The sequence below is a fragment of the Corylus avellana genome, chromosome ca7 (assembly GCF_901000735.1).
Source record: "Corylus avellana chromosome ca7, CavTom2PMs-1.0".
In the NCBI taxonomy this organism is placed as follows: Eukaryota; Viridiplantae; Streptophyta; class Magnoliopsida; order Fagales; family Betulaceae; genus Corylus; species Corylus avellana.
Window position 1 is genome coordinate 7,845,753 of NC_081547.1, and position 69,479 is coordinate 7,915,231.

At 35.3% G+C, this 69,479-nt stretch overlaps 5 protein-coding genes and 1 non-coding gene across 6 annotated transcripts in view; 2 read left to right on the forward strand and 4 right to left on the reverse strand.

Annotated features, from left to right (window-relative positions):
- The window catches only part of LOC132187527 (casein kinase 1-like protein HD16), an 8,560-nt gene extending 2,005 nt beyond the window's left edge, over positions 1-6,555 (reverse strand). The window contains exons 1-11 of the mRNA XM_059601867.1: positions 5,787-6,555; positions 2,260-2,394; positions 2,056-2,129; positions 1,898-1,967; positions 1,720-1,775; positions 1,533-1,604; positions 1,218-1,312; positions 1,059-1,125; positions 787-916; positions 491-709; positions 238-374 (exon numbers count right to left, since the gene is read on the reverse strand). Of these exons, the coding sequence (XP_059457850.1) occupies positions 238-374; positions 491-709; positions 787-916; positions 1,059-1,125; positions 1,218-1,312; positions 1,533-1,604; positions 1,720-1,775; positions 1,898-1,967; positions 2,056-2,129; positions 2,260-2,394; positions 5,787-6,158 (1,427 nt within the window). The 5' untranslated portion in view covers positions 6,159-6,555. The remainder of the gene's footprint in view (positions 1-237; positions 375-490; positions 710-786; positions 917-1,058; positions 1,126-1,217; positions 1,313-1,532; positions 1,605-1,719; positions 1,776-1,897; positions 1,968-2,055; positions 2,130-2,259; positions 2,395-5,786) is intronic.
- A 1,796-nt stretch (positions 6,556-8,351) lies between these two features.
- TRNAK-CUU (transfer RNA lysine (anticodon CUU)) lies at positions 8,352-8,424 on the forward strand. The gene has a single exon. It is a non-coding gene; the product is annotated as a tRNA-Lys (tRNA).
- A 7,204-nt stretch (positions 8,425-15,628) lies between these two features.
- LOC132188476 (uncharacterized) lies at positions 15,629-16,547 on the reverse strand. Its single transcript, XM_059602935.1, has one exon. The coding sequence runs from the start codon at positions 16,453-16,455 to the stop codon at positions 15,889-15,891; it is 567 nt and encodes a 188-aa protein (XP_059458918.1). The 5' UTR covers positions 16,456-16,547; the 3' UTR covers positions 15,629-15,888.
- A 1,890-nt stretch (positions 16,548-18,437) lies between these two features.
- LOC132187135 (protein SAWADEE HOMEODOMAIN HOMOLOG 1) lies at positions 18,438-25,125 on the reverse strand. The gene is made up of 9 exons (XM_059601332.1): positions 24,950-25,125; positions 23,462-23,547; positions 23,266-23,311; positions 23,019-23,178; positions 21,820-21,883; positions 20,646-20,697; positions 19,556-19,699; positions 19,138-19,257; positions 18,438-19,010 (listed from the first exon to the last, which is right to left on the reverse strand). The coding sequence occupies exons 1-9, from the start codon at positions 25,007-25,009 to the stop codon at positions 18,873-18,875; spliced, it is 870 nt and encodes a 289-aa protein (XP_059457315.1). The 5' UTR covers positions 25,010-25,125; the 3' UTR covers positions 18,438-18,872.
- A 1,473-nt stretch (positions 25,126-26,598) lies between these two features.
- On the reverse strand, positions 26,599-28,819 carry LOC132188477 (jasmonate-induced oxygenase 1). Its single transcript, XM_059602936.1, has 3 exons — positions 28,252-28,819; positions 27,345-27,687; positions 26,599-26,927 (listed from the first exon to the last, which is right to left on the reverse strand). Exons 1-3 carry the CDS (start codon positions 28,788-28,790, stop codon positions 26,697-26,699), a joined length of 1,113 nt encoding a protein of 370 aa, XP_059458919.1. The 5' UTR covers positions 28,791-28,819; the 3' UTR covers positions 26,599-26,696.
- A 16,882-nt stretch (positions 28,820-45,701) lies between these two features.
- Positions 45,702-54,371, forward strand: LOC132188168 (ABC transporter G family member 35-like). Its single transcript, XM_059602573.1, has 20 exons — positions 45,702-45,936; positions 46,244-46,665; positions 47,063-47,272; positions 47,400-47,484; positions 47,577-47,736; positions 47,829-47,905; positions 47,999-48,052; positions 48,313-48,403; positions 49,342-49,643; positions 50,118-50,984; positions 51,089-51,239; positions 51,352-51,507; positions 51,599-51,774; positions 51,864-52,196; positions 52,296-52,670; positions 52,788-52,921; positions 53,022-53,249; positions 53,343-53,514; positions 53,606-53,860; positions 53,962-54,371. The coding sequence occupies exons 2-20, from the start codon at positions 46,277-46,279 to the stop codon at positions 54,235-54,237; spliced, it is 4,491 nt and encodes a 1,496-aa protein (XP_059458556.1). The 5' UTR covers positions 45,702-45,936; positions 46,244-46,276; the 3' UTR covers positions 54,238-54,371.
- The last annotated feature ends 15,108 nt before the right edge of the window (positions 54,372-69,479 follow it).

Below are 69,479 nucleotides of genomic sequence, written 5' to 3' on the forward strand. Positions count from 1 at the left end.
CTTCATCCCTTCTTTCTTATGAAATTTAAAGCAAATCACACACGAACGAAATAAAGACAAAAAAAATTGAAATATCAAGATAATAATGTGTGACGCATTATGCATGACCCCATAGATTTATACTGTTGCTTCATAGGTTGACAACCATCGTAAATGCTAATCACTAAAAACAAATAAATACAATGACAACAGGTTAACGCATAATGCATTATGCGAGAGCAAGGCATAGGTGTATACCTTTGCTTCATAGGTCGACGAGCATTGTAAATACTAATCCACTGTGTAGCTGGCATGCCCAAACGAACCTTCTTCTTCGGCTGTCCATCATCTTCTTCCTCCTCCATTGCCAACCGGGCTCTCTTATGACCAATAAGCTTCACAAGATGTAAAGTACAACTTACAAACAATCATTATCATCTTCAAACATTGTATTAATAAACACCGGCTCAAGCGTAAACCACTAACAAACACAAAGGGAGACCATCATTACCTTCTGTGCGCCCTCTGTGTTGATTGGCCTGATATCTAGATTTGGACAGATAATTCCATCAAACAGAGAAATATATCTTGCATAATTGGGTTCTTCATCAAACCTCAAGTTCACCACATATTCAACAAAGTGTCTGAAAGGTGGTGGACAGAAGCAACACAAGGTCTCTGGAGATGTTGCCATCTTCTTCTTGCAAACAAGGAACCCTTTATTCTCTCCCTGCAAACACCATCATGTTAAAAAAATTATATGCTAATCAAAACAAAAACTTTTATCACAGGTCGAAAAGGACAAACCTGGTACCCTTGCCAAGGCAGACGACCTCGAAGAAGGAAAACAAGTGTATATGCAAGAGACTCTAGATCATCTCTCCTACTACCAGTTCTCCCTAAATGAGCATGCACACTAGCATAACGCACTGTTCCCCTGTCAACCCAGAAGATAATGAGTCACGGAGCAACAAATTATATATGGGAAAAAAAAACTAAACTTCCAAGGGAAAGCAAGATACATAAAGATTTTGCCTATGGCTATGCTATGCAGATACAATCACTGTAGTCTGTTGTACCTGAAAACATCAGGTCTCTGGTCATAGTCAACATGCAGGCCAGTTGTATTATCTCTCCATCTAGTAGCTGTCAGCCAAAGCAGGAAATTAAATAATGAGTATCTGTAGACTACTGTACAATGAGTACTCAACCTCATAATAGCATCGTTGAGAAATTACCTAATCCAAGATCAACTAGGAACAGTTTTTTCTCGTCAGTGGTCCCTGGAGTACCAAGCAGAAAATTTTCTGGCTTTACATCGCCATGCACATATCTGTTAAAATAAAAAAGCATGGATCATCCCTCCACAACAGATGAAACACCATAAAGGACTACAGACCAAACTGTTTCAGGATCAATAACATCCCACTTAGAACATACATAACAAAATGACAGAAAAGGACCCACATGTGCAGAGTTGGGTTGGGTTTGACAGTGAATAAAAATTTCAACAAAAACATAAGCCTGGTCGTTGCAGCAAAACAAAATCTTACCCTTGAGAGTGGATCTTCTCCAAAATGGATATTGCTTCAATGGCAATACATGCAACCATTTCAATGGACATTCTGAAATGAAGGAATTGCTTTAATAACACAATTGAAAGATGAAATGGTAATGTGTTTTGCAAAAAAAAAAGAGAAAGGAATGTATGAACTTTGGAGTCAATTTCATTAAACTCACGTCTGAGAGTTATTATTCCAAACATCCCACAAGCTTGGACCCAGCATATCCATGACCTGCACACAGTACAGTTTTCTGTCAAAAAGCATTCTAAGACCAGGCAACAGCAGACGGAAGAAGTGTCACACTAAAGCTTTCAAAAGTCAGAATCAGCAAGATAAAGCAAACGATAGCATACCATGACATAATAGTCACCCTGACGGCCCTTATAATGTACACGTGGTACTCCATGACTACCACCAAGAGTGCTATACAAGTACAAAGAGTAATTAATAAATTCACAAAAATTGTGAAAATAAAAAATCATAAGAAATTGAGAGACATAACCACACTCACTTGTAAACTTGCCACTCACATGGTGGTCCATAGTTACATCCTTTGCTACTTCTATGTTCAAATTTTAGCGCCACCTATTTTGCAAATTCAACATAATTTATGCCAAAAAACACAAATACAAAATAACAAAAGATGGAATGAATTCAAAAAAAAAAAAAAAAAAAAAAAAAATCCAACAGTGGCAACAAAGATCAAATGCCATACCTCCACAGCTCCAGTGCCAGTAGTTCTCTCATTTGTATTTAATGAAGAAACACGCCGACCAACATACACTTGTCCAAAGCCACCCTTACCCAACTTTCTTTCTATTCTGTACAACGGGGAACCACCAACCTGAACCTGCAGCAATAAAGCCAAGGAATGAAGTCATCACAATGAACAAAATACACACACACACATATTTTACAGGACAGCTACTGCAATTCCTGTGGCCACAAATCAGATACAAAACCCAAATCTGGTACACAAGTTTATCAATTTTAGGGAACTATCCAGTATCTACATTGTTCTTCAAAATGGAACCACACTGCCCCCTCACACAATGGGAACAGACAATAGTAGAACACTTTGATAAATAGTAGAATATTGATGTTACATCGCTTTAAGGCTGTTATATTTAATCTGCAACTCATAAAATCATAGTCCTCACTCCTAGAAGTCACATCTTCATCCAAATTGCATTAAAGAATCATTTATAGCTAATTCTGATCAATAACAACACGATACTTCATAGCATCCATGTTAAGTAAAACCCAAAAAAGTGATCCTCCTAAAATACTTAATAACTCTATTTGGGCAGTGATTAAGCAGAAAATTTTAAAATACCCAAATCCAACATTCAATTGATGAGCTGTGTCATATGCCAGGTTGTCAACACTAAGCAGTTTCTTTCTAACTCCATATGGTGAGAAGTCATCTATATTAAGTGCTAAGCCTTTCTCCCTGAGATATTTGAATTTATTGAATACATGATTCTATTGAATTATGTATACCTTTCCCAATCGCTAATTTTTTTTTTTTGTAAGTAATCGAGATATCATTAAAAGCGTAAAGCGCCCTAGGTAGATAGAAAGTATACAAAAGAAACACCTACCTATAATAAGCAAAAAGAACAAGGAATTAATGATAACTAATCATCAAATGAGAATCGAAAGTAGTTATCCAAAGATACAAAGTTGTAAAGAATAAGGACTTAATCTCCTCCAATATCCTTTGACGGGCCTCAAAACTTCTATTATCCATTCACTCCATAGACATCATAAAAGGCACAATGGCACCATCTTCCACATAGAAGCACTCCAGTGCTATCGGCAATCCACCAACAAGTATACAAGTTGACTACTTGTTTAGGCATAACCAAAGACGGTCCAAATCAACTGAAGAAAGCATTCCATATAGTATAAGCAACCTCACAATGGAGAATAATATGGTCTATGGACTCCCCATTTCTCTTACACATGCAGCACCTCTCAATCACAATGACGTCTGCATTTGGAGATTGTCCATGGTAAGTTTCATTACCTCTATCATCTCCCCTTCCTCAAAATCTCTCTCCATAAAACTAGCCTCAACCTCACCAATAGAATCAAAAGAAACATCGTCCAACAAAGGCCTCCAACTAAACCGTTTGATGTACAACTTTCATAAAGCTAGATAATGTGCTCGCTGATCTCCGACCGGATGGTAGAAATTGTACGATCAAATCCTTAAGGAATCAATGGAGTTCTTCTATCTACTGGAACTAGCCATTATGGGGTGGTGGGTGGGGTTTGAAGTGCACTTGTCACCCTTCCTTAACCACAAAACCCTAGATTTCTGCCTCCAACTCACCTCCTCCATGACAGTGAATCTCTCGCTAAAAATTTCTGCCTAACTCATTCTCTCCTCAACACCTAAGACCCCCACTTTTTCAATGAAATCAAAAACATGCAACTCTTCCAAAAGGATTTTCTTCTTCCTTTCTACATTGCCAAACGCCTCCTCATTCCATCTCTAGAAATCAGCGTTCAAAACCTTAAGCTTGCTAGCTAAAATGAAGCTTGGGGAGCTTTGGAAATGATAAGAGTCCCACCACTGTTTCACCATGTCTACAAAATCCTCAGACTTTAGCCATGTGCTTTCAAATTTAAATGACCTACTATTCCTTTGAAAGTGACCACAATCAAGGAGGATTGGGAAATGATCCTAACAAAGTCTAGGAAACCTCCTTGGGGACACACCAAGAAATTGGGCTTCCCACGCTAGAGAAACAGGGAATCTATCAATTCTGGTTTCTGGACCAAGTAGGTAATTCTCAATTATTCGACCAAGTAAAAGTTCCGCCAACAAGTGGGACGTCCATCAGACCTTAATCAGAAATGAAGTCAGGGAGCTCCACAATAGTTGGGCATAAATGAGCTTCTCCCGACCTCTCACTAGGGAATCAACTAAACATTAAAATCACCCCCAATGCACCAAGGCAAGTTCCACCAGCTGAGCGTACCAGCCAACTCATCCTAAAGAAACTTCTATCCCTATCTGAATTAGGGCCATAGACACCCACAAAAGCTCAGGTGAAATGATCTTTAATGTTTTTAAAGGTGACAACCAAAGTGAGTTCCCCCAATCGCTAATATGCACTTACTAAGAGCAAATTATTTGCTCTGGCACTTTTTGGATGACACCAATAACAATATGGATCTAACTAAGTAAAACAGATACTAGTTCCCGTTACGCATATATCTTAACTAAGAGTTTCTAGAAAAATATCCTCAAAATGCTTTAAATACTATTAGTAATTCATTGTCATTATTTGTAGCACTTCTCTCGGATTCAGTAAAATGAATCCCATCTAGGGGCAACAATCCAAAGAGATACAACCAAACATGATTAACATATGGGGATATTATCACACAATATGCTTATCATACTAACAAGCGTCAAGATAGAAAAACAAAACAAACCAAAACAAATAACATGTATCTATTGCTACCTAAACACTCCATATTCTTAAATAGTAAAAAATGCACTTCAAACATGTATATATGTTGTTAGTTAATCCTCACAATTTTCAGCAGATATGCTGCCCCTGTGAAGCAAGCAAGTGAAAAAAGACAAATACACCTAAGTTTAAGGGTATTTAGACATGATAGTCATAATAACAAGTATCGAGATGCAAAAGTTGATGCCATATAACAGATTTAAAAAAATACTCTTTCTTCAAATGAAATAGTTCAAAAAACATACTTTTGACAAGCAAAGGCAACTACAATGATATTCTCAATTAAGTAGTCTTGTATGAAAATAAACTATTGGATAACGTGATATTATATCAAAAATTTCCTCTTGAATCAAACCACGGTAAAAAAAAACCATTCACATGAAAGCATTCTTCATTTGAAATCCTACGTTTTAGAAATCCAAAGGAAACAGCCACATGAAAACCATTCCCAGTCCAAGGCTACCATCCAAAACCCAAAATTTATATTACCACTACATATCCCTTTGGAATGAGGTAACTCCCTGCTCACTCTTACCGCTCAGAACAACAAAACCATCAAAGTCCTGAAACAGCTTAAAAAAATTCCCAGTTGCAGTTATTCACATAAGATCAAGAAAATCCAATCCAAGAAGCACACAATCGAAACCTAGCGAACAATCAAATTTACCATGGCACTCAACAAAAGCCAAAACAGTCAATAATGTAAAAATTATAAAAAATAATAATAATAATAATAATAAAAAGTCCAAACCATCTCAGGGAGCGGAGCGGTGCTTCCTTCGTCTTCACCGACGGGAGCCTTGTCATTGCTCTTCCCCCCACTCTCGAAATCATCCATTTGCTTCTCCCCCACCCCCTCCTTCTCCGCCCCACCACCTCCCTCCAATCCCCGAACCTCTTCCTCCTCCTCCTTCGCCGCCGCCGCAACAACTACGTTCTCATTGACCCCTCTCTGCCCTTTATTGTTAATGTTATCGTTGTTGTTATTGTTGTTTGCTGCTGCTGCGGCCGCACGCCTTCGCCGCGTCCTCGTCGCAATCCCCTCACCCACTCCGATCGGATTCGGCTGCTGCTGCTTCGCTGCTGCCCGGCCCCTGCGCGCTCCACTACGCAGTACTGGCATCGTTCATCCTTCGTAGCTCATCCTCTGCTTGAAAACGAGAAAAAGCTCAAAACTCTCTCTCTCTCTCTCTCTCTCTCTCACACACACACACACAGTCTCGCTCTAATGCTCTATTCCTCTTGAAAATTAAAGCCACAGCACGAATCCCGATACAACCACGCCAAAAGCCCCGCAAGAACAATCGGAGTGACGCCGCGGAATCGAACAAAGAACGTGCGGAAGTCCGCACCTTTTCGCCACGAACTCGAGCAGTCGGAGATTCGGAGAGCCGGAGATCGTTGTTCGCAGCAGATAAATTACAGTTATGGACAGATCGGAAGGGTGGAGACAGGGAAACGGGACTTAGATGGAGAACTTGGTGACTTGGTGTACTTTGAGAGAGACAGAGAGAGAAAGGGGTATTGTATTTGTTTATATAAGTTTATTTGGGAAAGGGTTAGAGTTTGAGGTTTATTGCGTGGGTGAGTGTGGACCGTTGACCGGGTAGGAGTGGACGGTGAGATTGGCGTTTCGGGAGATTTTGATTTTCTCCAGAAATTAGATTAGAACGAAAGACTGGTGAAATTGCGGGAAAGTGTTTGGGTTGGTATATTCTATGCGGTGCTGCGACGTACAGGTGGTAATGCTAATGTGGGTTTGAGGTTATTGGAAGGGATATGGACACAAGAATCTGGACCACGGGATTAGTGGAATCGGATCCCCAGATAAATTGTGTTCTACCGTTTGATCAAAGTGATGCTTTGATGATGGGTTGATGTAAGATACTTTGTCACAATTTTTTTGGGTTCTTACAACACTGCCTCTAATAAGTAATTACCTCTAATAAGGAACATGTGTCATTTAACACGTGCAATTTAAGCATGTGAGACGCATGTATTATTAAAAAACACACGTGTTTCTTAAATATTAGAAAAAAATCTTTAAATTTTTATATATTAAATTGTAGGAATGCATTCAGCTTGATCTTTAAAAGTGTTATGAATTCTTTAAGTACGTAAGATATATATATTAATCATACTAAAAAAAGCATTGAGAAGCACATGTTAATAAAAAAATGAGTAACTTTACTTTAGATCATTGAATTACCACGTGATTTGATAAGCTCTCAAATTTTAAAATCTCTCAATTTGAACTTATAAACTTTAAATTGCAGTCAATTCCAATCCTTCCATCATATTTAGTTGTTAACTTCTAACAACAATACCTAAAAAGACTAAAATATCATTGATTTTCGTTTTTTTTTTTAATTAAGGGTAAATTTAAAATTTTATAAAACAATTAAGGGGTACAAACATCATTGTGTCACTTTTAACGTTTAAAACCTGACGGAGGGGTTCAAATTGACTGCAATTGAAAATTTAAGGGTTCAAATTGAGAGGTTAGAAGTTTGAGAGGCTTGTCAAATCATGTAGTAATTCAGGGGTGTAAAATGAAATTACCCCTTAAAAAAGTATGCAATTGTGAATTGTGATTGCAAATGAAAAACATTATTCCAAGATAAATGGGAGAGAGAGGTAAATACAAAATTATAGTATGGGCATATAATCAATCAATTGACTAATGGCTAGTATTAATGGTTGACTTAATGTTGGACTTTGATTTCATTGAACAATTCCAAAGGACTTGTCATGCTTGTGCCAATTGGAATAAGTTTGGTTTTATGTATATGAGTCAATTGCCAATCATTATAAGAAACAACCTTCTACTACCTATTCTTTAGATCTTCATAGTCATAGGTTTTATACAAAACATCTTCAAAGAATACTTTGTCTTACGAACATGTCATTGTCCACCTAGGCTGGTAGGCCTTGACCCGGTGTTTCAGGCTTTCATGCATTACCTTTGGGCTTGGGATTGAGGTCCACATACATGTGCAAAACATCATTCGTACTTGGAATTAATTTTGTGAAGATTAAGGAGATGTTGTGGAAAAAAGTAATAGAGCATATGTTCCTATGTCTCTAACTCCTAAGTTGAGTTGTAGTAGGATTTTTATCCTTTAAGTTAGAGGAGCAAGTCTCGTAGTAGGAAGGTCATAGGGAGTTTAGCTCCAAATCTACGTCTTGTTATTTTCTTAATTAAGGTCGAGTGAATAAAACGCATGCAAAATTTAATCCATAGATGTAGTAACTGATTTTTTTTTTTTTTAATAAACCAATATTATAAATGATTTCTTTGCTACATCAAGCATAAGCCCGTCTAGCTCAGTTGGTAGAGCGCAAGGCTCTTAACCTTGTGGTCGTGGGTTCGAGCCCCACGGTGGGCGAAATTCTTGTTTTCTTAGCCCTACTTTTAGGGCCCAGCCATTTTGGGCTTTTTTTCTAGCCCAAATTTTTCTTCCCAATTCTTTTCTCCAGTCTCCTCCTGTCCTGCCAACGTAGCTACATCATTGGCCCAGCCATTTTGGTTTCTTCTTCATGAAATTATCCAACATGGCAAACCTTCATCTATTTAGGGTAGGGGTACATACTACATGCCTTGATTGGTATATGATTTTCTAACCGCAGATGAGCAATAATTCAACAAATATTTAGTTGAAATTTATGTAGAACACTTTAAATTCAACAAATATTTTTAATCCTTTTTTTATTTTATTTTTATTTTTATTATTTTTAAGTACCCACCTTTTCAAGTGAATGCTACATGTACCAAAAGATGGGTACCAAACGTGAGGATGATCAATTGGAGACGGGTACCAATTAATCAACTCTACGTTAGTTTGGTACTCGTGTTTTGGTAAAAGATTTGATACTCGTAGAATTTTTCATTTTCCAAAATATCTATATCCAGCCCAACATTTTAGTTATCAACTTTTACCATTCTATTTAAAATGTTAATATAACCTAATTTTAACCTGATATGTAAATAACATAATTATTGATAAGTGTTATTCTCATTATCTTGTTTGGGAACATGGGACCATATTAACCTTGAAGTGGGTCTAGCAGAAGGTTGTCCACTTGCTAAGTTTCCTTAATCAAGGGAAGATCTTGTTAATGGTAGGAAGGAATTGAAGCATTAATTGCTCCAAAGACTAAACCGGACAAGACAGCTGCTTTATTCCACAAACATTTGTCCGTTGTTGAAGGATGTTCCATTAGCCCAGAGAAAAAAGCAAATTAATTTATACAATTGGGGTCTAATATTATTAATTAATTAAAGCACTCCACTTCCACCAACGTATTGGTTGGGGCAAACTTACATTCTAGAAGCAACTCATTATTGTGACCCAATAGAAAGTCCCTATTGGGCATTTGGGCCAGGCGGCCCAGGCCCCATCAATTTAGCTTTTAGACGACTTAAAAATCATTCTAATTTATCTTTTCTACTGCCTTTTTTTTTTTTTTTTTTTTTTTTAAGGGAAATTATCTTAAAAGTTTCTAATTTTTGTTTTTCTTTTGATAAATAAGAATTAGAGTTTAATGTTTTGACAATTAAAGTTTCGAATTTTGTTCAAGTGTCAAATATGTTATTTTGTCAATTTTTTGTATAGTTTTTAACAGAAAACTTGTCATCTGTCGTATTAAACACCCAATAACCTATAACGTAGGAAATTAGGCAATATATATATATATATTTTTTAAAAAAGAAGGATGGAGATCCACTCAATTGCCACCGTCCACCTCATAGAGGGAGGCGATGGAGGGGGTGTACAAGAGGAACAGTGGGGGCTGGTGCATCTCCACCATTTATTCGAACAAAACTTAATATTTTAATTATCAAATCAAAAAAAAAAAAAAATTTACATTAATTTTTTAAAGTACTGTAGAATATTGATAGAGGGAACTCCGGGACGGTTTTGATAAATGTGAAAAGCAAGTGGATCAACTCTGTGGATTCAAAAGTTTTAAGAAGTTGTTTTTGATAAAGTGATCATAAGCCACGAGGATCTAATTAGTATATATATTCAATCCTTAATTATATAAGGAGGCAAATTAATGAAGTTTCTTTGGGTAATAACAAAAGTACGTGTCGCATGGGCAATTATTGATCGATGGTACTTTGCTTTTTTGATTAATAAATTAAATACGTGCATGGAATGCCAAAATGTCACAACAGAACAGCTTAACCTATATGCTCATGTGCGACATGTGGTCAACAATTAATCCTATAATATTCAAATATCTCATTATCTCATACAGAGAGAGAGAGACACAGAGAGAGAGAGAGAGAGAGAGAGAGAGAGAGACTTAGTGAAGGAGTAAAGGGTTAATATATCAATTATTGAGCACTACCTTTTCCTGCCTTCCACCAACTCTTTTCTTTTGAAAGAGATCGATGGGTAGCTTTTTGTAAGATGGACAAAAATCCAACAAACTCGTCTTCTTTTCCTGCAAGCCCTGATTTGAGACATAAAAAGGTTGTAACTCATTTCACTTGTGCATACCGACAACATAGTTTGTTTTATTTTTTATTTTTCCAAATAATTGAATGCTTCTTAGTTGAACAAAATTGCAATCATGATTCATGATGAGAGGCCTGCAGCCTAAATTTCCACACTACACATAAAGTAACATGAAACATTTCATATTAGAAAATGTCCGGCTTACAATAACAGCATGTATGTTATAGTTTAAATAACGGTCATGATTGAAACTCTAAAAAATTTTCTTTATTTTCTCTCTCTTATTAAAAGCTTCTCAAAGTAAATCAACTTTGAGATTCAATCTTAACTGTTGCTTACATTACAACATACATGCTGTTATGTCAGATCTATTTTAAAATATTGATTATAAATGATTAAATTTACCTCTTTTATTAGTTTAAGTTTTTGCGATAAATGATTATTTAACATGATATTATATTAGAGATCAATTTCAATAAAATATTTTACGTGGTGAGCCTCACCTATTAAAATGAAGTTTAAACTCATACGTGAATATATAGGGGTTTATATTTTTCTTTTGATTTAACATTATAATAGGGAATAAGAAACCCTAGAGTAATAAGAGATAGAATAAACTCTCGTAATATAAAATATTCTAAAAGTTGTGAGCAACAAATCTAACATTATTACCCATTTGCCCTCCTAGTACAAAAATCATTGCCAGAAGTCTTAATTTGGACAATTATTGTCTACTGTACGTTCATCTATGCAATCAAAGCATATGTATATATATATATTAACCTCTGTTTGGCACGTGGAATATTGTATGGTCACGCATGCTCAAATGTGCATGTATATATGCAGGCATGCATTAGTGTTTGGAAGTGAAAGCAATTGAATTGAATTATTATTACAAGCCTCTTTTTGTTAGTGGGAGACTAAAGAAAGCTTTGCATGAAAGAAACTCAACTCTTTTCACAAAGCCTCCTTTTGCCACCTTCCCCCCACCTTCAAGTAGTCTACCTTCTTCCAAGCTCATGGTTTTTTTGGACTCAATTTTGTGAGAACAAAGCACCTTGTTTTCCTTTAAAGTTCACCCACTCAATACTTGACATCCTTTATTTATTTATTATTATTATTATAACAAATAAAAGTAAGGCTCTTGTTAGCATATTATATACGAAAACTCTTTATCTTATTACTCGTGGATTTCACGCTGTCCTAAATTGAGCTACATTCACAATAAAAATAAAAATAATAAATAAAAACCTTAAAAAAGAAACAAGGTGATCAAAATACCCATTTAGGAGTGACCGACCACAGTTGATTCTTTAAAGAGCGGTCATCCATCGATCCAAGGAAGCGGCTAGCAGGTGGCCGATCATCTCAATCGGTGGTCCGGCCATCCCTTTGCTTTTTTTAATTTTTAATTTTTTTTTATTAATTGTTGATGCAATGATGTGGGTCAATTCAGGAAATTCAGAGAAATATTGCATAAGATCCTGACTTTTTCGTAATAAAGATATTTCAAAAAAAAAAAAAAAAAAAAAAAGGGGGAAAAAAACACTTGCATGAATGGGAGTCATTTTCCATCTAGAGCCTTCAGACAGGAAAACAAAAGAAAAGATCGATCTAAATGGTAAATCACGTATCCTCCTGATTTAATGGTAATATATAACGTTAATTATTTGACTTGGAAAAGATAAAAAACAAAACGAAGAGAAAAACAACAAAAACCAAAAATATCAGAGGATGAGATTTTTGTCGGAAATTATTTGATGGGGCCTTGCTTAATTAGAACACAAATTTGGCTGCTAACAATAATTTGGGTCCACCTCATGACAGAATAATTATTATTCTGAATGATTATGATCATCTTATCACAAATTCATTGCAAAATTAAAACCTTCAGCATAAAAAGTAGATTAATTGGTGAAAGAAACACGTTTGTGAAAGGTAATAAAATTAAAAATATATTAGCCCAATAATTCAATCCTAATCGATCTTCTACTAGATTTTGAACAAGATCTTTTCAGTTTGAACTTGCAATATATATATATATATATATATATATATATATATATAAACTAAGCCGATTTGGCATTCTCAGCTTGTATGTTTATTATTTAAATTAGATAGGACATTCACACACAAAAAAAAAAAAAAAAAGAAAAGAAAAGAAAAGAAAAAGAAGCCAGGACTTTTGACGTACAGTTGGCCTTATTTGAATAATCCATATCCAATTATTTTAACAAAATATATAAATTAGTCAACTATAATTTTCTTTGATTAGTACAAATGTTTTTAGTATATATATATTTACGGTTTGTAGGGTAAAGGTATTAAAGAAGTACGAAGAACGATTAGGGCTCAATCTATTGGCCCCAATTATCTCTATCCGATCGATATATAATCGGATCTAATAATAATTTTTCAAGTTTAATACGTACACAAGTACTTGTGGAGTGCTGGTTAATTAATTAATTAATATATATATATATATTAATTAATGAATGCCTTAAGTTGCAAGCCTAGTAGTAGTTTCCATACTGTTAAGTGTTAACATAATTAATTCCAAGCTTATTCACACTTCAAGGAAATAGTGATTTGTCATAATTCTGGCTGATTAAGACCCATCCATGTGCCATATCATAACAAAACAGGGACTAATTCTTCCATGAAAATATTTTAAAACCCCCAAAAATTTCGGTATCAAAAATATTTATGATAGTGATTGATTGGACACGCCAAATTTGAAAAAATAAAATAAAAAAATGATTTCACTACCACTTATATATTGATCCAAAAAGAATTAATTTTACAGATATAAACCGTCAAATTTCAATTAATTTTTAACAAAAACTAATTCAAAAATTGATTAAAACTACGTACCCCCATTAACATTATTAAATAATCACACAATAAATAGTTGTGATTTCTAACCTTGCTGGCTAAGCAAACTATGAAACCTATCATGCCTTAAATATAAGAAAATGTTTTGAATGTGTGAAGGCTTGGAGCTTATAAATTGGAGCTTTTAGTTATGTGTAATTATGAAGGTCTGGTTTGGATTTGACGTGAATGATATGAAAGGAAGTTAAATGTGAGTTCAAAGGGTGACACGTGTCCCGCAATTTTTCTAAATTTCTCACTTTCACCTAACACTTAACCTAAACTTTTGGCTTTATGAGTGTGGACAGAAGCGTGGCGCCACCTCTCGATTCTTATTGTATATCATAATAATAGATCTTTGCCCGCAAGAAATCTCCTATTCAATATTATATTATTGCTTCACATCAACACATTGGACTTTACTACTAATATAATTAGCCCAAAACCAAGTTTTTTATTTTCTATAGATGAGAGAAAATAAGAATTACAAAAGCAAACCAATACAAAGGAAGAAAATTATAAATAACTAAAACAATGACTAAAAAAATTATACTATTCATTTCAAGAATCCAAACTACAGCTCAGAGACAGACAGATGACTATATGATAGAAATAGAGCAAGCGGAAAAGTTGTCAACAATGCTAGTGGTGGCGGTTTATGATGGAAGTTGTGAGTGTAGAAGGTACCTGAAAAACTCTTAATTTTAGATAAGCGGCAGAAAGAGTCGTAAAAACTAAGAGATAAATAGAGATTCAGATTATGAGTTCCGTTGTGGACTGTGAGACATGTACATGTACGCTTTAGCAAGGAACGTGCCTTGTGGGGGTAGAGAAGTTGCATTAGATTTAAAGATCAAAACCCTATACAAAAGTGCCGTTGAAACTAAAAAGAAAAAGGAAAAAGATGAACCAAAAGGAGTTTGTGAAATTATTATTTTATTTTAGGTGAAGGAGATGTGGAAGAAGGAAGACCTCTTCCATGGCTGAGATCGGAAGGGTTTTGCATATAGAGAGTAAATTTTATTTTTTAATGTAAAAAAAAAGAAGTACTATTTCCTAAAAATATACAATATTTTTAATTTGTACATAATATATGTTATTAAAGAAAAATATGCATGAGAATTAATGGTTGAAAACTATTTTTATATTGCATTTTAAATTGAGGTGCCTTCTTCAATTCATGCTTAGAAAGTCATCACTAATCGCTGGACCTTGCTTAATTTTTGCGAACAGGAGCTGCCAAACAATAAATAAGATTAATTGGGATTTTGTGAATCTGGTTAAAACGTTAATCAATCACTAGTGCTATTAAATGTATATTAGGGAACCCTTTCAACCAATAATCAACCTATAGAGTAAAGAAGGTTTCTTATAAAACATGGGAAAGCCAAAAGAAAAAGGACAAAAGAAACTAAAAAGTAAAAGGAAAAATGGGGGGGAAAAGGTGATTATATTTTGGAAGGGGGCCAGCTTATGGGGTTCACTTTAACATAGTGGACTCATATCAGGACATGTTAGTGGAGGGAGTGTTAATTAAGGCTGTAAAAGCAATACTAACTTTAATTAAAATAAAATCAGTTTAATTAATTTGATACCACTCCTACATGCTACAACCATAGTTTACCTAAAAATGTTTCTGTAAATTGGATCGTCATGGCTGGCAAACTAGATCCCCAATCAACACAAATGATAAAACTCCAAAAGGTGAAAATTGAAAACGAAAAAAGTATATTCCCCAAGTCCCATCAAAGAAAATAGAAATATATATATATAGAAAATACTAATCTATTCAAATTGAAGTTCGTGAAAGGAGAATTTAAGGTATATACTTCTTCCTTAATTTTTTTTTTTTTTATTAGATAGATAAAGTTCTTCTGCTTGATAAAGTAGAACCTAATCGTGCTTAATCGATTCTTCTGAGATTTTTATTTTATTTTTTAAATACATGATATTAATAAGGAAAAAAGGATTATAATGGAACAAGAATTCAAGATGAGATTTTAAACCAAAACTGATCGAGGATTGAAAAAAGATATTGAAGAGGAAAAAAAAAAAAAAACCCTTTATTAAACTCCCAAAAACTCTATAGAAAAAAAAAAAATCAGAAAATCAATAGTATTCTTGAATAATTGATTTGTGCATGGTGTATGAATTAGTATCTATTAATTGCACCATTTTGTATAGCATAAATATTTTATTGTATTTCACAAATATAAAACAAAACTTTAAAAGGAAAATTAAGTAGATCGACTAAGCTTAATTTGGAAACACCCCACAATCTTAAAAAATCTTCCTATTTTTTTCAGTGGGGTTCCCAAGATTACATGCATGATTACAAGTTTTTTCAAGAACTTTAACAAAGGAAAGAATTCGAAAAAGAAAAAGAAAAACTGAAAACTTCATGCAATCTCTTATTGTGATATGAACAACAAAAACATAATACAGCCGTAACAATAATAAGTAATTAACAAAAGCTCGATCGATCTTCTGGCAACAAAGGTGACGATATTCTCACTCGGCCATTCTCTTTTGCTGCCTTAACTCCCTGTAAAACTTCTGTATGAAGTCCTCGGCAGCCTTGTCCACGTGGCAGTTTTCGTCGGGGTCGACCCTCAAGGGGAACGGCGAGTCCGTTATCCTGAGCTGCCTGACCATGGGGCTCCGACCGAAGCCGGGCAGCGCGGGAGAGGCCTCGACGGCGGCCTCATTGTTGAGCATCTCCAACAGGACGGCCTTGACGGCGTTCATGGAGGCGGTGTCGTCGTCGAGGGTGGGGGGCGCGTGGGCGCAGCCGAAGAAGTGGGTGTGGTGGCGGTGCTTGTTGGGGATGTGGAAGGCGTAGTTGGGGGTGTTGCTGCAGCTGAACTCGTACTCGCGGGGGGCGGAGGACACGTGGTGGGCGTGGGCGTGGTGGAACATGAGGTTGGTGATGGCTTTCCCGGCGATCTTGCCACGTTTCATCATCATGTTGAGGTCGAGCATTAGCTTCCTCTTTGATATGCCTTTTCTCAGCATGAAGAAAGCTACACGTACTATGCTCCATATGCTCTTCGCTGTCACTGGCACGTTTGCTTCCATTTCGCTATTTTGTTTGCAGAGTCTGATTTTTTTCTTTGTTTTTTTCTGGAGTTTGAGAGGGAGTGAAAGAGAGAGAGAGAGAGAGAGAAAGAGAGAAGATTGAGTTGGGTGTGAGAAGGAGATGGGAGAATGGGGGTGGTATATAAAGGGGGCTATGGAGGAGGAGGGGGAAGAGAGAATGACGGATGGGTGCATAGATATTTGGGATTATTTTGAGTGCATATTTTAATTGGTTCGGTCGGAGTGGTGATTGGTGGGATGAAGCTGTTAGCTTTTTTAGCTTCAAATTTCCGTGGTACAAATAAAGCCGTGTCCTTGACCGTAATCAATAATGAACCTCCACCATCGTCACATATCATTTTTTTTTTTTAAAGGGCTCAAAATATTTGAGCTACCTATGATTAGAGCTGTTAAGTGAGTGAAGTGTCTCGCGAGTAAGTTCGGGTTCGGCTCGCATAAGCTCGGCTCGTGCTCGACTCGAATATTAAGTGAAGCACTTCGTGAATACAAATCCTAACTCGAATATTAAACGAAATAAGCTCGGCTCGACTCGGCCAACTCGTGAGCTCGGCTCGTATATATAATCAACATTACTCATTTACTCAATAATAACAAATATATTATATACCTTTGTTTTTTTTTTTTTGTTATTTATGTATATGTGTGTATATATATTATATATATAATATATGTATATATTAATATAAAAACATATAAGAAATATATATATATATATATATATATATGTATATATATTATTTTTATTTAATGTTCTTTAACATTTTAGTTGATTTTGTATGAATGATTGTAATGTTGGGATTAATCTGTTATATTTGTTTAATGTTCTTTAGCATTTTAGTTGATTTTGTTAGTTTTAATTGTAAAGTTGACATTAATCTGATATGTTTATTTAATATTCTTTAGTATTTTAAGGTGCAAAATATTCTGGACGATTTTTGTAATCTAACACATTTAAATTACAAAAAAAAAAAAAAAAACAAAAACAAAAACAAAGTCGAGCTCAAGCTCGAGCAGGGTACATACCCTGTCGAGTCGAGCTCGAGCAGCAAAGTCAGGCTCGACTCGAGCTCGAGCCTGACTCCGAAATAAATGAGCCGAGCCTGGACAGCCAAAGCTCAGCTCGTTTACAGCCCTACCTATGATAATAACTAATATCAACTACTATCTCTATTTCAAAAACTATAGTAACTTCTACTTACAAAAAAAGAAAATTACAGTATGTAAGTACACTCTTGCTACTCTCAAGAGTAGGCCGAGCGTTGGTAAAAAAATTTTTGTTTTGCCAAAATGTCGGTAAAGTTAGAAATTTTACCAACTTATTTTACCAAATTTTTGTCCCTACACCAATAGGCAGTTGGTAAAGTCGGTTCGGTAAAGTCGGTATGTGAAAAAATTGAAAATTATCGGCGAAATCGGTTTGGTTAACAAATTTTATTTCACCTACTGAACCGAATTTGTCGGATAAAAAAAATGTTTCGCCTACCATTCATTGGTTAATCGGTGTCGGTAGAAGTCAGTCGGCTATCAGTCAGTAGGTAATCAAAAGTCAGTAGGCAATGAATTTGCCCAAGCCTACTCAAGAGGTTTTTTTATTAATTTTTTTTTAATTATTATTTTAATATGATGTGGCACTATCAAACGTTGCAAAATTGGTCTGAAAATTCATGGAAGGACGAATTTCAATTTTGCGACAAACTTAAGAATTAAAGTAAAAAAAAAAATCAGGAAAGGATTTAATAATGTGCGCTTGCTCATAGATTTATCTTAGGTTTACCCTTTCTTTTTATATATACTAAGTTTCTATTAGTTTCTATATATATATAAATTATTTTATAACACAATATGTGTATATCAAAAGTATATTTATCAAACTTCATAAATATGTGCCAAAATTAATATATCAATGAGGTTACTACATGTAGGCACTAATAAGAAAAATAAAAATATAAACAACAAAGTGCTCAAAAATAACATTTCACATGAATAATAATTCAAATAATCGGTAAGAGAATGCTCATACAACAACATATTTTTTGTTTCCATCAGTCCTTGATGTCGGTTAGATCATATTTTAAACGGACAAAAAGGGGCTGTTAAACAAAGCTGTAAAGTTATAAACTCATGTTGGATCATTCTTCTTGCTAAGCGCTGTGTTTACTTTCCTTCTCAAAACCCTTCACTAACTTAGGCATTGGAGTAACTCTCCTTTGAACCACGACGGGTCACTTTGAACTTTCTTTATTCTACCTTCGGCATACGGGTTGAGGATGCAGGCATGGTTCTTCAAGTGCTACTTGTAATGTTGAATCCAAGTTTCCAGAGGTTATGATTACGAACCAAACATTTCATAGCAAAATTTACAACAAATGACAAAGGGAATAAGATTTGAATGCAGGTTAAAAAGGAAATTTGACTCCCTCTGGGATATCAAAGGCGGACTGCGAATCATATTGTGTCGGCTCAGCTTGGAAACCAAAACCGGATGCTGAACATTGTGTGGGCCTGCCACATATCCACCCAAGCTGAACTTTTTCCTGGTACAAAAGCACAGAAGAAATCAGCCAGGATTAATAATGCCTACAGTTATCAAACAACCAGGATTTCTAAATTAGAGCGATGATCATATACAAAAAGGATTTTGAATGTTTGTACAAAATTTACCAGAGTGTTATCGTGGTCATAGCGGACAACGAAGGTGCACCTGCAGCCCCTTATGTCATGGAGCTTCCTTTGGATTTCCACAACATAGGCATCACAGTAAACTGCATGATCTTCTCTTTCCTGCAAGTAGGGCATTGAGGTCAAAAGATAAGTTGAGAGTTTTTGACTATGTAACAAGGTCACTCATTACTTTCTTCCCAAGTTAATGGTCGACTGATAACACAACTGATAACTGTGAGTTGATTGTTCTAGACATTTCAAATGCAAGAAGTCGTCATGTAAAAGGCATCATGTTTAATTGGATGCTGAGACCCATGTTTGTATTCTTGTTGTACAGCTAATTGGACTTATATAATGAGGGAAAAAGTTCACTTATCAAAAAAATATAATGAGGGAAAAAGTAGAAGGAAAAGGTCACCTGGAAGCAAAGCACAAGATCTCCAACCTTCACCCTCGAACACTCCGATGGTTCTAAAGGAATAGACCGCTCCCGCACCGCCCTTTTTACGTTCACCCACTCATCCTCATGCTTACCAAAGCCAGCAAAGCGTACACGAACTTCCTATAACATGTAAGAATTCCACATTTTTACATAGGCTGGACAATATCATGCAGAATGATCTTCATTGGTGGACAGTATCACAAATTGCACTATATAATTGCATGAGAGGGGTTAGCATATTGATTTTGTCGGGGCATGATAAATGCCGCAAAAAATGGGAGTTCAACAAGTGCACCTTATTGCGCATTAGACTATGCACATAAGTAAGTGCTTTGCAAAGTGAAGCATTTCCTTTTTTTGATAAGTATTATATAACATGAAGCGATTTGTAATTTAGGCCAACTATATAGACTGATTTTGCATTTATCCCTTCTGCATTTCTATACTACCATTTCCTTACCCTGATAAATTGTGAGAGAGAGGAACAATAGATAACCAGAGAAAGTCCTCGATGGTCTCCTTTTCCACAATGGTTTCTTGCCAACATCAGTCTATTAATCTTCCAGGATAAATCAGACCCAATATAAGTGACCCTGACAATCAAATTTCTATTTTCTACAGGTAATATCCATTATTTTGCACCAGAAACTGCAACTTATCCAACTAAGCTACTGCGATACACACGCAATTCTTTCTTTTCACTCTTGAAAAGAGACATTAGTTATGCTAAATGCAACGGAAATCAAAGCTTCATACCGCATTGAATTAAATTCATTTCTATATTAGCCTCAGTCACATTGATGTAACTCAAACCGGGTAAAATACTAATAAAAGCTCAAAACTAGCTCTCACTTGAAACAACCCAAGCATATACTGTTCACGAAGAACATTAATGCGACAAATTTCACAAATGCGACCTTTTTCATTTAACATATCTAGACATGAAAAGAAAGAGTTATGTTTTTTTTTTCTTCACAAATATTAGTAAACAAAAGGGACCCGTGTTAAGAAAATTGCTATTATACCAAAAGCACACAACAATAATGGAAATGATGACGAGTCTTACAAGTTCGCCTCTACTGGCAACTCTATAAGTGAGGAACGAAGCAACATCATACCTGAAAAGCCATAGAAATGTTAGCTATGCTTACCAGCTCAATTGAAAAGGGCATTACAATATTCAGAACTGAGGTTGTATATTTTGAAATCAATTTCTGTCCTGGCTGCAGAGATAATTATGAGCTCCTAAGATATGCTGAACTTATATAATACCATCATGGAACTGGTATTCTGAAGAACCAGTATTACTACTCGAATCATTGTGAATTATCATCAAATGTTTGAAACTTTGAGGATATGAAATCAACAATTTGTGATCTATTTTAAACTAATTCATTTTTAACATACAATACTAGACAAGAAGCAGAAAATTTAGACAAGAAACTATCTTTGAAGTTTGAAAATCCTTTGGTCAATTGAAAACTTTCAATAACATACACTTGGAAGTATGATAAGCGAGGTAATTTTAACTTCAAGCAAGGTAAGGAGAATGGTCATGCTTAGAAGGTTGTGATTAGAGGGAACCTAGCATGAAGCTGGTAATATTTAAAACCATATAACGGTACTAGCACACACATATCGGCTAGAGTGCAAACAAAGTAAATTATGTCAATGAAAAAACGGCAACCTCTACACCCAACATGACCCATTCATGATTTCAAGTCGGGCAATTAGAGGGAAAAAAAATTAAGGAAATTGCAAAGTTTAAACCAAGCCAGTATAGATCTGAACAATTTAAATGTAACTAAATTGTGTTGTATTCTGGTTAATGAACTGGATACATTCATCTTTTCTGATTAAATTGTGATCGTATTGGACAATCATAACATGCCCAGACCCCAAAATAGCTATACCCACATTCTTCTGTATCCTTGGCATTTGGAAATTCCTAAGAATTGCAAGCATTCCATACATAAGCAGTAACCGAAGAAACGTATATAAATGCTCGAGGCCATTACATCACAAAAGGCATACTCTAATGAGTCAATGTCATTGCTTTCTATGCTAATCTAGTTCTTATACCATACAAGGGACAAAATAATGCCAAGGCTTATATCTGAAAACATAGTAATGTTTCAAATTTTAAATGCTGCATGGTATAGAGTGCAAATTGCTAATAAGCATATATAGCATTTAAATATAAGCCATTTGAAGTTATCAATTAATAGATGCATTCTCACCATGCATTATCTTTTGATGATTTAGCTTCAAATTGCAACTCTGAAATATCTGAGACCTTTGTTCCTGTATTAAAATTGCTATTGAGAACTTTTCTGTTGGATTAAATCACATGGAAGATTCCAACTTTACAACTATAAGGAAAATAGTTTCTTGAGAATGCATGTTAAAACATAGTGCACGTCCATGGCTTCACATGAGGATATCATAAGCATTATTACAACTGAAGTGGCCAAAACTATGCTGCACTAAGCATTGCCACAAACAAAAATGCTACATACACTTCCTAATGTGTCAGTGAAAATTACCATTGAATTTTTGATGAATCACTATTGAATTTAGGATCCAATGGTGATTTTTACTGCTACATCAGGAACTGTGAACTTGGGAGTAAGCATTTGGAAGTGCATGTAGCATTTCTCTTGCTACAAATAAACCATCTCAAATGGTCATTAAGCAAGAAAAAGTAGCATAACGATAAATCCGTAAGACTGGACAAGACATAGAGAAATCGTGGAATAGTGAGAATACTTCAAACAAACAAGCAAAAGAGTTTGTTAAGAAAAAAAGAAAAAGATATAGTACTTAAAGTTAATTAAGATGCTGCAGAGCAGATATTTAGTACAGATAAAGGACACTAAAAACTGAACTCATGCAATCAATTTGCAATTGAAATGGGACATCAATTTACACAACTAAACACCCAACATCGTGGGTTGGTTGATAGATTGGGACTTAGACAACAGTAAAAGGAAACTTGTGAGCACCTTTTCATAAGAAAAAAATAATAGTTCCTAAGTTGGGGGCAACAGCCCAAGTACCTTCTTTAAGTACCATGCAAGTATGTGCAACCATGCAATAGCAAAGCTTTTCAGAATTAGAGTCTACCAATTGTGGTATAGACATTATCAAGCATGACCCCTTAACCAAACCCACCTTTATATGCCAAGCCTGGACCAACATCCTATTAAGGCTTTTGGCAAGCTTCAAGCATATGAATCCATGTTAGGAGTTCCCTTAGTTCAAAATATGCAGTGTCGTGATTTTTCTTTTTATCTTTTCTCTTTGTTATGAATGTCGTGCCATGTTAGCATAAAAAAAGAAAAAAAGACAATTCTTACTCCACAGAACAAGTACTCAACAGAATATAGCCATGAATATCTTGTCAATAGTTCCAGCCAAGCTAACAAATAAAGTTAACCTTTAGGAGTTGGACAACTTTCGGGTGCATTGCTTGAAATGTGTGCATCTGAAGTATCAACAAATAATTTCAGGGCCCCAGATGAGGAAGTTACTTTAGCTTCCAACTGCTCTTGCCTAGCTTCCGAATGCTCTTGCCTATTCTGGAACCAAGTTTGCACCTACAACACAATAAGAAAAAGATAGAGTTACAAAGTTTCAAATATGAAGAAAATAATAGAGTTTGATGAGAAAAGAAATAGAAAAACCTGCTCCCATGTAATGGCAGATTTTCCAGCACGACTTGCTGAGCAACTGCAATAATAAAGAAAGCCAAGGAAGAAAAGCATATGATATGATGGTCAGTTAAACCCAGTTATAACGAAGCACATAATGTGTTTAAAACTTTAAAAATGGTTCCATTCAAATAAATTATGGTTAAGATATGAGTGAAATAGATGTCACCTAAAACTGGTTGCAATATCTTGGCAAAACTCCTGACCCACTGATTGTTCTGCAATCTCCTTAAATATATTCTCCAGCTTTATAATCTGGGAAAGGACACAACATAAAAATCATTATAGAAGTTAGACAAAAATAGAGCAGTGTGATGGTAAATATTTAATGTGAGGTGCAAATTAAAAGAACACAATATATTCATCTACTGGGGTTCAAGTAATCTACATATGAGCCAAGGGTGCCGTATATCGTTGCAAAAATGAAGGACCATGCTTATTTGCCGAAGTGTGAAAGACTGTTGCACTCTGCCAATTTGTCTTTAGAATGCTTTGATCAGCTGGAAAGCATATCCACACCAGGGGAATTGGCGTCACACCAAGGGAATGGTTTCTCAACACCAGGGCAGAGTAATTGCAACTCACAAAATTTACTAGAAAACAAATTCTTATTAAGTTGATCGTCACCCACATGAGTACATCAATATTTATAGACTACCTACTTATTCATTAAAAATAGCATGCGCTTTTCACATGTCTTAGAAACAGATGTCACTTTATTAGACTGGTTTGTATGAAATTTATGTCCTATTTTAATGAATAAGTAGGTAGTCTATAGATTTATTGTTAGATTAAATGATAAGTTATGATATCACTAATTGGTATTATAGATTTGTTTTTGTTTTGGAATTCTTTTCTGTTATTGTTTGGATGAGGCCAGGAGGTGTTTGATAGAAGGTTTGAGAAGGGTTTGTGGGATTTTGGTTCAGTGCTAGGCTATGCAAAAAGTTGGTGATTCTGTAAGTTTGGAGAGTCATAATGTTGGGATTTAGATTCTGTAAAGTTTCACAAACATTGTACGATTCTATGTTTGCTCTTTCTTTTAACTGTTTCATTGATAAAGATTACTTGAAACTATGACTAAAGAAAGCGTTTCTTCATATTGAGAGTAGCTGGTATTTAGCTTCTTAAACATTAGGAAGCGTTTCTTCATATTGAGATTAGCAGTTATTTAGCTTCATAAGAATAACATAAGCAGATGTAGATAGTTGTTGGTCCAGTACTCCGTCATGACTAGTAGTGAGTACCACCTTTAGATAAATTTGGAGTTGCAAATGCATTAAAATCGTCAAACAACTGCTGCAACCTTGATATGATCAAGACAATCTCTACCCCCAACAAAAAAAAAGAAAAAAAAGAAAGGTTTTTCTTCTAAAATTTCAGAATATGCTTGAAAACCATCCGAGTAATACTGAATATCAAAGTTTGGTAGCCATGTATACACCCAAAAGCTTAGATACAAAAATGAATTGGCAAACCAAATAAAACCCACAAATACCACATTAGAATGCATCGAAAATCCGTATAATGAACCATTTGAACCAGCGAAAACGGAAGTTAAGAAGATGTGAGAGCTAATAAATTGTTAAATTTCCTGCAGATTAAGCTGCGAAATGACAGACCCTCAAAGGCATAGACAAAGAGGCAGATGACTTACCTCAGCTATAGTGAATTCATAAATAGAATCCTCGTAATTGTTCGGCCCAAACCCGTCCATTGCCGAGAGATTGTCAAGCAGCGGAAACTGACGGATAGAGAGGAAGTGACACCGTGTCAGTAGTTTTTACTAGGTTTTGTTTTTGTGTCTTCTCTCACGTGGTAGGCTTCGTTGTCGGAGGCTGGGTGGATTTTCAGTGACACTCGGAACCTGCCACAGTCGCATTAGCATAAGAGAAAAAGAGAAAAACGACGTCACTTTGTTTTTCTTTTGTTTTGATTTTTTTTTTTAAAAAAAAAATTAAAATGATTAATTCTATTCATAAACACTCTATCCTCTTTCATCCTTTCAAATCTTAAGTAGTGTAGTTTTCTAGTCAAATAGTCAATTTCCATCCCCTCATAAGCTTTGGGGATGAAAAGAGAATAAAGAATTACTCTATTAAATTGGTTCGCACTGCTCAGGAAAAAAAAAAATGATAGCACAAATAGCGATAATGAGAAATTAACGTCTACAATACTTAATTAAATTTGGGTAAATTGTAAAATTATAATTTGAATTCAAAATCTTTGCCATGATATTATGTTAAGGAGGAATATTACACATATTTTTAATTATTTACTCTCAAATGTTCACTCATGAGCGAGCACTTCAGAGCCTATGTAACATTTTTGTTTGTTGGATGAATTAGTTTATGTAGCATTTCTCTATGTAGAAATATTTGTTCAGATATCGTGTTAAATTATAATTTTTTAAAATAAAATTTAAATTAATAAAAAATAATAAATTTAATTATCTACTCATAAATCAACACAAAATCTCGTTAACAAAGAGGATGAACACTTTGATCACTAGAACCAAATGCATTTTACATTGGGTTATTAATGTTAATGGTTTGATTTTGCTAAATACTTTCCACTATGTAAAAAGTAAAAGGTAGAATGCTATTTACTGGCCGACTGTAACTATCTTGGGATAAAATATAATGCTTTGATGGTCAATTTACTAAGCGCGGGAGAAAGTGGTTAATTTTATCATTTAATTTATATTTTAAAGCTCTCTCACATGCAAATTTAAACTCTTTCATTACTAATGTCCGACACATTAAATATTTAACGGAAATAGAGAGTGAATTGAAGAAATTCATATCACAATGAAAAATAAAATAAAAAAGCGAAATAAAGAGTAAACATAGACAAATAGATTTTACGGGTAGTTCAATGTTAGATACTTACGTCCATAACTAAGTTAGAGCCTTATAGGGCTACACTGTGGTCTTATTACTTACTATGATTATGTACAAGAGGCTCCATTTATAGAGGTTACAAATGATTTGAATTTATTCAAATTCAATCTAATCCCTACATTTAGAGTTAATTCAATCTCATCAAATCTCTAAATTTAGGATAACCTAAATATACTCTAACATGAAGTTTTGAGTGAGGGTTTGAACTCATAACGTATGCTATGATATTATGTTAAATTACCACTTATCTCAAAAGTTTAAATCAATAAAAATTTTTTTTAAAAAATAATTATTTAATTTATATTCTAATAGTTTTCATTATTAATCATATCCCTAGTGTAACAGAGAACTTGAGGATTCATAAGATGCCAAAATGTTGAATATTATACCATGTCATGCGCAATCCCCATCCCTTGGCCTCATTGAAATGACATTTGCCCCATTAGGCAAAGTGTAAAAGTATATACATTATTCCCATTGATTGATGGAAAGATGACAAAATCAAAATTTCTTAAAAATGTAAGCAAAAAATTGGTATATAAGAGTCAAAACTAAAGCCACCAAGGCTTGTTGGCCCAGAGAAACAGACTTTTTCCCGTTGGTTTTGGAGTAGCTGGTGTTGATGGTGCTTGGAGGGGAATAGAGGAAAGCCATTGATATACAGTCCTCTTTCTCATCTTCAAAGATTGGCCTTCCAATCACATGCTTGTAATTCCCACCACTCAATAATGCCTGTAAGAGTATAATAGAGATATATGATCACGACAATGGAATTACACATATTAATCGACCAGAAAAGAGAGAGGAAGAGATTAGTATAAAAATAAAAACGATGTAAAACAAAGGTTTTCTTGGACATGATGGTGGGGTTGCCTCTAATTGTCATGATTTTGAAAACAAGCTCAGTACAACATTAAAGAAACTGTATGAATAAAAGCATCATATAAAAATGGTGGATCTTGTCATCAATGAATTTCATCGACATGTTCCAACAAATGGCCTTCTATCTAGGCTGCAGTATTTATGCGATGTCAAAGGCCTAAATCATGGCTTTTGAGCTCTTTATGGAAAAAGATCAATCATTTGCAGCTTGGTAGGGCTACCTGAAATCTACAGCTTTAGGCAAGCTAAAACAGCATCCAAATTTACCTGGATTTGGTCTCCAACTGTGATGATTAGAGCACCTTTATCTGGGATAAAAGATACCCAGCCTTTCTTGGAGTAAACATGGAACTCTGAAGCCCCATCACATACATGCAAACACAAAGCATGAGAGAAATCAGTGCCCCTTATCAGCATCCTGATCACATCATACCATCGATCAGCAGGAACATTCCTGCTATGCTTGTAGAGACAACAAACTGACCCAACTTCTTGCCCATGAATCATATCATTTCCACAAATTGATCTTCTTAAAGAACTTTCCCAGAGGGCTAGCAGAATTTTCTCAGAAACCTTCTCTATCTCCCACAAAAGGGTTTCCATTTTCTCACTGCAGATCGCAAGTAGTTTGGCATGAGATATTGGTCCATAATTTGTTGAATCCATAAACATCCTAATTGCAGAGTGTTCTTCTAGTTAAAGAAATGTAAATCATGTTGGCCTTAAACTGATTAATTGCATCATGTCATCATATCACACATTGAGCACATAAATTACCTTGCACTCATTGTTAAACAAGTGTTTAGCTCAATCCTTCAGCACCATGAGATGAACAGACATGTTTGCCAAATTCTTCAAGTACCAAAATTTTCATAATCACAAACAACAGGGTGTATTATGAAAGCTGGGTTGGTAATGCTAGGAATTCTGATTGCCTAGCACTAACCATAGATTCTTATGCTTGCTACAAGGATCAAAAAAAGAAAGCAAAGAAATGGATCCAAAAGCCTATCTATAATAGTATTCTCTGATCACCATAATCATATAGTTAATGTATGTTTTAACAATAAACGACATATATTTTATTCCTAGACAAAAATTAACGCTAAAACATAATGACCACAAATGCTAGAAGCCATATATTCAAGACAAGACAAGAAAAGGCAGTTATTACCAGAAATTTGAATACCCAAGTGGCCAAATTCCCTCCATTTTCAACTTCAAGCCTTCATCTCTACACCAGACAAACTCTTCACTAAGTTCACTCTCAGCCTCATCTCCATGACCTTCCTCAAACCCATATGGCCTTTCCAATGACCTCGTCACCACCGCCTTCTTCTCCATCGAGACACGGAAAACTCCAGTGGCCACCGCCAATGCTGCACTTATAGTTTCAGGTGGAATTCCGTGGTTCACTAGCTGAAAGCACCCAGTTCCAGGTATGCAATCCAAAATCTTGCGTATTGGATCACTCTCCTTGGAATTTAAGGATTGAAAATCAATTACCGGGGGGCTTTCGATGAACTTTTGGCGGGGAAAGACCTTATCGGGCAAGACGAGGTCGGGAACACGCAGCGAGTGATGGAGGAATTCAGTGAGGATTTCATCATTGGTGACGGTCGATCGGCGGCCGGCAGCTATCGGAGAAGGCGGCGGGGCACGGAAATCAATCGGATTTTCGGACACGGGTTCAGGAGAAATTGCCATTGGCATAACAAAGTAATAAGGGTAAGTGAAGCTCCTCTGTATGTATATATGATAATCTTTGTTTGTGTTTGAATTATGATTTTGTCTGTTTGTTTATGATAAAAATTTGTTAAAAAGGAAAAGCATAAGGAGCAGCAATGATGGCATGTCTTAAACGTCGCAAACATTCGGAGAATCATCAAGGCATTTTTGCTTCTTTTTCCATCTCCCTTTTTCTGCTCATGACTTCCCTTTACATCCCCAGTGTCATTCATCATCTCTTTGGTGGCAAGCTTTGGCCAGGCTAGTAAGGGTCATGCCTCTTTACTTACACTTGTGACTAATCAGAATCTCACTTTTTCTCTTTTTCATTATGGAACTCACTATCAACTCTGCACAACCTATAACTTTATATGCTTCTCCAAAAATTGTTCTGCAAGAAATTTTCCAATGTATTTGCCAGTGTTTCCAAAGACACATATACACAACTAATCACAAGATTATACTAGTACTTTTTTTTTTTTTTTTTTCTAAGCTACAGGATAGGCCGGGAAGACAAATTGTGGTTAGCCTAGTTAGGCGGGACTATAGTAGCACCTATCCGCTGGCTTAAACCCTGGGAATTGCATGCGCTTCATTAAGTCTGACTGAACCATAGTCTGACTTAGCCCTACCAGGCCATCAATGAACATCCAAGGCGGTTAATACTAATCAGGCATATGTAGGGATTCCCAATTGCAAAGATTCGAATCCACACCCTAGTACCACCACCCTTGATAGTTATTTTCAAGTCTTTAATCTCAAGTATTTACTCCTTTGTCATTAATATAAAATATATAGATTAATTGATTAAAAATTCAATTATAATTCATAAAATAAACAATTAAAAAGTAAAAACTTGATAGTATATGCAAGCATTTATTTTCTGTTTTTTGGATGGGGTCCTTAATTTGTCATAATTTCTATCTCACGTGATGCTCAACATTTTGATGGGCCTACTTGGTACCCGCTGGGCCTAGCTCAGGCCAGGTTGTCCAAATTTTAGGCTTAAATCATATTGTAGGGTGGGTAATGATTATTTATTCGGCCCCACCATTTTTTAAACATAGGAACATAGTATTCTTATTCGGCTAATTAAATATTATTTTGCTTAAAATAAGAGCAATTAAAAAAAAAAAAATTAGGTGAGCTATTATAAAATGTTTATCTAATCTGATGAGCACTATTCACTCACTCACGAAATTTGAAAATAAATAATGTTTAAACTAAAATGAGAAAGACCAATTCCAAAATCTAGAAGGACCCACATATGTACGCTGGGGCCCATGATGGGCCCACTTTGTATAAGAGTATAGTGTCACGAGCATTATTTTCTTCAGTCATGGACAAAAAGTCAATGGTCTCAAGATTCAACAGGATTTGTGACAGTGACACATGTCACAACTTAAGACTCTTCTTTGTTCTTTCACACACACACTCAGTTGGGTCAATTTTGTCAGCAAGAAGCGCACAGCACCTCTACCTAATTTTTTGTTCTTTTACGTGAACTTTCAAGCTTTTATTAAACTTAAAATAATGCAACTCTCTATTATCCAAAACAAAAAATACAATACTCTCGACGCTTACAATATCATGAATAAAAATAGGATAATCTTCCGTTTATCTTTTAAGACATGAGGTTTGAAGTTGCTCTTATGCCCTTTGTGGGATTCTTATGGTCTAAATCAAAAACCTAGCAGCCCAAGTCTACTTGGAGAGATGGAGCCCAAACAAGGACTATACACTCTATACTTGAGGTGACCAAACATGTTATATATGGTCTAATTCTTTCCTCAGCTGTGTATAATATATGGTCTGATTAATTCAACGGGACTAATAGCATAGTTGCTTTCAGGTGACAGACGGAATTAAAAAGTTCTGGTGCAACTATGACTATGAGCATGATGCATGCACGTTGGGATTTTCAAAACTTCGTTAAATTTAGCTTTAAGAATATACTTTTAATGTTTTAATTAGCCACTTTTCAAAATTTCTAAACATCAAACTCTTAAATATTTCTATTCTTTAGTTAAGTATTACTTTTAATTAGTGAAACTATTTACAATGAAATTAACTTTAATGCTTAGCTAGTATGGCATATCGTAATGCTGTAGATGCACGGAATGAGATCTCTTCAAATTGCTTAAAATATGAGATTCTCAAATTTTTAAATTTGAGCCCTCGATTACATCTAATGATCTGAACAAATTAAAAGTTTGTGTGTTACGAGGTAATTAATTTTATTTTCAACATGTCAAGCTTATTTGCCTTGGTAACACATAAATTATGTATTTATTTAAACCGTTAAATGTAATGAATAGCTCAGATTTAAAAATCTGATAGAATCCTAATCCAATTCAAGCGTGATGGACATTCAATTCAATTCAAGTATTAATGCAAATTAATGCTACACCCTAAAAGTGATGGGCATTCAATTCATTAGTAATTCCATCTACAAAAGTAATGTTGCATAATGAAACGTAATTAACCAAGTGTTTGGGCAAACGTAATGAACCAACCAAACATAACGTTGCCAATAAAGCAAGTAGTATTAAAAAAATAATAATAATCTTTTACTTTTTGAGCTCTTTGCATTTTGTTAAAGTATTGATTAAGTGATTAAATTTACCTATTCCTATCAGCTTAAGCTTTTGAGATAAATGGTGATTTAACATGGTATCAGAGCCAACGATCATGAGATCGAACCTTGATGGATTTCACCTATTAAAAAGGAGTTTGAGCTCACACGTGAGGGGGAGTGTTAAAGTATTGATTAAGCGATTAAATTTACCTTTTCCTATCAACTTAAACTTTTGGGATAACTGGTGAATTAACACATTTGGAGAGAAATTATGACAAAGTTATATTTAAATGGTGTTTTTGTTCAAACTTCAAAGAAAAATCAAATATAGAGAGTTTAGCACTCCACGTGATCAATCAGTTCATATGGCATTTATGACATTTGTAGAAAAACGTAACAATCTACGTGCCACTCACATATGTAAATTACTAAATTACCAATTCCAAAATCTAAAAGGACCCACACATGCATGCTGCGGCCCATGATGGGCCCACTTTGTATAAGAGTATAGTGTCACGACTCACGAGCATTATTTCTTCGGTCAATGACGAAAAGTCATTGGTCTCACATATGTAAATTACTAAAATGTCCATATAGCAATTATTTTTTCATAAAATAAAAATTATCACGTAAATTTGCAAGGAAGTTAACGGTCTTTATACTCCCAGCATGTTCCAGAAGATTTTCTTTTTTCTTTGCCCTCCAGAATTGATTTTAAAATCCACGTCTGCTTCCAGCCCACTTGCACATGGAATTTGTACGCTAACACCGTTGTCTTTTGTTCCCACTGTTGAACAATTGTTACGTTATTTGTTTTATTAGGTGTCCAAAAAAAAAAAAAAACATGACATCCTTTTGGAACGAAGACATTCTAGAAGAGGATAAAGCTTATAATATAATGTTTTTTTTTTTTTTTTGAAATGGTCGAAGTCAGTCAATCAAATAACAAGAAGGGTATATATATATATATATTATTATCATGTGTGAAGAGACGGGTCAGATCAGATTTTAGTTTTGGGGGAATTGATCAAAGGAGAAAAAGTAAACGTGCTTAATTAAAAAAAAAAAAAAAAAGAACAAAAAAGAAAAAGGAATTCAATGTCGGGATCCCCACTTTATGTTTGGTTGCTTGAAATACGACCTAAAATAATTTAGAAATTATAAATTTCTAATGGCTTCCCCCCAAGGATTAAGGCAAAACGTGATAAAAAAAAAAAAAAAAAAAAAAAGGAATTTTATAGAGAAATTCTGCTTTTTGTTTGGTTGCACAATAAAAAATAACTTAAAAAATTATACACTTCTACCTCCTTATAATGATCAAAGGGTGGGTTCCAATTAATGAATGCATTTTGAAAAATAAAAAATTTTGAATTTGATAATTAATTAGGAATTATGATTTGAGTAAATATTACTTGTATGTTCATAAGCAAAACTCTCTCTCTCTAGTACAATGGCTCTTTTATTATTATTATTTTTAATCAATGCATGAGGGAGATATTACATGGGGTCAAATTGCTAGGTCAATTGAAGATAGAAATTTGAGAGGGAGTAATACATAGGTTTTTATACCAGTTTTACAATGTCTAATGTGACACTTTTTTTAAAGCGATTAATATGAAAAGTTACTTAAAAAATATCACATAGGCCGGTGTAAAGCTAACGTTAATGAAAAATGATAGAGACACAATTTTTTGACCCAACTTTTCTCTTATTTGGTCACTTTTTTTTTTTTTTTAATATTATTATTTTTTTTAAAAAAAAAATGACCATATTAAAGTAGGATGTTATTACTTCATAATTTTTTTTTAATTTTTTTTAAAAAAAGACCAAATAAAAGAAAAGTTGAGTCAAAATTGGGCCAAAAAGTTGTGTCTTTATCATTCATATGTTAAAATATAATATGAACATTAGTATTTCTCTTTGAGAGGCCACATATTAAAGTAAGACTGTGTTTGCTTATAAAAAGTTAATTTAAATTAAAAAGCAGAAAATCTATTATTTGGAAGTACGTTTTTAAAAAGTTATTTGGAAACGCAGAAAAATTTGAGTTTTTTTTTTTTTTTTTTTGACATGTCCACACAAGGGGGTAGGGGGATTCGAACTAATGACCTCTACTTCATTAAGTGTGGTCACAGCCAATTGAACTATCTCTTGAAGACAAAAATCTGAGTTTTCAACGTGATGCGTTTTGTTTTTGTTTTTTTTTTTTTTTAAATACACGGTTTTAAATATTAAACTACAATTTTATCAAACATTTAACTATAATTTTAAAAGTCACATATTCAAATTACAACTTTAAAATGCCATTCTAAAATTGCACATTTTAAAATCAAAAGCTCAAACCGATCCAAGAATGAATTGGGATTTTGTAGGCACAGTTGGACCTACAATGATATGTTGTGTTCTACTAATAGGGTTTGAAAAAAGAAAAAGGACAGTCGTCTTTGATGGACGTACTCCGATTCCCTCCTTCTCTCAATCATGTGGCGCCGGTGGCCTGGCGACTTTGACCTTTTCACCAACCAGCTATGACCATTTCCACGCGGCCACCTCATCTTTGCATGCTTTTGCTGAATTCTAACGGGTGTCATGTCATTGGATTTTTTTTTTTAAAAAAAAAATCTCTTTTTTAGTATTTCATATACTGCCCCTTTTTATAAAAAAAACAAACAAATATATCATTTTCTTAAGAAAGGTCCACATGCATACAGATAAGTATGCACAAATATATATATATATATATATATATATATATATAGACACAGAGAGAGAGAGAGATTGGTCAAAGAATTGACTTAGACGGGGTCTAACTGCAAAAAGAGAGGAAGAATTCATTCTAGAATGATCAAAGAGGAGTAATTTATAGTTTCAAATTATTACTATATTTCATGAATTTATTATATCTTTTTTAAACAAATAAAACACACATTTACCTTATAACCCCCATCATCTTTTATAATTATGTTAAAATCCAATAAAGTCATAGACATTGTCCAATTATTTTTAGCATTTTATACTTTAACATATCTACAATTAGCAAATCATTTTCAGATTCCGACTACAAGAGAATTTTTAACAATTGAAACACTCTAGTCAATAACTTATGCAAGTACATACGCTGAAAAATTCGGAAGTTTTTCAACTACCTATCTTTTGATAAACATCTTTTATATATATATATATATACTTTATTCCACTTTTTATTATATTTGTTTTTTTTTAAAAAAAAAAAATCATGTTACACATTATTTTTTTCAATTATCTCGTTTTCGCATATTTAATAGATTTATTATTGAATTTGTGAATTCATGTGGGTCCCACACATTCACAAATTCAATGGTGAATTTACTCTTTCACTATAAAGAGAGGAACAAGATCTCTTAAAGAGATCCTAAGACCATAAATAAGACATATGTTTCATTAATAAAATAAATAAATAAATAATATATTATATATTTTTTAAAAAAATTATAAAAAATTAAGGGGTGGTCGGACCACCCAGTTGGGGATGGGGTGGCCTGGCCCTTGCGGGTGGCCGGACCACCCCGAAGGGCCACCCTAGCCGGCCATTGGGATGGCTCTCAAGGCACCCCCCCAGCTAAAATAAGGTGGTCTGGCCACCCCCTATGGGCAAGATGGAGTGGCCAACCACCCCTTATTTTTTTTAATCTGAAATATTGTCTTTTTATTATTTTTTTGTAGTGGGACAAGTGTCCTATTTGTAGTTCTAGGATTTCTAAGAAGAAATCTTAGCCATGAACTGAATATTCTCCAATCCATTATGGACCGAAGAAGATCCTATTCCATAAAGAGATGGGTAAACGATGAAATAAAGAATTATTTGTTGTTGGGGAGCCCACCCCATTTTTAGTGTTTTAATCATTGTAACCCTTACCTAATTTGCTTAAAAACAAAAAAAACAAAAAACAAGAATTACCTTATTCTTCCATTTAGGGATGAAATAGTTATGATTTTAACTTCTTTGTTAGATGGTAGGTTCTTCTCTTTTCACAAATGGTTCCACATGCTTCTTGCATGCATTGCTATAATTGTGGCCAGCTTATAAATCTTCTCTTGCTTTTTTCTCACAAATTCTCATTTACTTTTGAAAGATTTGCTTTGCGTAACCGGTCCACCAAGACTCTTGCATGCTCCTAATCTTTCCATCAAATTGATAAGGTTAATGAAGGCGAAGATATGGGGCTTTAACTGTCATTAGGCATATGTAGATGTTCTATGTCATTTGCTATTAATTCTAAATCGTATAGTAAATCAAGAAGTTACCATATTTTTAAGTAGTTTTTTTTTAGCTTTTTGTATAATCAATTGGAACTTTAGTGAAAAATAGTCTTCTACAATATGTTAACAAGAAACTATTATTGGGTGTTTCTCTAATTTCCTTTGCCTTGTTGGAGAGAATGACTAAACTTTGAGCTTAATAATTTATTTCTTTAACATAAGCAATGTTTAGAAAATGAACTCTTCTTTCTTCATCAAATTCTTCTTCATCTATCACTTTTAAGTACCATATTTGTTAAGGCTGAAAAAAAAAAAAAAAAAAAAAATTCTTTAATTCTTCAACCAACTGAATTTGTTATCTAAAAGGCGAAGTATTTTCCTATTTTAAATTGCTCGCTAGATAAAAAATTAAAAAATTAATGTTCTTATCATAAAAGAAAACTGGCACTATTGATCTGAGGCCAATGCTTGAAAATCCACCTACTTGTTAGTGATTACCCCTTTAATGTTTTCAATAAACCATTGTTCATGATTGATAAGGATTGTCAACTTTGAAATTCTTTCACGAAGATTGACGTTTTGATGGCTGCAAATTAAGATTTGTTTGGTCTTAACTCCTTGATCTTCAATCTTTTGTTGAAAATTTTCAAAAAAAAATAATGAGGATGCCAATACCAAGTCCACTGCCATTTCCCACTACAACTATCTCATTACCCTAGTATGGTTGATGCAAAGTCAAATTAATGGTCATAATCTCTTTAAAGAGATCCAAAAACCATAAATAGGACATTTTGTCCCATTAATAAAAATAATAATAAAACATTATATATTTAAAAAAATTATAAGCCATCCCATGGCCCTTCGGGGTGGTCCGGCCACCCCAAGGGCCAGATAAAAAAAAAAAAATCGATTGGCCCTTGGGGGTGCCCGGACCACCCCCAAGGACCAAACAATTTATTTTTTTTTTATTTTTTATTTTTGGGGTTTAGGGGGTGGCTTGATGGCCAAGATGAGGTGGCCAACCACCCTTTATTTTTTTTTATTAATTTATCTTCTTTTTTTTTTTAAATCTGAAATATTGTTTTTTTTTTTAATTATTTTTTTATAGTTGGACATGTATCCTATTTGTGGCTCTAAAATTTTTAAGAAGAAATTCAAACCGTGAACTAGATATTCTCCAGTCCATTATGGATTGGCGAAGATCCTATTCCATGATTGTTGGCCCCACTATTTGCTAGCCACTCTCTTTCTTCATGAAGTGCATTGGATTGAGAACCCGTAGTTATTAGCTCACTTAGCTCATTTAGAGGATGCTTCCCTTGATATGCAAAGTCCATACAATGGAAACAATATAGAGCTTGATGATTGGTCCTACCACAAATCTGACAAGAAGCGCTATTAGATGTATAGTTACCTTGCGGACCAGAATTAGGCTTACCTTAGTTTGAACCACTGGTAGGATTGAAGGGCTTCTTCTGATTGAAGTTTCTGGAGTTGCTATAATTTTTGCATTGATTCTTTGGTGGATTGTTGCCAAACTTTTTCTTGTTTTGTGCTTTCTGTGAGAACATAACGAAGAATAATGCTAAAAGGAAGATTCATGTCCTTCTTGTATTCTCCCAAAATTAATTTAGCTTTTAAGACTACCATTGAATCAAAATCCAATAATCATTTATCATAAATTTAATGACGATTGTAAAAACCACATCAATTTTGAAAGGACACATAGAGAACATAAATCTTCCTTCTAACATTATTCTTTAGTGAAAGAATTGAATTTAACTATAGCATTTTGGCTCTTGAGGAGCTCTCATGACTCAACAGTTTAGACTGAAACACCTCTAGAGTCATTGATGCATCTTTTGTGGCAAAGGTGAATGGGTCACAAAGGAATGAGTAGTGATACAAGCTTCATAGAGTCCTCCCGAACGTAATGTGATTTTTAAAATCACCAATAGATCGAAATTGAATAATGAATTACTCCAAAAGAATTGTACTACGGGTTCAATCCTCTTACAACATAAGAGATGATGTCTTTCATCTTAAACTGATTTACCCTCAATGGATAATTTATCAGCAAGAGACTAGATAATTTTGGTGAACCATCATTTATTTACTTCAAACCAATATGCCTAGATAATTTTTTATTTTTCTTTTTCTTTTAACACGACCAAATGTTAGTATTTTTGAAAAAGTAAACGGGTAAGTGTCACATGCTAGACACGTGGTCATTTTTCATCAACATTTAATGCTCAAATCTGATTCGAAAATTCACTCATAACAAAATATTAGTTTGTGAGAGCGAGTTGCAGAGAGTCATAGTTTAGAAGTGTAACTACAAATGAGATGGTAGTTTATTAAATTATAAAATCAATTAATCTCTTCCACTTAAAGAAAAAAAAAAAGGAATTGGGAACTTTAGCCATAGTGTTAGGACAGAGTAATTCCAACTCGCCTCCAAACCCTCAATAAACCATCTCAATTTTTATTTTATTTTTATTTTTTGTTGAGATAGTCACATTGGAACTGTAATTATACTCACAAAAGAACCATATACTGGGAATTTCTGAATGGCTCAGAACCAAAAAAGAAAAGTAATAAAATCCGATGTGATGCATGTATTGTTATTATGGTAAAATCCAATATGCAGAGAGTTCTAGCCCCTCATTGATTGATCTCCCTTACCCTTTTTTGTTATATATATAAACTGATGTGATGCATGAAAATGATTCATATTGAAATAAATTCCCTCTTGTCTGCTGACAAATGAAAGGCAATTTAAATCCTTGGATGGTGCTCGGATTCTCCAAAATTAACTCCAAGTAGTTGCTAGTTATAATCATCTGCCAGATACGTGATTAATCACTCAAACTGCAAAAAAGAACAATTTGAAATTATAACTCTCTACAAAATCCAAAAAAAAAAAAAAAAATCACCTATGTAAGAATATAAAAAGAAATGTGGTCAGTTTTGCATTTTTTAAGAAATGCATATATTGCTATCGCTACCCTAAAACAGTTAAATCAAAGTCCTTTAATTTTATAGGAAATATTAAAGGCTCAACTATTTTTCTCAACAAATGTTTAACTTTTGTTTTCTTAAGTAATTAAAAAAAAATGTCTGAAGCAATAATATCTATTTTTTGTCATTTTTTTTTTGTATTTTTTATTTTTAAAAAAATATCAAAAAAATGAAAGACTAAAAACAGATATTATTGCCTCAGACATTTTTAATTTTTTTTTTTTAATTACAAAAGAAGACAAAAGTTATATTTGTTGGACAAAATAGTTGAGATTCTATTATCCCTCCTTCAAAAGTCATGCAACATCCTGATTTTCCTAAAGAAAGCCCCATGCCAAGTGATCTCAACCATCCATTTCGCATATTCTTGGCTTTTATTAGGGGTCGACATCACGACACATCGAAGTTGATGATAATGCAAAATAAATAAATACAATCAAATCTTAATTATGACGTATTCTGAGTTTTGTAATGTCAACAAGTTCTAGAACAAAGTATAGCCGGCGTTCATGGAATGGCAGGTATTTTGCACCTTGACTTTTTGCAGAGATTTGCCTGTATTTTTCATATCCTTGCTCAAATGTCTTATTCCCAATTCAATTGAACAACCTTTTCCCGATCATGTTGTCAACTTTTTTTTTTCTTTGAATTTTCTCATCCTTACGCAAATATCCTATTTCTAATTCCACCCAACAACCTTTCTCCTCTATAGCGCCGGCTCCTAATTCCGTCCTCAGCATCAATCAAAGCCGCATATGATGTTTTCTAGAAGCTTGATTGCATACAATTCTAAGAAAGTGTTAGGGTCTTTCCATATTAAGTTTATATTATTTTAATATAAGGTGGCTAATTCTAGCTGTATTAGGGTTATGATATTATTTTAATAAGAATCTCATGATAACTCAACTCTAATTTATATTTTAATAAGAGCTGCTGATTCAGCTCTAACTCTCTTATTTAATATATAATCAATCATCTATTTAAAGTGGTTATGATATGGCGAACTTAGGTTCGTAACAGGAAGAGACATAGATTTGATTAGGATTAGATTGGATTCAAAGCATCTATAAAGCTCTATAAATAGAGCTCTTTATATTGTAACTAATTAATGAAAGATGTAGCCAAAAGAATTAGAATAACGTGATAGTGAAAATCAACTCTTGGTAATAACTGTATAAACCACACTATATGGGCGTATAATATCCTTATGAGAAAACTTTTTACAAGAACCATCCTGATAACACCCATTTTATAGCCCCCAATCAATAACCGACATATAAGCAAAAACATAAAAAGTACACAAAATAAAGTTGGACTAAAATATACTAAATTTTAGGGTGATTAAATCCCTAAAGGGTTAACCTTCTACCTCTACGTTTTAGTTTTGAATCCAAAAACGAGTTTTGAGGCATTAGAAACGGATTTTGAGGCATTAGAAACAAGTTTAGGGGCATTAGAAATGGGTTTTGAGGCATTAGAAACGACTTTTGATAGATTAGAAACAGGTTTTTGGGTATTAGAAACGGGTTTTGAGGCGGGTCACGGCCGGCGGGCTTTGAGGTGTTCATCGCCTGCCAGACCCGTGGGTCCGACCTGGGTCTTGCCGGCTACGGTTTTTTTTTTTTTTTTTATCTGATTTGTTGTGATTGTTCTCACTTTTATTTTTTGTATTTTTCTTAAATTGATGATGTGTCACATAGTAATTGAAGGTTGCAAAATGGGTGTTATCATGATGGACCTAATAGTAGGGGCTCTCTATCCTTATTAGTTTAGGGTGCGTTTGTAACTGCGATTTCGCAAGAATAATCTGTGTTTTTAAAAGATATTGCAAAACATAAAACATTTAGCATTACGATTTAAAAAACACTTAATCTAAAATAGGAAGAAAATTGCCTATAACCCATGTGGATAAACGAATAACAAACATGGATCATTTTCAATCACCCACTTGAATACTCCTACTAAATAACATTACTCATTAAACATAAAAAATGAATAATTTCGTCAAGTTCTAGTTAGCCTTTGAACTTTTGTCCTTACAGAAATGCATGAGATGGTGAACCTAAATAACGACCCCTTTTTGCCTAATTCTCAGAAAAACAAAAACAACAAAACAAACAAACTTTTGACTTATTTCAACGATCCAATTCTAAGTGTTTCACTCACCTACCCCCAATATTATGAACCCCACTTAATTCCTATAGATGGAGTTGGGTGACCGAAGGCGAAGAGAAGAGGTTTTTAAAAGACCACAATTTATTTGTTTAATTTCTCATAAACCAATATTAAGCCACATCCACATCTATATGTTGAATAGATGTTGAAATAATGATAATTTGGAAATTATAGCGGAAACAATATAAAAAATAAATACAAAGAATTTAGAATTATGGGCGATTCGGTGTTACACACTTACGTCTACCACTCGGAATACCTTTAAGGGCTACATTGTGCTCATTAACTTTTTTTTTTTTTTTTTTTTTTTTTTTTTTTTTTCTCTACAATACAAAAGTCCCTATATTTGATTACAATCCCAATATTTGATTACAATCAACCCATAAATAGAGAATATTTGATATCAGCATAACTATGGAATATACCGAAAATATTATATATTTTTCATATATTCTAACATCCCCTCAAACTTAAGGTGGAATATTCTGAAACCATGAGTTTGAAATCAGAAACAATGATAACAGCAATAGTGGAGGTTGGGAACGAGCCATAGATGGTGGTGACTGCTGAAAGAGATAGAGGCTGGCGGGGCGGCCAGCCACGGCGGCAGGTGGTTGGTGAATGTAGATGCAAAAGGGTTGACAACGGGCCAAAACTCCAAAAGGGGCCGACAACGGGCCAAAGCTAACAATGAGCCAAACTTCAAAAGGGGCCAACGATGGGCCAAAATCCAAAAAGGGGCCAACAACGGGCTAGGGTTGACAATGAGCCAAACTTCAAAAGGGGTCGACGCCGACAATGGGACAGGGCTGACAATGAGCCAAACTTCAAAAGGGACCGACGACGAGCCAAAAAAAGAAAAAAGAAAAATGAGCTCACTTGGGCGGTTATCAAATCGGCGCACCGAATCTGACCGGCGCATGGTGCGCGTGGTGACACATGGAAGAGCGTGGCAGGTGGATGTAGCGAAACAATGAGATTGTTGGAGAGAACAGTCGAAAACGTCAATGACGTTGAAGGCCACAAGAAAGTGGCCCTGATTCCATATTGAATAACTCTGATATCATGTTGAAATAATGAAGATGCGGAAATATGGTGGAAACAATATAGAAAAAGAACACAAAGAACTTTACGGGTAGTTCAGTGTTAAACACCTACGTCCACCATTCGGAATACCCCTAAGGGTCACATTGTGCTCATTAATTTTTTTTGTCTACAATACAAAGGTCCATATTTATAGGGTAGTATCTAAATACAAATATAGTAATCAAATCTCATATATTTGATTACGATCCCAATATATGATTACAATCAATCCATAAATAGAAAATATTTCAATATCAACCATAATTATGAAATATACGAAAAATATTATATATTTTCCATATATTCTAACACTATATATTTTTTAAAAAATTGTAGATTTTTAAATTACATAATTTTGATCGTTTTTAGGCATCGAAACGCTTGAAAATGTCACCTATTAAAAATGTGATATATTTCAGTTGATAATTTAGTATATTTTCATCATGTTCTTGCTCTTTATGTTGTAAAAAAGATTTGACCTAAAAATTAACTTTTGATTTTATGAAGAAGAAGCGTCTCTACAAAAGTGAAGATGAATCATTTTGGGGGGATTTATTTTTTATTTTTTTACCTCGATAATATGCCACATTTTTCAAGCCTTTTGATACCTAAAAACAACCAAAATCACCTAATTTGAGAATCTATAATTTTAAAGAAATTGTAAGGAATCTTAATCCAAAATTATAAGACATATAGTGTAATTTTTTCAATAATTGAGATTTAATTTTAAAATTTTCATAAAAATAAAACGAGATTAAAATTAAATTTGGACAATTAAAAGAACTACTACACATGTACTGTATAGGTGCCACCAAGGTTACCAGTTAATGTTGTTTTTTTAATTAGTTAATTTCATAAAGCTAATTAAATGTTTTTATTGAAGATTGGATTTGAGTACCATGTTTGTCCTTTCAAAATTTTGCAATGTATTAATAATGTTTGTGTAAAGAGTTGAATGTGATATGCCTTGTTTAGTCATCACAGTTTACAAGGAGGACATTTGAACCAACCTTCTTAAATTACATTCTCATAATAGTCCTTTTCTTGTTTTTTTTTTTTTTTTTTTGAATTAGTATGTGACTTTCACAACATCTTTCTTCACCTTTGACTATTAGAGAGACTTTTGAGCATTCTTATTGAAGTAACTAAAGAAATTCTTTAAACAAAGGATAGCTAAGGCTTTGTTTGGTACTGGGGATGGGGTTGGCCCAAATACTGTTCATCACCATTTCCCAAAAAAATCAACATCAAAACATTTTAACTTTTTCACTTTTAATATCAAATCATTCACTTTTTTTTATTATTCAAATAAAAAAATCACTACAAAACAAAACTTTTTTACTTTTCCATACCACTTTTTCATTTTTTTTATACCAAACATTTTTTTTTTTTTTTTACATCAATCTACATCAACTACAGTGTTTAGGTCATCCATTTGCCAAACACCCCCTAAGTCTCATATAAAAGTACCATCAGAGCTGGCAATTTTGATACAACGCATAAATTCAGCACGAACACAACATAAAGTTACAAGGTTTGGATTTGATTTAAACGAGTTTTGGTCATAATTGGGTCAACCCATTTATATTTGTATCTGGTGGGTCAACCCGCTTCACTCATGGGTGACTTGCCTAACCCGCTTCACTCATAGGTGACCCGCCTAACCCGTTAAAAAAAAAAAAAAACCTAAACTAAAGCCTAAGTATTATTACATTATTTTTCATTCAAACGTGTTGGGTCGAGTCGGGTCGTATCGCTATGCCTTGTAAGTAAATTGGGTGTGTCAACCCGACATGACCGTTATTTTAAATGGGTCGTGTCGGGTTACTCAGTTATTTTTCGTGTCGTGTTCGTGTTTTAGAATTCAATTTATTTATCTAAACAAGTCGTGTTCAGGTTTAAGCTAATTGGGTGACGGGTCACCCGAGTCGTATTTTGGTTGACCCGCCAACCCATTTTGCCACCCCTACATCAGACTAGCTATTGTTATTAAGGTGTACAACTAGTTGCAGTTACTTCCACAATCGATTTAGGTGGTTATTCAAGTTTTAATAAACATAATTGTTGCAACCGCTACGCCGGTTGTGGATTAACCGCAACCGGCGGTTATGCGGTTATTGAAGACCGGTTATTAACTGGTTTTCATAAATGATTACATAATTTCTTTATTTAATAAAAAAAACTTCAAATTTATTAATTCAAATGAGAATTAATGTTAGTAATATATTGTTAATTCAAACTACTAAAGTATTAATTATTAATGCCATTATGTATTTGTGACTCATTCTGTATTTTTTAACAAACGTACATCAAGTTTGTTAATTCAAACTTTAACCTATTAAAGTGTTAAGGCAATTCCCAAAAAAAAAAAAAATTAAAGTATTAAGGCCATTTTGTATTTTCTAAAGGCAATTTAATTATTTCCAGCATTTTGCTAGTACATAAAAATGATCATAATTATCAAAAATATCTTTTAAACATAAACAAATATACAACAACATTACAAATCCAAAATCAATCTATTACTTTTTTTTTTTTTTTTGAATTGGATCATTTGGCATTAATAAATAAGAACCTTTCTCAAAAAGTACAATATCTCTAATACATTCAGGAAAATCTGAAATCAATCTATTACTAGTTTCCTCTATAAGGCTTACATAAAAAAAATAAATAAATAAATTACAAATCCAAAATATAAAAAACATAAAAATCAGTCCAAATGTAAAAAACATAAAACAATATTACCAATTCAAAAGTGAATGTTGATAACAATTGATCTACCGCACACCATGAGAAAACAAGAAGATAAGAAGAAGAAAAAAAACCTAACCGGTTTGACACCCCTACTTTTTATATGCCAAATCGAATTATTGCTCAATTAAACTTACATCAAGTTTTTTATGCTCGCTAGACAAGCATAGAATCATTATCTGCTTCGTCAATGGTTTTGAATGGCGAGCTCCCGTTTAACTTTTGATGTTTGCCGCGATAGATCTTGTTTAAAAAAAAAAAATCAACTCTTTTTCTTTTTAAACTCAAGCTTTCACCTTTAAAGCTTTCACTTTGAATTTGAGAGAAAATATTAGAATATTCTTCATATTAAAAAAAAATATATTTTTTATGTTAGGCTGTATATTTTCCATCTTAAAATATTATTTAGCATACTAAACACCCCATTTTTTTTTTGGTCTCTTTTCTCTTTCTCTCTTTCCGCTATTTCTTCCTTATTTTATATTTTATTATAAATTTCTAAGCAATTAGAAGAAAAATATATGAAAATAGCAGGAGGGTTTTCTCATTTTCTTATGCACAAAATTATGCAAATGGCATCGTTTAACCATCATTTTCGCTTAAACATATTTTTATCTTTCAAGTCAATTTATTTATGTTTTTGGTTAAGTGGGTAATATGGAGTGTTTTAGGGTGGGGGTCGTTAAGATCTTTCCAATTTGTTTTTATTTGAAACTGATCACAACTTCACGACCCCATATATATTCTTTTTTTTTTTTTCTTGTCGAAAATTCAAAGATTTAGAATGCAAATAATATTATACTTTATTCCCACCGTCGCCCCCGGCGTGGCAAGTGGCACGTCGCAGTCTCCCAGTCAGTAAACAGCAGCAGAGGACCGTTCTTTAGCCAACCAAAAACGAACGTTGACTAGTGTTTACCAATTAATCCCACAGCAATGAAATTTCAATTTCAAGGAAAGGATGTGGAACTGGGTATGCCCGATCACTGCTCAAGACACCCTTTAAGTTGTTTTTACCAAGATTGAAAAATGGAAAATTTCTGTTCACCTATGGCATCTTCAACTCTCTCTCTGCTCTCCTCCCTACATGTAGTATAAGTACCCACAAAGCAATAGCCTTTCATCAGCTCTCTCTCTCTCTCTTCCTCTCCCTCTCTCTCTAAAAGGTGGGAGACACAAGAATTTCAAATCCCCAAACAAATCCTTCCCTTTTCCCCTCTCTGTTTCTGAAAAGAGAATTCAGCTTCATTTTCCCTTGTGATTCAAGAAGAACCGATTTAAGTAAGTACCATCTTTCATGTCCCTCTGCTTTTTGTTTGGTTGATGCATCTCAAAGCTGTCCTGTCCCCAACTCAATCGAACAGTTGTGTCGGGTTCGGTTGAGATTACATCGTACCTTGGCTTTTCTAACCTTGTGTTAACCTCAAGTTACCGACCTTAACATACATAAATTTCATTTCTTTTTTTCTTTCTTTCTTACCTTTTCTCAGCAACCAAACAGAAGCAACATGTTATTTTCTTCTTTGTTCTTCTTTAATTTTGACTTTTAAGTGCCCAATCTAACTTTTTTGGTCTGGGAATCTTCCAGTTTCTGTGAATTCATAAGAAGAAGAAGAAGAAGATGGAAGGATTAGATAAAGCACGAGGGTCGGAAAGGCGGTCAGGGCAGAGCTTCAGCAGAAGCATAAGCAGGACTATGAGCAAGCATAGCTGGAGCATGGAAGATGTATTCTCCGGCGGCAGGCAATCTCGCCGCAACAGTCACGTCGACGAAGATGAAGAAGCTCTGAAATGGGCTGCCATAGAGAAACTGCCTACATATGATCGTTTAAGAACAAGCATCATAAATTCTTACATAGAGACTGAGCCTCTCGCCAACAAAGCGCACAAGGAAGTGGATGTTCGAAAGCTTGATGTTGATGAAAGGCAACAATTCATCGACAGGATTTTAAAGGTTGCAGAGGAAGATAATGAGAAGTTCTTGAAGAAGTTTAGAAACAGAATTGACAAGTAAGTTCTTCTTCATATCATTACCATAAGTTTCTTTCATCATAATTAATCAATAAATTCAAGTTAATAACTTAAAATGATTGCATAATTTGTCTATTCCACTAAATTTTGTTGTTTTCCCACATAAGAAACAAAATTAGACGGCCAGTTTATGCCAGAATCTTGTGTTTTTCTTTATGCCCCACCCTTTGCAATGACCAATGGGATCAAATTCAACAAGGGTTTATTAAACTTGCAATGATTAGCATATTTAAACACTTGAAAAAAATATTGTTTTATTGGTTGAATTGAATCCGAAGTTGAAGCTGACAGTACATGCTAACTTGTTATCAATTGGTGCAATTTTGTCCCAACCCCTGTCTTATTATTATTTTTTTAAAAAAAATTTAATTTTCAGGGTTGGAATTCGACTTCCTACGGTTGAAGTTAGGTTTGAGCATTTAACAATCGAGGCCGATTGTCAAGTTGGGTCAAGAGCTCTTCCCACTCTGCCAAACACAGCCCTAAATATTATGGAATCGGCCATTGGTTTGCTTGGGATTGGAATGGCTAAGAGGACAAAATTAACAATTCTCAAGGATGTATCAGGAATTATTAAACCATCCAGGTATATAAATTAATTAATGCTTTAATGAAGTTATTATTTCTTGGAGTATACTCCACAGGGAGCCCATAAATATTCAGTAATTATATATTCCAATCATTTTAATGTGGCCTTTCTTATTTTGTTATAGAATGGCCCTTTTGTTAGGACCCCCATCCTCTGGGAAAACGACCCTTTTGCTAGCATTGGCTGGAAAGTTGGACCCAAGCCTGAAGGTTTGTTTGATTGATTGATTTCTGACCCCAAGAAAAAATTCTAAAAAAATAATAATAAAATAATGCTAATTTATTTTTCATGGATTTAACAGGTTAAAGGAGAAATCACTTACAATGGGTGTAGGCTGAATGAATTTGTACCTAAGAAGACATCAGCATACATTAGCCAAAATGATGTCCATATCGGAGAAATGACTGTGAAAGAAACCTTTGATTTCTCTGCCAGGTGCCAAGGGGTTGGGACTCGATATGGTAACTTTCATTTGCCAATTAAAAACTCATGTCAATCGGTCACATTTTCCTTCTTCTTTACATAAACAATTTGATTGTTATATATAATGTAGATCTCCTAAGTGAACTTGCAAGAAGGGAAAAGGAAGCTGGCATATTCCCAGAGGCAGAGGTTGATCTTTTCATGAAGGTAATTTAAAAAAAAAAAAAAAAAAAAAAGCCATATATTTAGATTATTTCATGAAACTTTTATATTTTGGTAATTAAATTTGTGATTATTTAGGCAATCGCAATGGAAGGAGTTGAGAGCAGTCTCATTACCGACTACACTCTCAAAGTAAGTTGTTCTTGGATTACATTATTCAAAGAAATTCCAAAAGAAATAGACAAATTTTAAATTAAGTTGGTCCAACTTTTCTCCTCACCCACCATGTCCCTTCAATGTTCTTTGACATTTTCGATGGCGATAACATTTGTTCAAATAATATAATCTTTTTCCCAAATCAGCCGCCAACGACTTTTCTACTCTTTTAAACTTTGGCGTGCCATTTTTTATTACTTTTTACTTATTGGGTGTTGAATGGGTCAATTCGACAGATATTAGGGCTTGATATATGCAAGGACACCATTGTTGGAGATGCTATGCATCGAGGGATATCGGGTGGACAGAGAAAACGAGTCACAACAGGTTCATAATTGTCTTTTTAAGCTTATATATATATTATATTGTATTATCTATCTGTTTATTAATTAAGCTAATTAATTACAGTTGGATCTCATAATTTTTCAAAGATTTCAAGAATGATTAAATGTGACAAAGTCGTCACTCGTGATCAGCTCCCACCTAACACCTTTGTTATATATATATATATATATATAACAAAAAAACAAAAACAAAAACAAAACAAAAAAATGGATAATTTGTATTTTTCTAAGGTCCTACATACCCAACCTTGTGTCATCTTTCAGACCTTCCACATGCAGCTAAAAGAATGAGGATAGGCCTTCTAGTTGTACAAGTTGAAAGGTAATCGTATATATCCGAAAATAGCCAGACCCAAATACGTACCCCACAAAGAAAAGTAGTCATGATAGGGTTATTGTTGGGGTCCAAATAATTTTTTGGGGTCACGTCAACCACCACGACTAAGTTGGAATCTTATTCGATTCATGTGAAATGAACATTTTGCACAGATTTAAGAAAAGTATCCTACAAAGAAAAGTAGTCATGGTACAGTTGGACAAACTACTATTCTTTTAATCCAAACAATTTTTTGGGGTTATGTCTGTCGACAAAGTTGAAATTTTATTCAATTTGTGTGAAATTGACGTTTTGACATATTTAAGGTTTGTCTGATAAGAATGGATTCGTCAAGTGGCCCAAAAAAAATCTAGTCACCCTTTCTCTCAAGTAATAAGACTATTCAATCCTATGAGTATTAGTCGCCTTGAGTCCGATTAATACCTTAAAGGCACGAGTCATGCTATAAAAAATTGACACTAAATAGTTGGTCCATGGGTCATTCCGAGTATACAAATAGAGAAATACAAATAAACCTGAAGTTTTGGTTTATTTATGGTTATGGGCGGTTGTAATTAATTTGGGTGTTTAATTAATATGTACAGGAGAGATGATTGTGGGGCCGACAAACACACTGTTCATGGATGAGATATCAACCGGTCTTGATAGCTCCACCACATTCCAAATCGTGAAATGTTTGCAGCAGATTGTACATCTAACGGAGGCCACTGTTTTTATGTCCCTACTCCAGCCCGCTCCTGAGACGTTTGATCTCTTTGATGACATCATCCTGCTATCAGAGGGCCAGATTGTGTACCAGGGCCCAAGAGAGCATACGACCGAGTTCTTTGAAAGCTGTGGGTTCAAGTGCCCTGAGAGAAAGGGAACCGCTGATTTCTTGCAGGAGGTAAAATAATCATATCATATACACACCTTAAAGAAATCTAATCAATTTGTGACTTAATTGTGATAAAACTTGTAAAATATATGACAATATGGATAAGGCTAGAAATTACATTTTTGTGACACATATTCTACAATATTGACGCGATAGTTTCAACCAATTTTTGAACTAGTCTTTCTATTAAAAAATTACCATTTTATAACAAAAACACCATTCCGTTTGTGTTAACTGCAGTTATGTAACTTATGTTGGATGAAAAAGTAGATAGCCCTTTTCAGCCACAAACTGCCCAAAATACCATTACCACTATAACTTCTTGAAAAGACAATTGCACGTGACGTGACCATTTATCTATTATGGTATTTTGATGTGACCACTTTTTACTCTAACATGATGGTCGGTGTTAATAATAGTTTAATGTATAAAAGTTCGTGTGACTCTTTAAAAATTTGAAGTTGTAGAAATGTAAATATACAGGTTACATCAAGGAAGGACCAAGAACAATATTGGGCAGATAGAACAAGACCATACCGGTTCATACCCGTATCCGAATTCGCAACCCGGTTCAAGCAGTTCCACGTGGGCGCACGCCTTCAAAACGAGCTGTCAGTCCACTTCGACAAGTCCCAAGCGCACGGAGCAGCCTTGGCGTACAAGAAATACTCAATCCCAAAAATGGAGCTTCTAAAGGCAAGCTTCGACAGAGAATGGCTTCTGATAAAGAGGAACTCTTTTGTATACGTGTTCAAGACGGTCCAGCTTCTTGTCATGGCATTCATAGTTTCAACACTGTTTTTAAGGACCGAAATGAAGAGGACGACTGAGGAAGACGGTTCAATATATGTCGGTGCACTTCTTTTTGGTTTGATCAACAACATGTTCAATGGCTTCGCCGAGCTGGCACTCACCATTCAAAGGCTTCCTGTGTTTTACAAGCACAGGGATCTCCTCTTCCACCCAGCTTGGATTTACACTCTGCCCACCGTTCTGCTCAGGATCCCAATCTCTGTTATGGAGACCACTGTTTGGATGGTGGTCACATACTACACCATCGGATTTGCACCTCAAGCTTCCATCTTTTTCAAGCAAATGTTGGTGATATTTCTGATCCAACAAATGGCTGCCGGGCTCTTTAGGCTCATTGCCGGAGTGTGCAGGACCATGGTTATCTCCAACACCGGTGGAACTCTGTCTCTCCTCCTTGTTTTGCTACTTGGAGGTTTCATGATTCCTAGAACTCAAATTCCTGTTTGGTGGAGGTGGGCCTACTGGATTTCACCTTTGACGTACGGTTTCAATGCCATTTCTGTAAATGAAATGCTTGCTCCCAGGTGGAACAAACCGGTATGCTGCTGCTTTAATTAATTTCCTTGTTAAATCATAACTATCTAATTAAAACTTTAAACCCATTTGATCATTTTAATTTATACTTGATTAATCTACTGCAGTATTCAGATAATACAACCTTGGGTGTGGCAGTGCTTAATAGCTTTGATGTTTTCCCTGAAAAAAAATGGTTCTGGATTGGCACAGGAGCACTTCTTGGCTTCTCGATTCTCTTCAACATCCTGTTCACCTTTGCGCTTATGTACCTTAGCCGTAAGAGCAACAATATGATCTATTAATTAATTCAAAGAGTGTTTCATCAGAATTTACTATTTCAAATTTCATTCATTCAAATGATTTTTCTCTTGTTTGATACATATACTAGCAATGGGAGCGCCACAAGCAGTAATATCTGAAGAAGCTGCAGACGAGATGGAAGCTGGCCAAGAAGAATCAAAGGAAGAACCGCGACTCAGAAGGCCCATGTCGAAGAGAGATTCTGTTCCTCAATCACTCACTGCTTTTGATGGAAACAATACAAGTACGTTTTAATTTGTTCAATCATCAATTTTAATTACATGATGTTTGTTTGGTTTGGTTTGGTTCCTTACTTGGACTCAAAAATCTCTCAGGAGAAATGGCCATCAGGCGAATGTCCGGCCGATCTAATAGCAATGGAATAACTACAAATGCTGATCCAGCTCTGGAGGCAGCCAACGATGTTGCCCCTAATAGAGGAATGGTTCTTCCATTTACTCCTCTGGCAATGTCCTTTGACAGTGTAAATTACTATGTGGACATGCCCGCCGTAAGAATCTGAATCCTCCATCTTTCTTTCATTCCCCTGCAGTCAGTCGTATACTAAATAGCTAAAACTACCTTTGTGGTCTGTAACAGGAAATGAAAGAACAAGGAGTAGGAGAGGACAGACTACAATTACTTCGGGAAGTGACAGGAGCATTTAGGCCTGGGGTCTTGACAGCACTAATGGGAGTCAGTGGAGCTGGAAAGACAACATTGATGGATGTTTTGGCAGGAAGAAAGACAGGTGGTTACGTTGAAGGAGATATTAGAATCTCCGGATTCCCTAAGAAACAAGAAACCTTTGCAAGAATTTCTGGTTATTGTGAACAAACTGATATCCACTCACCCCAAGTCACCATTAGAGAATCATTAATTTACTCAGCTTTCCTTCGACTTCCTAAAGAAGTCAGCAATGAGGAAAAAATGGTAAGCTAATGGTATATGTGTTTTTTTTTCTTTTTTATATAACTTGTACTAACTAAGCCTTGTATTTATGACAATTTCTTCTTGGGTCTTATATTTCAGATATTTGTTGATGAAGTGATGGAACTGGTAGAGCTTGTCAATCTCAAGGATGCAATAGTGGGGCTTCCTGGGATTACAGGGTTGTCAACAGAACAGAGAAAGAGGTTGACTATTGCAGTTGAGCTTGTTGCTAATCCCTCCATCATTTTCATGGATGAACCAACTTCAGGGCTTGATGCAAGGGCTGCAGCCATTGTGATGAGAACTGTGAGGAACACGGTTGACACTGGAAGAACAGTTGTGTGTACCATTCATCAGCCTAGCATTGACATCTTCGAAGCATTTGATGAGCTACTACTGATGAAGAGAGGAGGACAAGTGATCTACTTTGGACCATTGGGTCGAAATTCTCAGAAAATCATTGAATATTTTGAGGTGATATATATAGATATATTGATCTTCCCATATGCTTAATTTTCTTCCACTAATAATAATAATACTTATAACAAACATCAAAATTCACCATCTCACCCTATACTGATCACTTTGCAGGCAATTCGTGGAGTCACCAAAATTAAAGAAAAGTACAACCCGGCAACATGGATGCTTGAAGTGAGCTCAATGGCAGCTGAAGTCAGGCTTGGAATGGACTTTGCTGAAAACTACAAATCATCTTCTTTGCATCAGTAAGTCAAGATATTAGTGATCAGAGCAATACTAGCCGTTTATAATAAGTTTAAGCTTTTAGATCAAGTTACGATTAATTGATTGATTATGGATGAGCAGGAGAAACAAAGCCTTGGTGAGAGAGTTGAGCACACCACCACCCGGAGCAAAAGACCTTTATTTTACCACTCAGTATTCTCAGTCCCCATGGGGTCAGTTCAAATCTTGCTTATGGAAGCAATGGTGGACTTACTGGAGAAGCCCGGATTATAACCTTGTTAGAATCTTTTTCACCATCGTTGCAGCCCTTATGATGGGGACAATTTTCTGGAGAGTTGGAAGCAAAAGGTCAGTTTCTGTGTTTCTTGTGAAATAATTTGTACCATCTCATTCAATTCATTTTATTACCAAAATAACACTCAACTTTCATGTATGGTACAGGAAAGACTCGGGTGATATAAGCATGGTCATCGGAGCTATGTATGGTTCTGTACTGTTTATCGGAATTAATAACTGCGCAACCGTACAGCCGATAGTAGCCATTGAAAGAACAGTTTTTTATCGAGAAAGAGCCGCCGGGATGTACTCTGCATTGCCTTATGCCCTTGCACAGGTTGGAAGCCCCATTTCTTACAAAGAATTATGACAACTCTGTTCAATCTTTTTGGGAAAAGAAAATAATGTTTTGAGTAATTGATATGCAGGTGATTGTGGAAATTCCATACGTGTTTGTTCAAACTATATTGTATACACTTCCTGTGTATGCCATGGTGTGCTTTGAATGGACAGTTACCAAATTCTTCTTGTTCTTTTTTATCTCCTTGTTCTCCTTCCTCTACTTCACATACTTCGGCATGATGACTGTATCCCTCACACCAAACCACCAAGTAGCAGCTATTTTTGCAGCAGCTTTCTATTCCCTTTTCAATCTTTTCTCAGGCTTCTTTATCACAAGACCTGTAAGTAGCATTTCTTTTCTCTTTTCTGTTGAATAAATTTCTATCTAACAACAACTAACCATGCATTTTAACAAATATTTCATTGATTTTGAAAATTTCAGAGAATTCCAAAGTGGTGGGTTTGGTATTACTGGATTTGTCCAGTAGCATGGACAGTTTATGGATTGATTATTTCACAATATGGTGATGTCGAGTCAACCATCAATGTGCCTGGTCGTGAGGGTCCCCCTCCTTCTATTAAACTATATATACAAGACCGTTATGGGTACGAATCTGATTTCATGGGGCCAATTGCTGGAGTTTTGGTTGGCTTCACATTCTTCTTCGCGTTCATGTTTGCCTTCTGCATCAGGACTCTCAACTTCCAAATGAGATAGAAGAGATTTATCAAAGAAATTGGTCTTGTTATACCCTATTATATTCATCCCAAACTGATATTCTTGTATATAGAAAACAGAAGTTGAGCCATTACGATTGCATACTGGCAATTTTATACGGCTTGTTTTTTTTTTTTTTTGGAAAGTCAATCATGTTTTGATTTAAGGATGCATATGTTCATTACTAGGCAAGATAATGATGATGAGTTTGGTTAGATAAATCCAAAAGAGAGCCCCTACTTTCAGGTCCGGGTATAAACTAGCTATTTTATAGCATCCAATCAGTATGTGACACATCATCATTTTAAGACAAATGCAACAAATTAAAGTGAGATAAAAAAAACACCAAATCAAAATGGAAACTTAACAAAAACACCCCATATCCGGCTAGACTGATCCGGCCAAATTGGCCAGACCCACGCCGTGGGTCTGGCCGGTTGGTCTCGCCAACTATGTATTCTCTCTCCGGCCGTGACTCAATTATATTGCCTCAAAACCCGTTTCTAATATCTCAAAACTCATTTTTAGATTCAAAACTAAAATCTAGAGGTGGAAGGTTAACCCTTTAGGGATTTTATCCCCCTAAAGGCCGGAAAATGTGACTCACGGCGCCGAAGAGGGTGAGGGTCAGGCCAAACCCACTGAGTCTGGGGAGTGGGTCTGGCCGACTGGGTTTCGCCGGCTGGTCTGGTCGGTTGGGTCTCGCCAGCTCGGTCTGGCAGCAGTTTTAGCATTTTTTTTTCTTCTCTTTGAGTTCAAATTTGTTGTAGTTGGTTGTACGTTGTTTTTGTGCATCTTTTATGTTTTTGCTTATGTATCAGTTGTTGATTGGGGGCTATAAACAATGGGTTTTAAGGCTCATCTTGATATAAGTTACACTCAATCCAAAATTGTAGCTTAAATGTTCCTTGAAGGGCACTGGACTAGCTTGTTATTTTGAAGGAAGAAAGTTGTCTACCATTGCCATCATGAATTCCTACAACCTGTTTATTTACAATTGAGACACCTCTCGTACCAATTAGTATTCTTAGCATGTGGTGTCTTATACTAGAGTGTGATTCGAAGTGACTTGATGATTAAGATGTTTGGGAGTGGGGAGAATCCGCCAAGGTAAGTAAATGCTTACATATTTATTTTTATTATAACATTCAATATGTCAATGAACTGAGTATACTTTAATTTTTAAAATAATGTCTTGAGCCTACTGATTTCCATAACATATTTATAAATGCTTCAAACATATATTTATTTATTATGTGAATTATAATAATTGACATTGTGGCGGACACATGTTTGTATGGGCCTAACCTTGTAGTCAAAGAGGTTTACTTTTATTGTTTGACATTGGATCCAACAGTTATTTGTTATAGGCTCACCATGAAAGGATGGGTCACCATTATGACTTTGCTAGTAGCGTAGGCCACACCAGGTCGGATTCGGTTGGGCTACTAATGTAGGACGATATACGGCAATATCCATGGCACTGGTATTGTTCTACAATTCCCTAAGGATAACGCCGACCCTACTAGAAAGGGTTAAGGGTTTGGATAGACCATACGGGAAAAAGCTATGATTACTAATACCCATATAAATATAATTCATGATTTCTTAGCATTAAAATATGAGCGAATTGTAACCGGAAGTATGCCTATGTCATTTCAAAATAAACTACACTTTTCATATATACAACATAATAACGGAGGCAGCACATATCATTTTAATGGAAAAATCCATGCATGGATCTATACAGGTTACAAATTGCTATGTAAGGCCCATTTTATAATCAATTTCATAACACCTTACTTACTAAGTCATGGAATTATGCATTTATTTTTTTCACCTGTGCAAAACGTTGGCATTTTGCAATTTAGCATGTTGTGAGGCTGTAGAATGAGAAATTCGCTGGAATAAAGATGCCAAGCAAATGATTGGCATTGTCAAGTTTGCTTAGATGGTATTTAGTTGTTAACGTTATAGTAATGTTTGTTTGCGAACTCTGACTGTATGTTTTTTTTTTTAACAATTCAATCTCATTCATTGATAAACGAGCATAAAGCTCAAATAACACAGAGCAAAGCTCTGAAGCAATCATAGCCGAAGTTACAAAGTTACAAACGTCAAAGATGACGTATTACATTTCAGACTTATATAAAATCCGCTAATCTATGATTAATTTTCAAATTAAATGGCAGATCTACGCCAAACAAACTCAAACCAATGCATAGGTAGCTCTTATTCCTCGGCATTGAGGGCAGAAAACCCCAAGTCAAAACTCATTCTCCTCGACTTGAAAGCTAGGATAATGTTCACATCCACAACCAAAAGGTCTGGACCAAAGCAACTACCCCGAAGGGCATTAGGCGGGCAGATCGAGAGAGAAGACTGAGCATTATTACAAGTAAAAACAAAACTGATATATAAGGAAACAAAACAAGACAGAAAGAACAAAAAAAGGAAAGCCAAAAAAAACCACAGGGAAATAACTAACAAAAAAAAATGCATGCTACGAGGAAGACAACAGCTGGAAAGAAGAGCCAATCGCGCACTCGTCGGAAACCTAAAATGAAAGGGGGCGTTGGAAGCTCATCGCGGTGGGGGGTGCGAGAAAAAGGCCCAGCAGAGGACGGTGGGCGGCGGAGCAAGCGCGGAGGAGATTGACAGCGCACTCAAACGGAGGGGGAAGTTTGAGTGAAACCCCATGAACATCACCCACAAAGAGTACCTAAACAAGCAGAAACAACAAAAGCAAAAACAGAAAGAAACAAAACGTAGGATCGGCAAGGATAGTAGATCTGGCACAGAACGGCCAATCCAAAAACCTAGAGCAAAAAAAGGGACCAAAGGAAGGGGAAGAGGCGGAGAGGAAGGGAAAGGAAAAGAGGGCGATGGGAAGGGAGGGGAGGGGGAAGGCAAAAGAGGGAGAGGGGAGGAGGGCCGGAGGGGAAGAACAAAGGTTCTCCCCCTCCAATGGCGCTCTCTGCTAAAGATGAAACCCTAGCAGAGAGGGAAGGCGGAAAAACGGATGCAGAGGGTGCTAACTCTGAGTGTATGTTGATGATATACAATGTTGTTTTGAGGATTGATGTTATTTGTCTCACATTATTTATTTTTGCTTTCTACTATAATATACTCTAATAATTAGTTTGGTGTAGTAAATTCAGCTAATTACCAATTAATTAATTTTGAATGCACTACAAGTAGCACTCCAAGTTAAATAAATTTAATTATTTAATTTTGTAGGTGTTACACTACTCAAACATCTCACACTACTCAAACATCTCCAAAATCCGGGATCCCTAGTGAGTCAGATATTTCAAGGAAAATACTTCTCAGGTGGTTCTTTTTTGGATTCAAACCTGGGGAGGAATCCTTCCTATGCTTGGCGAAGTATTTGGGGAGCTAAGCGCATACTCATGGAGGGGCTATTATGGAGGGTTGGAGATGGGAAATCTATAAAAATCTAGGAAGACAAATGGATTCCAGCAACTCTGTCCAACCAGATCCAATCCCCAATCACATTTTTCCCAAGGGACACGCGGGTGTGCGAATTGATAGACCAAGACAAGCGGTGGTGGAACATTCAGCTTCTAAAACAACTCTTCTCTGACACCGAGGTGGCTAGCATAAGTTGTGATAAGCGCCGAATGTTGCACATTCAAGCCCCTTAATTTGCATATGTTAATTCCTTAGCGTTGTTATTTGTTTGATTTTGTTTTGTTTTTGTGTTTTCAGGTTATAAATAAAGATGCAATTAATTCCATTCATTTTGGGCTTAAAAGCACACTTTGAGAAGACCTAGAAGATATGATTAAGCTTAACCAATCATGGTTAAGTTTAATCAAATAAAGGAAGAGATTAATTCGGAATTTCTCAAATTGGAGTCAAAATCGGATTGGATTCAATTTTGGATTCTGCATATGTCTCGGTATTTTGGCCATAACTTTCAGCTAAAATATCCGATTGAGGTGATTCAAGCGGAACTGGAAAGCTAACTCAAATTTCTACAAATCATTGTGAAATAACATTTTCCTAATTCGGAGCGCCGCATTGCCAAAATTGCCCCGTAAGATAGGAACGCAATTCTGGGCGAATCCTATTCCGATTTGGACTTAGGTTTTCTTTATCCTAATTGGACTTGGACTTAAATCTCCGAAATTTATAGGATTCCTAGGGCTTCTAGGACTCTCCTAAGCCCTATAAATAGGCCTCTAAGCATTGAGAAAAGACACACCGCTTCTAGAGCAAAAATTCAGTAAAATAGTCTGTGGAGCTTAGGAGATCATGAGCAGCTAAACCCAATTGTGGGGTATTGATGTAGCCCTTTCCAAGCACAATGGTTTGATTGTATTTAATTTCTAGTCTTTCAATTTATGCATGTTGATTGTATAACTCTGAGGATTGCTACAATTGATTTCTGTTCTTCATATTAAATGCAGTTGTTCTTTAAATTCCAAATCAATATTAGTAGAATTCTTATCTTGTCTTAGAAATTATTTTACTATTATTGAACTCAAATCATTCTTATTTTCTGTGATCATAAGAATGATGGTTATACAATGGTATTTAATTGGCATGCAATCAATAGGGTTAGATAGACCATACCTAGGGAAGACGGATCGTACTACATCTTAGTTTAGTGTAATTTAGGTAGACGGTCCGTGCCAACCGAAGATGGGTTATGCTATTCCATTGATTGTATGAGATTATTTTCTTGTTAAAATTATAACATGCATAGAATGAATTACTAGAGTTAATTATGGTTAACCATTGATGTGCGGATCGTGGTGAAGTCAATACCCTACTCTTTCTTTCATAGATTTACTCCCTTTTATTTCCGTTTATTTTATGCACTTTAAATTCTCACAACCAATTCACTCTCTTTTAATTAAGTTAATTTTGATCTTTTAATTTTGATAATTAAACCCCTGCAGTCCTTGAGGTTCGACACCCTCAATATAGCCCTATCCTACAGGATTCGTTCTATTGCGAGTGGTAATTTTATTATTGATATTTTTGGTCACAAAAACACCACATCAAGTAGTATAGCCATTTCCCCGGGGAGACATGTAGACCGGATAGTATGGGGATGTACAAAGAATGGTGAGTACACAGTTCGGAGTGCATACCATCTTGCGAAGACAATTTTGGGGTGGGAAACAGGTTCAAGCTCAAATTGGCAGACACAAAAGGAATTTTGGAGGAAAGTATGGAGAATTCGAGGACCAAAAGTTTTGCAAGGTTTTATGTGGAAAGCTTGTTTAGACATACTTCCTACCAGAGAAAATCTGCATAGACGTGGGATCATTTCTGACCCTTTCTGTCTAGTGTGTGGCTTATTTGTGGAATCAGCTGGGCATATACTATGGAGTTGTCAATCGGCAAAGGATGTCTGGCTGGAGGGACCAAAGATTTTACAAAAAGCCACTAGTAATGAGGGAGGATTTATGGAGATTGTGCTGTCATTTATGGGGCGTTTTGACGCGGAGACATTTCTTCTCTTTGCCTCTGTAGCACGCCAGCTCTGGTTTCGTAGGAATGCTTTGGTGCATGGGGGAATTTTCTAGTCCCCCTTTGAGGTGTTGAGAGCGGCCAAGGAGCAATTAAAAAATTTTGCTACAGCCGAACCTTTTTGTCAAGCATAGGAGGGAGATTCGGGGAGCATTAACAGGGACAAGGGATGGGAGAAACCACCGGGGGACTGCGTGAAAGTTAATTGGGACGCTTCAATATCGAAAGAGTTGGGTCTGACGGGGGTGGGGGTCATCCTCCGGGATCATGAAGGGGCTATCATAGCTTCTTTTTGTACCTCCAAACCAAGTATTATGGATTCGGCATCAGCAGAAGCGATGGGCGCTTGGCACGCAACTGACGTGGTTCGCCAACTGGGAGTGAGGAGGATTATTCTTGAGGGTGACGCTTTGGAGGTGGTGCGAGTATTGCGGACTGAAGAAATATGGGGTGGGAGCTATGGCCTGGTGGTTGAAGACGCAAAAAGGAACTTACAACATTTGTTGGAGTGGAGGGTGAATCATGTCAATAGGCAAGCCAACGTGTTGGCTCATGAATTAGCTAAACATGCAGTGCTAATAAAAGAAGAAAAGCTGTGGGTTGGGACATATCCCCATTGCATCCATGCCTCAGTTATTGCTGAGCAGTCTTCGAATTAAATTAATAAACATGAGTTTCTTGATTCAAAAAAAAAAAAAAAAATCTCACACTCTTAGATTTTTTCTTGATAGGCAGTTTTTGACGTGTTAGATGGTCTGACACATCAGTAAATTTTACTGACATGTCATTATTGACGTGTGTCGGGCATTAACATTATGGGTGCCAAAAATTGAAATTTTTTTACGTGTTACTTTTAACACGTCAATTTTCTGATGTGTCACTCCTGCCACGTCAAAAAAATTTTCTGACGTGTCATTTTCCGACACGTCAGAAATGTTTTGACGTGTCAAATGTTATAACACGTCAAAAAATTTCTGACGTGTCAAATGTTATGACACATCAAAAAAATTGGTCAGTATTAAAATTTGGTTTTTTTCCTCCCCTATATATTTTTTGAATTTTTCGGGGCTATACCCGAATTTTGGATTACAATTAACCTAATATACAATTTATCCATTGATCCATGCAAATAACATAACACATATCCATCGATCCATGCAAATAACATAATTCATATCCATCAACGTTGATCACAAACTATCAACCAAAACCAGCTTCAAGACACAAATAAAGACAAAAACTATACACCAGCCACAAATAAATACATATACACCAATAAAACTATCTCTGTTATCATATACATCTAACAACGAACATCAAGAAAACTATCACAAATACAATTACATCAACAAAATAACTTATGTACACCAAGTGCGAATGGCCAACCATTTGTTCAATCCAAGTCATCATTTATATCAATAGCATCCTCTCCATGATAGCCACTAGCTACAAATGATAAAACAATCACCAAACAATATTCTAAAATATTATCAAGTCTTATTCATTGAGCAACGTCACTATGTAAACAAAGGTCATCATACTCAACAAATTCAGATTTATATCTACACTCCCAACATATTTTCGTGATCAAATTAAATGCACCATACAATATTCTACAAGGACCATAGTGGTCCATCTCACAATACCAAACACTTCAAATGCAAAGCTGTAACCAACGCCTACCACCAAACCAACCATGATATAAACAAAATGCAACAGGATTTACAACATCATTGATGAAAATCACTACAACATATCCAAACTCTAAATTTAGAAGTGCACACACACACACACACACACACACACACACACACATATATATATATGGACAGTTATAAAACCACATTGACTATTAAAATATGTCATTACCTGATCTATTATCGATAGACGACCTCACAATCGCAAATGGTGGGTAAGCTTTGTCCGGCGCTCCCTTGTATTGAGTCACCTCAGGCGCGGAGGTCGATCGCATCATTTCCTCGAGCTGGCAAAAACGGGCCTCAAACATTGCCGTCATCCTAGCTTCCTTTTATATAAGATGCGCCACCATTTGAGCTTCTGTTTCAATCAACTGCTCATTTTTTGCAGCCATCTACGCAGCCACCTACTCTGCCACTTGCAGAGCTACCCGCACAGCTGTTTGCTCCCACTCTGTGGCCAACAAGGCATCCATTTCTGCCTTGTGCTGTGCCCTCTCCGCCTCAAGCACTCTGTCAATAAGTTCTTGTGAGACCACGGAGTGCCCGGTGTTTTGTGACCATGCCTGTAATGGTATATACTACGAGTGTATATAGGGCCCCACAGGCAGAATGTTCGGTCCAACCTGCCGAACCCTACTAGCGTACTCAGGCTTATTTTCAAGTGCCTGGGCATACGTGTCGTTCAGCGCCCACCTGACCGTCCCCTCTGCCACGCTTGACGATGCTGCAGGGTCAGTGGGTATAAGCTCATCCATCCTCTCTTGTATGTTACATTAATTATTGGGTTAGTGGGTTATACAACTGTTAATCACAAATAAATTATCACATATATAAGCAAAACAACACATTAAAGGTGAATAGCATACACATCTCTCCTTGACTATGTTATTCGGATATCGATCATCCTTCTTCTTGTGTGTGCGGATGTAAGACTGTGCTCGTATAGGAGGAGTGCCCACACGTACGGTCTGCCAAAAAAATAGAATATACAAATATGTTTATATACCAAACAAATAGTTAACTCAGAAGTTTCAGAAACAGTAAACGTATGATCAATGAATTCTGGGTACAATGGCCTTTTGCGGGTTCAACAACCTCAGAAGGATTTCCAGTTGTCCAGGGGTTCTGGAAAATAAATCACCATAAGTTAAATTTTCAAAATCGATGAGACCAGTGTCAGTACTGATCAATTCATCTTTGACTTTGTGAGCAAATAATGAAGGCAATCCGTCAATGAACTTTTCTTTCCAATAAGGTTTTTGACTATCAGGTCTAACCATGACACGGGAAAGAAAGACATCTTGATACCATTATAGTCAGACATAGTAGGACATCGAAGATTGTTCAAATAATCAGAAATACGGGAAGTGATATTGGAAGGAGTTCCGACAAAATGTTTGATAATTGTATAAATCAAAGAGTTAACGCCATCAGGTTCACCCATACCAATTTTTTCATCAAAAATGGGCAGTCCTTCTTCATCACTCTTTACTGCTTTCCTGATCTGATCTCTTCGATCTTCAGTGAGATAATTATCCCACCAATTTCTAAGAGTACCAGAAAAACCAGTAGCAAGTAAATTCACAATATCAGCTTGGCTTTTATTGTGATTCGTGAGATAGGCATTAGCAACCATGGACATGTGATTCATCTTATTGAGCAGTTCTTGCTCAGACAAACCGTCAATATTCCATTCATACAATTTATCAGCAGAGACAGAGAATTGGGATTGGAGAAACCTTTCCTCGAATTGTAAATCGGGAGGAGTAGGTTTTGAATAAAAATTCTTTGTAAGATTGAAGGGTTTAGATCCGTCAAAGATCCTTTGGAGTTTTGGCTCCATTTCAATCTTGCCAAAGTTTTGTTCAAGAATTCTGATGTCAGAATCAGTGGATTCTTGAGAAGAAGTTTCAGAATCAGAAGAAGAAACTTTTTTGATAACAAAATTTTGTCCAGAAGAACTGGCACGAGTATTAGTTAACTCAGAAAGCAATTTGTTGACTTTCTCAAGGTTCATTTGAGAAGTCCTTTTCAAACCAGAAGGTTTTGACAATTCAGGGAGAGAAATCAGAGGTTTTTCAATCTTTGGAGGAGCAGAGGAAACTTTTGGATTTGAAGAGAGAGGAGGAAGTTTCTCTTCGATACGGTCCAATTGTTGTCCTAAAATATGCAAAGATTGGGCACAAAAATTGTTTTGTTCGATAATTTTCCTATCGTTAGTGACAGGATTCTTATCTGGAGTTTTAAAAGGAGAACATTTGACGACAATTTTGTTGACATCAAGAAGAGTACTTTCAAGAGGAGGATGAGAAGATTTGATGACAGATTTATCTTCTTTGACAAAATTCTTTTTGACAACATTCAAAACATTATCGACAGGAAAATGTTTTTGAAGATAATCAAAAAAACAAAAAATATATATAATATGAAATGTTTACAGCTATAAGTATAAGATAAATTACACACATACCTTCTTATGTGTCACTCTGGCGTAGCTCTTCGACCCAGTGTAATGGGGCGTATTGTTCAATGCTCGTAAGCTCTTCATATACGTCGTATACTCCTACATAACTAACATTCTTAATATGTTAATACTAACACAATTACAATTAATGAAACTACACAAAATTATAGTATAACTCATGACCTACCTGGTTCTTTTTGCTACACCATCTATCTAACAAGATCTCCAAGTTGACGGCGTTGTACTCAGAGAGCCTTTCTTGCCCTACTCTCGCTCGTACGGTGACCGGAGTATCGTCCATCTGAATGGCAAGAACTTTTTTTAACTCGTGCCTCCAAGTCCTCAGCTTGGTGCTCATATCTCGAAACGCGTCCTTCTTTATGGCAACCAAGTTGCACTTGGGCGGGACGAAAAAGTCTACTTGCACAAGTTCAAAATTGATAAATTAAAAAAAAAAATCAAAAATATATGTGTATATGTATGTATATACATATAAACACACATATATATGTACAACTTAGAGCGTATATATACATACATTAGGAGTGTTTGACATAATAAAATGCACATACCATCAAGGTGTCCCATATATCCTCCTTGGTACGCTCCGGTACCTTCGTCCAGTCGCCAGGTTTTCGGACATAATTTTTGCTCCTTATGACCTTACCGGTCATTCGTCTAAACTTCATGGCGCTAAATCCGACAGGCTGCCATCAACGTCTTCTTGCTCACTGCCATCAAGGTGATATGATGGAGACCCATCCGACATAGGCTGCCGCACTGACGATGAGCCCCTTCGTGTTCTTGTCTTCCCCCTACTACTCATGGTGAACTGGGAAAAAGAGAACACACCCAATTAATTACGTATACAATGTATGAAATATTCACTATCATATGTGAATGACTTACATATTAAAAATAAGATATATATCATATTTTACCTAGTGCATAACTTAATTAATTCTGTTGATGTAATGTGTAGTGAACAACTACCAATCAATATATATATATATATATATATTCAACTTTTATTCAACTTTTATTTAATCGCATACGCTTGGTTTAGATCTAAGTCGGATCTGACATATTTGATATGATCCTGCGGATCGTGATCAATATTTCTGGTCAATAGGAGTGGCTCACACTCACATGCATCCTAAGGCCTTTCACCTTGACCAACGTCGTATATGTTTTTAGGTTTAGTCCTTACAGTGCAAGCCCAATCTGAGTCCCTATCATTTTGTATGTAAAATACCTGATCAACTTGTGAAATTAGCACATACGACTCATTAGTAATTAGTTCTCCCGTGCTGACAAGGTTTTTGAAATTGATAAGTATTATGCCATACTCTTCCACCTTGTACCCCTTGTCCCTCGTATTGTCCGCTCAATCACACCTGAATATAACGTACTTAGTCCTATCGTAGTACTTAATCTCAAGTACTTTCATTAACTTCCTGTAATACGTTTCGCCATCAACAGTCAGCACACACACCCCACTGTTCTGAGTCCTCTTTCCGACATCATATGCAATAGTGCGAAACAGCTTGCCGTTAACCACATATCTATTGTATCTGACTGCTGATTCCCTTGGCCCTCTACAATGCATTAACAAAATTTGTCACCAAGTTCCTTCCTGGATCGTTCATCCAATCGATTGACCTGTGAATATATTACATACAATGGAAAACACAATGTTAGTTTCTTTAGTTGATTTGAACTAGAAGCAAATATACTCCGACGGTACTTTTGTTAAACTTCACATTAGTCTTATGTAGTCACGGTACCACTCGTAGAACAACTCATAATGTTGGGTTTCTAACTGATCTTCTGTTGTTCGCCCCCTATTGCATGATCGCCTAAGCATATCCATATGCATCCTACAATTCGAAATTAAGTTCATTATAATTCAAAAATTAATGGTACAATTTGATTGAACATATATATGCCAGTGAAAGACTTCGACTTACGTCCGCAGTTGAAGGAACTTGTCCGAGTTAAACATAATATACCGGTGAACCTGAGTCAATGTTATTCGGTCGAGTCGGACTCGTGTTCCATGTCCCTTTGAACCATCCAAATTTCTTTGTATCATATTGTGAAATGTTGGAGCGTTATCTAAATACTCGAACAGAATGTCATTAACTCAGTTACTATGTAGCCCTCCGCAATGCAGCCCTCAAGAGCCGCTTTGTTGCGCACATTAGATTTGAACACTCCAAAGCTCCTGAATATGAACATCGATCAATCAATCAGTTCAGTTAGTAATTGTCTTGTATTTGAGTGAAAAATAAAAATCAGGAATATCCATAAACAAATTTTACCTCTATGCCGGATACATCCACATATACTGTTCCGGTCCACCGAGTCAACATTCAAGGACAAGATACACGACCACATGAACCATGCTAGTAAAAAAGCTGGGGGGGAAATACCTGTTCCATCTTACACAACGTGATATAGACATCACCCTGTAGTCGGTCAGTATCCTCTTGTGTCAATGTTATTAAACATAGGCCCCTGCAGAATGCAGACATCTCAACAAGAGGTCTAACCACGTTGCTTGGAAGTGATCCATGCAATGCAATAGGTAGAAACAGTTGCATCAGTACGTGACTGTCATGACTCTTTAACCCCGATATCGTACGGTCCTTCAGTCGTACACAACGGAAAATATTCGAGGCATTCAAAAAATGTGTTTTATCATCCTTGGATATCGTGTGGGAAGCTTGTTGCATATAGGTCTTACCATCCTCACCAGTGTCGGGATGAAATGTACGTCTCAAACTCATTTCTTGCAAATCTATGCGGGCTTGGAGGTTGTCCTTGATTTTTCCTAGAATGTGCAGTATTGTACCAAGTATGTTGTCCATCACGTTTTTCTCTATGTGTATAACTTCAAGGTTGTGCCGCAATAAATTATCTTTCCAATACGGCAACCTATAGAAAATACTTTTCTTCTTCCACACTATATTATAAGTATTTGTCTTCCGTTTCTTTCTTTTTTCTTTATCATTCGGCCTTGTCTTACTGGCGTTCTCATCCCCACACAACATCCCTTCTAATGGGCTCAGGATTTCATCTTCACTTGGCACATTAGGGCACATTCTAGTTCTTGATTACCGTCAAATATTCTTTTGTTCTGCCTCCGCGGATGATCCACGACCAAATGTGAGCATTTTTGGAAAAGTAAACGGGTAAGTGTCACGTGCCAGACATGTGGTGCATTTTTCATCAACATTTAATGCTCAAATATGGTTCGAGAGTTTACTCGTAACACAATAGTAGTTTGTGAGGGCGAGTTGCAGAGAGTCATAGTTTAGAAGTCTAAGTACAAATGAAATGGTAGTTTATTAAATTATAAAATCAATTCATCTCTTCCACTATAAAGAAAAAAGGGAATTGGGAACTTTAGCCATAGTGTTAGAACAGAGTAATTCCAACTCGCCTCCAAACCCTCAATAAACCATCTCAATTTTTTTAAAAAATTTTTTGTTGAGATAATCACATTGGAACTGTAATTATACTCACAAAAGAACCATATACTGGGAATTTCTGAATGGCTCAGAACCAAAAAAGAAAAAGAAAAAAAAGAAAAGAGATAAAATCCGATGTGATGCATGCACTGCTATTATGGTAAAATCCAATATGCAGAGAGTTTTAGCTCCTCATTGATTGATCTCCCTTACCCTTTTTTGTTGTATATATATATATATATATATATATATATATATATATAAACTGATGTGATGCATGAAAATGATTCATATTGAAATAAACTCCCTCTTGTCTGCTGACAAATGAAAGGCAATTTAAATCCTTGGACGGTGCTCGGATTCTCCAAAATTAACTCCAAGTAGTTGCTAGTTATAATCATCTACCAGATACGTGATTAATGACTCAAACTGCAAAAAAGAACATTTTGAAATTATAACTCTCTACAAAGTCAAAAGGTTATTGAATTCATGGCCCTTGAGAATGACTTTTAGTTTATCTACCAAAAAAAACACCTACGTAAGAATATAAAAAGAAATGTGGTCAGTTTTGCATTTTTTTAAGAAGATGGAAATATTGCTATCGCTACCCTGAAACAATTAAACCAAAGTCCTCCAATTTTATGGAAAATGTTAAAGGTTCAACTATTTTGCCCAACAAATGTCTAATTTTTGCCTTCTTTTGTAATTAATTAAAAAAAAAAAAAAAAAAAGAGTCTGAAGCAATAATATCTATTTTTTGTCTTTTTTTTTTTTGGTAATTTTTATATTTTAAAAAATACTAAAAAAAAAAAAGAAAGACTAAAAACAGATATTATTGCTTCAAACATTTTTTTTATTATTTTTTTAATAACAAAAGAATACAAAAATTGAACATTTGTTTGACAAAATAGTTGAGTTTGTATGGTCTCTCTTTCAAAAGTCATGCAACTTCCTGATTTTCCTAAAGAAAGCCCCATGCCAAGTGATCTCAACCATGAATTTTGCATATTCTTGGCTTTTATTAGGGATCGACACCACGACACATCGAAGTTGATGATAATGCAAAATAAATAAATACAATCAAAGTTTTAATTATGACGTATTTTGAGTTTTGTAATGTGAACAAGTTCTAGAACAGAGTATAGTCAGCGTTCATGGAATAGCAGGTATTTTGCACCTTGACTTTTTGAAGAGATTTGCCTGTATTTTTCATCCTTCCGCAAATATCTTATTCCCAATTCTATTGAACAACCTTTTCCCGATCATGTGCCAATTTTATTTTATTTAATTTTGAATTTTGAATTTTCTCATCCTTACGCAAATATCCTATTTCTAATTCCACCCAACAGCCTTTCTCCTCTATAGCGCCGGCTCCTAATTCCCCGCATATGATGTTTTCTAGTGGCTTGAGATTACATACAATTCTAAGAAAGTGTTACGCATCTTTCTATATTAAGGCCCCATTTAGTTCACGGATTAGACCTTTGGATTGGACTAGTTAACATTAGGTATAGCTAGTCCTTTATTTGGTAACACTCTATTCCTGAAAATAGTCTATTCCCATGAGATTATTAATCCTATACACACAGGGTTTTTTGAGTGGCTTAGCTAATCCTTTCCTGTGTGATTAAAATTATCGTGTAAATTGCCCACAAAAACCCCACCCTTCTAACACCCACGTCTCTCAAGGAGACTCTGCAAAACGATATCCATCTCTCAAAGAGCAACGATCTCTCTTCTCTGCGCAAGGTATCTCTCTCCCCCTCTCTTCTCTTTGATTTTTCTTCTTTGTTTCTTGGTTATTTCATTCTCTCTCTGTTTCTTGAATTTTTTTTTTTCTCTGTAATGTTTCTCAGTTTTTTTATTTCTTTTGATTCTTTGTATCGTTTCTTCTTTTTTTTTTTTCTTTTTTTTTTTAATTATGTTTCTCCATCTCTCTTTCTCTATACTTTCTCAGTTTGATTTTTAATTCAGTTATATATATATATATATATAACCTGTGTTCAAGCGTACAACCTGTGTTCAAGCGTATATATATATATATATACCCAAAACGTTTCTGAGTTTTTTTTTTTTTATTTCTTTTGATTCTCT

Bases quoted from the DNA above. Each gene is read 5' to 3' on its own strand.
- LOC132188476 (XM_059602935.1), bottom strand. From the start codon at position 16,455: ATGGAAGCAAACGTGCCAGTGACAGCGAAGAGCATATGGAGCATAGTA.
- LOC132187135 (XM_059601332.1), bottom strand. From the start codon at position 25,009: ATGGACGGGTTTGGGCCGAACAATTACGAGGATTCTATTTATGAATTC. The intron at 23,548-24,949 runs GTAAGTCATCTG...GTCCTTTCCCAG, and splicing joins ATGAATTCACTATAGCTGAG to ATTATAAAGCTGGAGAATAT. The intron at 23,312-23,461 runs GTGACATCTATT...TTATTATTGCAG, and splicing joins GATATTGCAACCAGTTTTAG to TTGCTCAGCAAGTCGTGCTG.
- LOC132188477 (XM_059602936.1), bottom strand. From the start codon at position 28,790: ATGCCAATGGCAATTTCTCCTGAACCCGTGTCCGAAAATCCGATTGAT. The intron at 27,688-28,251 runs GTAATAACTGCC...TGCGATCTGCAG, and splicing joins CTTGGGTATTCAAATTTCTG to TGAGAAAATGGAAACCCTTT. The intron at 26,928-27,344 runs GTAAATTTGGAT...ATACTCTTACAG, and splicing joins CAGTTGGAGACCAAATCCAG to GCATTATTGAGTGGTGGGAA.
- LOC132188168 (XM_059602573.1), top strand. From the start codon at position 46,277: ATGGAAGGATTAGATAAAGCACGAGGGTCGGAAAGGCGGTCAGGGCAG. The intron at 48,053-48,312 runs GTAAGTTGTTCT...TCAATTCGACAG, and splicing joins TTACCGACTACACTCTCAAA to ATATTAGGGCTTGATATATG. The intron at 53,515-53,605 runs GTTGGAAGCCCC...ATTGATATGCAG, and splicing joins TGCCTTATGCCCTTGCACAG to GTGATTGTGGAAATTCCATA.